The 72089-nt window shown below is 39.7% G+C and overlaps 1 protein-coding gene across 2 annotated transcripts; it reads right to left on the reverse strand.

Moving 5' to 3' along the window:
• Positions 1-10038: 10038 nt before the first annotated feature.
• ism1 (isthmin 1) lies at positions 10039-57253 on the reverse strand. 2 transcript variants are annotated; one of them, XM_061910573.1, is made up of 6 exons: positions 56618-57253; positions 30852-31076; positions 25555-25819; positions 17168-17311; positions 12300-12389; positions 10039-11102 (listed from the first exon to the last, which is right to left on the reverse strand). In XM_061910573.1, exons 1-6 carry the CDS (start codon positions 56741-56743, stop codon positions 10585-10587), a joined length of 1368 nt encoding a protein of 455 aa, XP_061766557.1. In that variant the 5' UTR covers positions 56744-57253; the 3' UTR covers positions 10039-10584. The 2 variants fall into 2 exon arrangements, with proteins under 2 accessions (XP_061766557.1, XP_061766556.1); XM_061910572.1 differs by having other exon boundaries at positions 30852-31079.
• Between the last annotated feature and the right edge of the window lie 14836 nt (positions 57254-72089).

A 72089-nucleotide genomic window follows, 5' to 3' on the forward strand; every position in this document is an offset into this window, starting at 1 on the left:
CCTCATTTCTAGAAGGTTGCTGCGGACCAAAAAATAAAGTTGCGTCAAACATGGTGAAATGTACGCAACTTTCACCACTAATGTTGGTTTTTATAGAAAACAATTATTTACGCACTTTTTTGACTTGTTTTTCGGACATGGAATCATAAGGCCGGTTGGTGTCACCACCAAAATCTCATACTCTTATGGAAATGCACACACATTTATTTGAGGATGTACTGTATATGCAGTATATATATCTGGATGGATTGCAAATATATTTGTGAGTAACTACTTATGAACATATGCAGCTGTATTGATGTAGTTATATTGTAAATACAATTATAATGTGATGGGTCATTGAAGTATCGTTTATTTTGACCATATTTACTTGAATGACAGCCATGTGTAAACATCTATGTTTATAATATTTTGTGTGGCCAAACAGTGAAAATAAAAAAATACCAAAAATATTTTGTTGGATAAACTAATGTTATAAAATTTAGAAATTATTACATTGAACTTTTTTCAATACATTTAGACCAGGGGTGTCAAATGCATACTTGGGGGTGGGTGGGTTTGGTGGTAGCCAGTTTGTATATTGTAGCGTACCGGAAGAATCAGTGTTACAAGAGGTTCTGGGTATTTGTTCCGTTGTTTTTATGTTGTGTTACGGTGCGGATGTTCTACCAAAATGCGTTTGTCATTCTTGTTTTGTGTGGGTTCACAGTGTGGCGCATATTTGTAACAGTGTTAAAGTTGTTTGTACGGCCACCCTCAGTGTGACCTGTATGGCTGTTGATCAGGTATGCCTTGCATTCACTTGCGTGTGTCTGTAAAAGCCGCATGTAGCATGTGACTAGGCCGACACGCTGTTTGTACGGAGGAAAAGACGATATGACGACAGGTTGTAGAGGATGCTAAAGGCAGTCCCTTTAAGGTACGCCCCCAATGCCCTTATCCGGGTGGAAATCCGGCGAAATTTGGGAGAATGGTTGCCCTGGGAGATTTTCGGGAGGGGTACTGAAATTCGGGATTCTCCTGGAAAAATGGGGAGGGTTGACAAGTATGATCAAACGTATGGCCGGGTTTTAACCGGCCCGCGGGATGAGTTTGCTAAGTATAAAAATGAGCCCAAATTTTTGAATGAAAGAAACTGCTGTTCTAAATGTGTCCTCAAGAATAGATGTCGCAATAGCAATTATTTGCATCTTTGTAGATGATGCTAAATATTAAAAAAACAACAACAAAAAAAACACATGTTGTGAGTGCACCAGTCGAGGAAAATAATCAAACTCCATAAATAACATCCTGTAATTTGATTTTGATATTATTTTTTTTATCTTGATAGATTGAAAATTAAAACCAATGAGTTGACTGATGAACATTATCACATAAATTATTCAGAAAATATAAATAACGACACATAAAGATAAAATAATGTTAAGCAGCATGTAAGTGTAAAAAACAACAACATTATGATTTGTATATTTTCAGATTATGCTTGTTTTATTTCTAAACAAAGAAAACAATCTGAAGTTGTCTTTATTTTTAAGTTATCATGCCGTGATTTCCCCAGTCCGGCCCACTTTGGAGTAGATTTTTCTCCATGTGGCCCCCGATCTAAAATGAGTTTGACGCCCCTGATTTAGACTGCAGGCGTTGCTAACATAGTTGGAGTGCAAATGTTTGGATCTCACTCAGGATATATCAAGAATATTGTCATTATTATTACCACTCAAACATATATTTTTAAGAATAATAGTGGATTTTTTTTATTTTTATTGTGCCAATAATATACTGACATAATTTTGCTTTAATTTTCGCTCACGATGACTACGGGTGTGCATTACTTGACAAGTCTTTTTTATTTTAAAAATACTTGGCAAACAGAATGCCAAAATGTAAACATGTTTTGTTCATCTCAGCAACAGTTTCAATCACGGTATTGCTGACACTGTCCTACTTCACACTGCAGGTCAATTCCGATTTTTTTGCCCATGTGCGACCTGTATCAAATTTTTTCACATCCGTGTGAACAGTGCAATTCCTAAGTTTTCCTATCTTACCCAAGCCTATTTCGTATGTGGATATACATCGGATATATATGTGATGTGTCCTCAATGTGAACCTTACAGCGTCCAGGTCGCATTCATCCACAACGTCATCAAAAAGCGACAAGTGTCATAATTGTTTGCCAAAATGGACGGAGAAAAAAACAGGTAAAAGTAAAAGGTTTTAGGAACTCACGTGAAAGTTTTATCACATGTCTGCGACTGCTCGCCCACAGACACACTCTTCAAGCAGACATCTATGCAATACAATGTATTATAATGCAATATATATATATATATATATATATATATATATATATATATATATATATATATATATATATATATATATATGTTTTTTTATTATATATTTATTTATCTTATACATATATTTTTTATTATATATATATGTTTTTTTATTTTATATATATATATATATATACATATAATTTATATATGAAATGCAATATAATGTAAACCTGCCAGAGCCAAAATAATTGTCCTCTTTCTTCTTAATCTTTGACGCGCAATAATTCGGTTCAGAAAATGTTGACTTTGATCACAAAAAATTTTGCGAAATTGCCACAAATGCACCAATACTGGGACCAACGATAGTGGGAGTCATGTTTACTTCCATAAACACTGTAGTGTGTGTGACATGCTTCCCATCCTTACCCTTTCTACCCTTTGTAACTGAGCTCCTGTGTGGAAAAATGTCCTTTGTGGATCAATAAACTTTGTCTTAGTCTAAGTCAGGGGTCACCAACCTTTTTGAAACCCAGAGCTACTTCTTGGGTAGTGATTAATGCGAAGGGCTACCAGTTTGATACACACTTAAATAAATTGCCAGAAATAGCCAATTTGCTCAATTTACCTTTAATAAATAAATCTATATATATACTGTATATAAAAAAATGGGTATTTCTGTCCGTCATTCCGTCTTACATTTTTTTTCCTTTTACGGAAGGTTTTTTGTATAGAATAAATGATGAAAAAAACACTTAATTGAACGGTTTAAAAGAGGAGAAAACACACCAAAAAAATGAAAATACAATTTTGAAACATAATTTATCTTCAATTTCGACTCTTTAAAATTCAAAATTCAACCGAAAAAAATTAAGAGAAAAACTAGCTAATTCGAATCTTTTTGAAAAAATTTAAAAAAGAATTTATGGAACCTCATCAGTAATTTTTCCTGATTAAGATTAATTTTAGAATTATGATGACATCTTTTAAATAGGTTAAAATCCACTCTGCACTTTGTTATGATATTTAACAAACTAGACCAAGCTATTTTATTAACAAAGACAAATCATTATTTCTTCTAGATTTTCCAGAACAAAAATGTTTAAGGAAATTCAAAATACTTTGAAATAAGATTTAAATTTGATCATACAGATTTTCTAGATTTGCCAGAAATGTTTTGGGGAATTTTAATCATAATAAGTTTGAAGAAATATTTCACAAATATTCTTTGTCAAAAAAACAGAAACTAAAATGAAGAATTAAATTAAAATGTATTTATTATTCTTTACAATAAAAAAAATACAAAAATTACTTGAACATTGATTCAAATTGTCAGGAAAGAAGAGGTAGGAATTTTAAATGTAATAAGGTATGTGTTTAAAAATCCTAAAATTATTTTTAAGGTTGTATTTTTTCTCTAAAATTGTCTTTCTGAAAGTTATAAGAAGCAAAGTAAAAAAATAAATGAATTTATTTAAACAAGTGAAGACCAAGTCTTTAAGATATTTTCTTGGATTTTCAAATTCTATTTGAGTTTTGTCTCTCTTAGAATTAAAAATGTCGAGCAAAGTGAGACCAGCTTGCTAGTAAATAAATAAAATGTAAAAAATAGAGGCAGCTCACTGGTAAGTGCTGTTATTTGAGCTATTTTTAGAACACGCCAGCGGGTGACTCATCTGGTCCTTACGGGCGACCTGGTGCCCGCGGGCACCGCGTTGGTGATCCCTGGTCTAAGTCATGAGTGCATGAAAGAAGAAAGAAATCGCCACTAAAAAAAAGGATTTGACAAAAAAAATCCAAATTGGACATCCGACCCTGCAGTGTAAACTTAGCCTAAGACTGGTAAATTTTTTTTTTTTTTTTATTAAATATGACGTTACTTTGCCGCCCAAAGCAGGGTTGTATGGTATACAGGTATTAGCATAGTACCAAGATAAAATGAATCATTATCGGTACTATACCGCCTATGAAATATACTGGTCTGGACTTTGAATATGACCAATGTATGATACTGTAACAACTTGGTATCAGATTGATACCCAAATTTGTGGTATCATCCAAAACTAATGTAAAGACTCAAACAACGGAAGAATAAGTGGTTATTACATTTTAACAGAAGTGCAGATAGAACATGTTAAAAGAGAAAGTAAGCAGATATTAACAGTAAATGAACAAAAATAATAGAATGGAAAATGACAATATGTTACTGCATATGTCAGCAGTTACATTAGGAGCTTTTGTTTGTTTACTTACAACTAAAAGACAAGTTGTCTTGTATATTCACCATTTTATTTAAGGACAAACTTGTAATAAGATTTGTTGTTAAAATAAAACCAATAGTGCCATTTTTCTGGTCCCCTTTATTTAGAAAAATCACAAAAATTATTGTAAAGTAAAGTAAAGTATTGTCCGATCATTACCTTATAAAATTCGAGGTTCAGACGCATGTTCGTCAAACTAATGATAATAATAACTGCTATAACAGCCGCAACATTAATACGGCCACAACGACAACTCTTGCTGACCTACTGCCCTCGGTAATGGCACCATTCCCAAAGTATGTGGGCTCTATTGATAACCTCACTAACAACTTTAACGACGCCCTGCGCGAAACCATTGATAACATAGCACCGCTAAAGTTAAAAAAGGCTCCAAAAGAGCATAGCCCGTGGTTTACAGAAGAAACTAGAGCTCAGAAATTATTATGTAGAAAGCTGGAACGCAAATGGCGCACGACTAAACTTGAGGTGCACCATCAAGCATGGAGTGATGGTTTAATAACTAATAAACGCATGCTTACCTTAGCTAAAGCTAAATATTACTCAAATCTCATCCACCGTAATAAAAACGATCCTAAATTTTTGTTTAGTACGGTAGCATCGCTAACCCAACAAGGGACTCCTTCCAGTAGCTCAACCCACTCAGCTGATGACTTTATGCAATTCTTTAGTTAGAAAATTGAAGTCATTAGAAAGGAGATTAAAGACAATGCGTCCCAGCTACAACGGGGTTCTATTAACACTGACACGATTGTATATACGGCGGATACTGCCCTCCAAAATAGTTTCTCTCGTTTTGAGGAAATAACATTAGAGGAATTGTTACAACGTGTAAATGGAATAAAACAAACAACATGTTTACTTGACCCTCTTCCTGGGAAACTGATCAAGGAGCTCTTTGTATTATTAGGTCCATCAGTGCTAAATATTATAAACTTATCACTCTCCTCGGGCACTGTTCCTCTAGCATTCAAAAAAGCGGTTATTTATCCTCTTCTTAAAAGACCTAACCTCGATCCTGACCTCATGGTAAACTACCGACCGGTGTCTCACCTTCCTTTTATTTAAAAAATTCTCGAAAAAATTGTTGCGGAGCAGTTAAATGAACACTTAACGTCTAACAATCTATGTGAAACCTTTCAATCCGGTTTCAGGGCAAATCACTCCACGGAGACAGCCCTCGCAAAAATGACTAATGATCTATTGCTAACGATGGATTCTGATGCGTCATCTATGTTGCTGCTCCAGTACTCTGGAATGCCCTCCCGGTAAAAGTTCGAGATGCCACCTCAGTAGAAGCATTTAAGTCTCACCTTAAAACTCATTTGTATACTCTAGCCTTTAAATAGACTCCCTTTTTAGACCAGTTGATCTGCCGTTTCTTTTCTTTTTCTCCTATGTCCCACTCTCCCTTGTGGAGGGGGTCCGGTCTGATCCGGTGGCCATGTACTGCTTGCCTGTGTATCGGCTGGGGACATCTCTGCGCTGCTGATCCGCCTCCGCTTGGGATGTTTTCCTGCTGGCTCCGCTGTGAACGGGACTCTCGCTGCTGTGTTGGATCCGCTTTGGACTGGACTCTCGCGACTGTGTTGGATCCACTATGGATTGAACTTTCACAGTATAATGTTAGACCCGCTCGACATCCATTGCTTTCCTCCTCTCCAAGGTTCTCATAGTCATCATTGTCACCAACGTCCCACTGGGTGTGAGTTTCCTTGCCCATATGTGGGCCTACCGAGGATGTCGTAGTGGTTTGTGTTGTGGTTTGTGCAGCCCTTTCAGACACTAGTGATTTAGGGCTATATAAGTAAACATTGACTGATTGATTGACAAAAAGTATCTGTGGAGAGACGGAACCGACGGGCCGACAGCGGGGTCGGGCAAACCGTGGTCCTACTCAAGATGGCGGCCAGGAGGCGGAGTATGCAGCGGAACGTAGAGGCGGGGCACGCCTGGAGCGACGCTGCAGCGATCAGAACCAGGTGCGTAACACACACACCTGCTCTCAATCTGTGTATCTCCTCCTGCTGTATAAAAGGGGAGAAGGAGGAGCAATCGGGGCAGAAGGAGTAGAAGAGAGTCGGAGTAAAAACAGGCAGACGAACGACCAGACGAACGATCAGACCAACGATGAGCCCCCGAGGAAGACGGAGTCCCGGCGACCGAAAGGCCAGCCGAGACGAGCAGCAGAGGAGGAAGCGCTGGAAATCGGCGCGACCGACTGGGACACAAAATGGTTTATTGAAATAATAAACGAGAGTCAAACCTGCTCAGCGATCTCCTCCATCAATGGTCCATGCAACCCGCATGATGGCAGCGAGAAGCCGTTCACAGTATCTAAATAATTTTGGTGCCGGTACCAAAATTGGGACGACACTAGTCCAAACATAATATCCTTATTTGCGCGACGAAATAAACAAAAATCTGAAAATACTGCTTTCTTTTTTTGGAGCCGCAATGTCTGTGTTAACTGACAGAGCCTTAAACTCATCACCATATTCATGAGCTACTGTAATTAGCATGACCATTTATGGGTGACTGGGAGAAAACAACGGGGAGGAACTATCCTACGCACATCTATCTGTACACTGCAAAAAGTCAGTGTTCCATAACAAGAAAAAAAAAAAAAAAATGAGGGGTATTTTATTTGATCCATCCATCCATCCATTTTCTACCGCTTATTCCCTTTTGGGGTCGCGGGGGGCGCTGGCGCCTATCTCAGCTACAATCGGGCGGAAGGCGGGGTACACCCTAAACAAGTCGCCACCTCATCGCAGGGCCAACACAGATAGACAGACAACATTCACACTCACATTCACACACTAGGGCCAATTTAGTGTTGCCAATCAACCTATCCCCAGGTGCATGTCTTTGGAGGTGGGAGGAAGCCGGAGTACCCGGAGGGAACCCACGCATTCACGGGGAGAACATGCAAACTCCACACAGAAAGATCCCGAGCCTGGATTTGAACCCAGAACTCCAGGACCTTCGTATTGTGAGGCAGACGCACTAACCCCTCTTCCACCGTGAACTAAGCAAAATTATCTGCCAATAGAACAAGAAAATTCGGCTTGTCAAGACTTTCCAAAACAAGTCAAATTAGCTAACCTCAATGAACCCAAAAATACCTCAAAATAATTATATTCCCACTAATAACAAGTGCACTTTTCTTGGTAGACAAAAAAGAGACCTTTTTGCTCAATATGTTGAAAAATATTCTCAAATGAAGTAAAAATGCTAGTGCCATTATCTTAACATAATGCTTGTGAGTGTTAATGACACAGGTTTGCAGTCATGTCTGAAATCCTGTTTTGTTTAAGTTATGTCCTGTTTGGTTTTTGAAAACTCTTTTTAGTTCCTGCTTGTCTTGTTTCCATGATTACCCATTAGTTTCACCTGTCATGTCACGCACCTGATTTGTTTTGACTCACGCACCTGTTCAATCACCACAGTATTATTTAAGCCACAGTTGCCAGGCAGTCAGCCTGGCGACATCACCCTTGATCACCCTCTACGCACCCTTGCTCTATGCCGATGATCCAAGCCCATACCTCGTTCAAAGTAAGTTTTTTGTTATTCATGCCATAGTGCTAGTTTTTTGTTTGTGAGTGCTTTTCGTTTGCTCCTTTTTTTTGAATAAAATTAAAATGTCATTGCCTTTACCTCGTGTCCGGTCCAATCGCTTTGCACCACGGGAAAACAAACCACACCCAAGTCCACGTTATGACAGAAAACAAATCAGGTGCGTGGCATGACAGGTGAAACTAATGGGTATCCATGGAAACAAGACAAGGGAGTGAAAAAGCAGGAACCAAAAAGAGTCCAAAAAACAAACAGGACATAACTTAAAGGGGAACATTATCACCAGACCTATGTAAGCGTCAATATATACCTTGATGTTGCAGAAAAAAGACCATGTTTTTTTAACCGATTTCCGAACTCTAAATGGGTGAATTTTGGCGAATTAAACACCTTTCTGTTTAGCCCTCTTGAAGCGATGACATCAGTACGTGACGTTGCCTAGGTAAGAAAGCCGCCATTTTCATTTTCTCAAACACATTACAAACACCGGGTCTCAGCTCTGTTAGTTTCCGTTTTTTCGACTATTTTTTGGAACCTTGGACACATCATGCCTCGTCGGTGTGTTGTCGGAGGGTGTAACAACACTAACAGGGAGGGATTCAAGTTGCACCACTGGCCCAAAGATGCAAAAGTGGCAAGAAATCTTCCGCCAGACCCCCATTGAATGTGCTGGAGTGTCTGCACATTTTACCGGCGTTGACAGACATGGCACAGAGATGTATGGATAACCTGCAGATACATTTGCAACGATAAAGTCAACAAAATCACAAAGGTGAGTTTTGTTGATGTTGTTGACTTATGTGCTAATCAGACATATTTGGTCGCGGCGTGACTGCCAGCTAACATGCTATTTAGGCTATAGCTGTATGTACATTTGCAACTATATTACGTTTCCTTCCATCCATCCATCCATTTTCTACCGCTTATTCCCTTTCGGGGTCGCGGGGGGCGCTGGCGCCTATCTCAGCTACGTTTCCTTCCACCCACATTTAATGCGAAAAAAACACTTACCAATCGACGGATTTAAGTTGCTCCAGTGTCACAAGATGCGAAAGTCCTGATCGTTTGGTCCGCACATTTTACCGGCGATGCTAACGCAGCTTTTTGGCCATGCTATGGCTATGAATAGCGTCAATAGCTTCAGTTTCTTCTTCAATACTTTCATACTCCAACCATCCGTTTCAATACATGCGTAATCTGTTGAATCGCTTAAGCCGCTGAAATCCGAGTCTGAATCCGAGCTAATGTCACTATATCTTGCTATGCTATTCGCCATTGTTTGTTTACATTGATAGCACTGAATGACGTCACAGGAAAATGAACAGTGGCTTTGAGAGAGCGAAAATAAGGCTTTTTAAAGCTTTTTTTAGGGATATTCCGGGACCGGTAAAATGTTGAAAAAAAATTAAAAAAATACAACAACCCACTGGGAACTGATTTTTATTGTTTTTAACCCTTTTGAAATTGTGATAATGTTCCCCTTTAAACAAAACATGATCCCAGACATGACATTTGCATCAGTTGATGTTCTAGTTTCAAGCATGTTTTACTCAATACAGGTCATAAAATCTCAGCAACAATAATATCTTACTGGGATCATTTAGGACCAAAACCCTTAAAACGAGTAAAAGACTAACATAAAATCTGCTTTGTAGGAAGAATTATCTTATCAAACAGAAAATAAGCAAGTATCACCCTTATTGGAGATATTTAATCTTACTTAGATTTCAGTTCTTGCAGTGTAAATTGGAATTATAATGAGAAGAGTTGCAAAGATGTGCGTAAATCTGAATCTTTTTGAGCAGTGGTGTTCTTCCTCAATGCTCTCCATCCATGCACACTCTTCTAAATGAGGCCCCCGGTGCTTTGACGGACGGACGGCGAGGAAGGCACTGCGGTTTTCTTAAAAGTTTTATTCATAGATTTATAACCTGCAAAAATATGTCCACTATATTGCATTCACACAGTCCACAATCAACCTACATTGAGACATTGATCTTCCCGCATCAGTCACAGCTACTACTCAAATAAATACTTTACAGAAAGACAATGCAGACTTTTTACAATGGAGGTCTGTTCACGAATGATATGTGCATGCTAAATGTTAAATGCATGCTAAACATACACATAAGTTTACTGCAAATGAGAAAATGGGGGGAACCATCACACAGACTTGGACATGTCTATCTACTATTTATTTCCCTTTAAGAATAGAAACTCCCTTTATTGATGACAGGATATCATTAATAAAAAAAAAAGCATAATTTTTTTCTCAGAGGTATATTTAAAAAAAAAAAAGGCACAACAATATTCAGTGCCAGGTAGTTCTTGGTGTCCATATAAATGGTTCTCATTGATTTCAGGTCCTCGTACTTTAAAGTTTTGGAACCCTTGAATCCAAAGGGGGCGGCATCACCATGTTGGAATATTGTCCAAGCGAAGGGCTAGAACTCTGTCGCTTCTTCGAACTGCTTGTAGTAGTCGTCTTCCTGGGGGTTGTGGCGACACTTTTGACCGTTGTTGGGCGGCCTGGCCTGGTTGTAGCGACTCCAGTCCCCCTTGCATATGATCCAGGGCAAGATGTCCACCTTGTAGTGCAGGTCGGCCGAGAACTCGGTGCTGATGAGATTGGGCGTTCCCGCTCCTTTTCCGCGCGTGATGAGCTTCATGCCGTCGTCGTAGCAACAGTGCTGCGCGGCCAGCGTGGTGGACTCCAGCGTCAGCATGGAGCGGATGCAGTATCGCGCCGTGGGCTTGTAGATCTCCAGCTTCTCCTTCGGCCCGCTGGCGTCTTTCCAACGGAAGTTTCTGCGCGAGGCGGCGTCGTGCACGTTGGCCGTGCTGTACGCCACCTCCGTCGGGTACGAGCAAGGGCAGCTCGGGAGGTCGTTGGCCACTTTGCTCATGTATTTCTTCAAGAAGTCGCTCTTGCAATTCATCCATCGCTCGCAGCTGTCTGTGTCTAGAAGATACAGAGACACTGTAAAACAAAAAAATACCCCCATCTTGTTTTAAAGGCCTACTGAAACCCACTACTACCCACCACGCAGTCTGATAGTTTATATATCAATGATGAAATATTAACATTGCAACACATGCCAATACGGCCTTTTTAGTTTACTAAATTGCAATTTTAAATTTCCCGGGAGTTTCTTGTTGAAAACGTCGCGGAATGATGACGTGTACGCGTAACGTCACGGATTGTAAGGAAATATTAGCTCTGTGCACACACACAGCTAAAAGTCGTCTGCTTTAACCGCATAATTACACAGTATTTTGGATATCTGTGTTGCTGAATCTTTTGCAATTTGTTCAATTAATAATGGAGAAGTCAAAGTAGAAAGATGGAGTTGGGAAGCTTTAGCCTTTAGCCACACAAACACACGGTGATTCCTTGTTTAAAATACCCGGAGGTGAAGCTTTCCTATGGATCAGAGCGGTCAAACAAACATGGATCCTGACCGAATGTCAACCAGCACTTTTCGGTGAGAAAATTGTGGTAAAAAGTCGCCACTTACCGGAGATCAGCTGAGCTTGTGCCGCCCATACAGCTGCCGTCGACTTCCATCAGACACTGGCCTCAACACACCCGTAGACACACCCTTCCGACTATCAGGTACTATTAAACTCTCTAAAACACTAGCAACACAATAGAAAGATAAGGGGTTTCCCAGAATTATGCTAGTAAATGTGTCTAAAAACATCTGAATCCGTCCCAATGCAATCGCGTTTTTTTTTTTTCCTCTAGTCCGCCGCTATCAATATCCTCAAACATGAATCTTTCATCCTCGCTCAAATTAATGGGGAAATTGTCGTTTCTCGGTCCGAATAGCTCTTTTTGTTGAAGGCTCCCATTAAAAACAATGTGAGGACGTGAGGAGCCATCACACCGGTGACGTCATCGTCTGCGACTTCCGGTAAAGGCAAGGCTTTTCTATAAGCGACCAAAAGTTGCGAACTTTATCATCGACGTTCTCTACTAAATCCTTTCAGCAAAAATATGGCAATGTCGCGAAATGATCAAGTATTACACATAGAATGGACCTGCTATCCCTGTTTAAATAAGAAAATCTCATTTCAGTAGGCCTTTAATCGTAGAAGATGCATGGAATTATGTTTCTCTTTGACAGCACCGGAACATTCCAGGCACTGAACTCACCAACGCCGAAGAGCTCAGTGGCATTGAAGTCATCTGTTCCGGCCAGAAGGCTCACTTCTGTGGCTGCGGTCTTGAAGGCATCTTCAATACCTTTGGACAGAAAGTATTTGGGATGCATTAGGTACACCCGCACTCGGGGTGTGAATCTTTGGGCACCTAATGAGTCGATCAGATTTTGATTCGATTAAGGATCGGTTCTAGATTCAATACGATTCTCACAATGTATAACTTGGTACACTAATTATAATGACGCTTTTTCAAAACAGGTTGCATGTTAGAAAAAAAACGTCTACTTAATTTTTTAATTGATTTTTGAAAATGTTGAATCGTTTTTGAATCGGGAAGTATAAGAATCCTGATTCGTATGTGAATCGATTTATTTTGTGCACCCCTACCCTGCTCAATCTAATAATATAAAGAAGCTGTATACAAAAAGGATGGCTACTTTTTGCAGCTATTGCAACTTCAACTCTTCTGGGAAGGCTGTCCACAAGGTTGCGGAGTGTGTTTATAAGAATTTTCCACCATTCTTCCAAAAGCGCATTGGTGAGGTCACACACTGACGTTGGTCAAGAAGGCCTGGCTCTCAGTCTCCGTACTAATTCATCCCAAAGGTGTTCTATCGGGTTCAGGTCAGGACTCTGTGCAGGCCAGTCAAGTTCATCTACACCAGACTCTGTCATCCATGTCTTTATGGACCTTGCTTTGTGCACTGCTGCACAGTCATGTTGGAAGGAGAAGGGCGCCGCTCCAAACTGTTCCCACAAGGTTCGGAGCATGGAATTGTCCAAAATGTTTTGGTATCCTGGAGCATTCAAAGTGCCTTTCACTGGAACTAAGGGGCAAAGCCCAACTCCTGATAAACAACCCCATATCATTTGGATGTGAGGCCAAATGCTATTGGCAATATAGAGTGTGTGTGTGTGTGTGTGTGTATATATATATATATATATATATATATATATATATATATATATATATATATATATATATACATATATAGCGCACTAATAGATTGAAAAAGCATGCACTTGCTGCTGATGATGTCAAGTTATCGATGGGAAAATGCATCTGTGAAGAGACGGAGCTGACGAACCGACAGCAGGCTCGGACAAACGGTGGTCCTGCCCAAGATGGCGGCAAGGAAGCGGAGCATGCAGCGGAGCATGCAGCGGAGCAGAGAGGCGGGGCACACCGGGAGCGACACTGCAGCCATCAGAGTCATGTGCGTAGTTCACACACCTGCTCTCAATCCCTACACCTTTTTCTGCAGCATAAAAGTGGAGAAGGAGGAACAATCGGTGGAGAAGTAGGAGAGGAAACCACCCGAGAAGGAAGACCACAAACGCGACGAGAGAGACCCAGAGCGAGATAAGCCCCCGCGGACGACGCAGCCACCGGCCACCGAAAAGTGCGCCGCGATGAGCAGGAAGAAACGACGCGCTAGAAATTGGCGCGACCGACTGGCAAGAAACTATGTTTATTGAAACAATAAACGAGATTCAAACATGCTACGATGCGTCCTGTATCGATTGTCACTGCAACCCACACGATGACGGCTGGAGACCTGTCACAGTAGCGCCCACGTGGGAAAGACCATTGGAAGCGGAGGACGATGACGTCATCTGGGCCCTCGTCACAAGTTACACCAGGCTGCTTGAAGAAAAGCGTCGGGAAACCCAGATGCTACAAGCGCTGATGGATCAGATGGGGGGAGGCGGCGAGTGCACCCCCGAAGAAAAAGCCGAGGAAGACACCGGGGAAGCCAGCGCCAAGACACTCCACCTGGAAGGCGGACTTGAACAGGCGGCAGTGACATCTGGCAGTGACCACCAGGGCGAGCTGTCGGCCAAGGAGAAGAAGGACGAGTGCGACCTGCTAGTGGGTGAGAACGGCAGTGCAGCGGAGGCGCCCCCTGCTGACAATAAAAACACAGCAGAGAAGGTGGTTGAGAAAGAACAAAAAAATACTCGAAGAACTTCTGGAAAATGAGGAAGGAAAAGTTAAAGAATCTCAAGAAATTGAGAAAGAAGAGAAAATACTTGAAGAAATTTGGGGAAGTGCTGAAGAAGAAATCAAACAGTGGAAAAACTCAAGATATTGAGAAAGGAGAAGAAGCACTTTAAGATAAAGAAAATGATGAAGCTAAAGAAGAAGGTGAAGATGAAGAAAAAGTTAAAGAATCTCAAGAGATTGAGAAAGAAGAAGAAGCACTTGAAGATCACGAAAATGATGAAGCTAAAGAAGAAGCTGAAGATGAAGAAAAAGTTAAAGAATATCAAAAAATTGAGAAAGAAGAGAAAATACTCGAAGAAATTCAGGAAAATGATGAAGAGGAATCAAACAATGGAAAAGCTCAAGAAATCGAGAAATGAGAAGAAGCCCTTGGAGATAAAGAAAAGGACAGAGATGAAGAAGAAGATAAAGATGAAGAAAAAGGCAAAGGAACTCAAGAAATAAAAAATGCCTGAAGGAATTCAAGGAAACGAGGAGGACAAGGAAAAAGTCGAAGAGACTCAAGAAATTGAGAATGGAGAAATGCGGGAAGATGATGAAGATGAAGAAAATGAGAAAGAAATTAAATATGGAAAAGAAAGTAAAGAAACTCAAGAAATGGAGAAAGATGAAGAAATAATTGAAGAAATTCTGGAAGATGATGAAGATGAAGAAGATGAAGAATAAATTGAAGGTGAAGACGAAGTCGAAGAAACTCAAGAAATTGAGAACGAAGAAGAAATAGTTGAAGAAATTCTGGAAGATGATGAAGAAAATAATGAAAAAGTTGAAGAAACTCAAGAAATTGAGAAAGAAGAAGGAATAATTGATGAAATTCGGGAAGAAGATGAAGATGAAGAAAAAGTTGAAGATGAAGAAAATGATGAAGATGAGTTTTGCGATGGAGGCCTGTGGAGAGACGGAGCCGGCGAGCCGACAGCAGGCTCGGACAAACAGTGGTCCTGCCCAAGATAGCGGCCAGGAGGCAGAGCATGCAGTGGAGCAGAGAGGTGGGGCACGCCGGGAGCGACACTGCAGCCATCAGAGTCAGGTGCGTAGTTCACACACCTGCTCTCAATCCCTACATCTTCTTCCGCAGCATAAAAGGGGAGAAGGAGGACCAACGGGGGAGAAGTAGGAGAGGAAACCACCCGAGAAGGAAGACCACGTACGCGACGAGAGAGACCCAGAGCGAGATGAGCCCCAGCGGACGACGCAGCCACCGGCCACCAAAAGGTGCGCCGCGACGAGCAGGAAGAAACGGCGCGCAAGAAATTGGCGCGACCCACTGGCAAGAACTATGTTTATTGAAACAATAAACCAGAGTCAAACCTGCTACGATGCGTCCTGTATCGATTGTCACTGCAACCCACACGATGACGGCTGGAGACCTGTCACAGCATCTTTATACAATATGATTTGCCTGAGCGGTTAGGAGACACCGAGAGTAACAAGCAGTAGAAAATGGATCTGCAAGGACAGATTTATAAAAATAATAAATAAAAAGATTGTAGCTGAGATAGGCGCTGGTAGGCGCCAGCGCCCCCCGCGACCCCAAAAGGGAATAAGCGGTAGGAAATGGATGGATGGATGGAGATATAATAAACATATTTTTTTTTTTTTTAACTTGGGACTTCCTGCGGGCTGGATTTTGGGGGCCCCTGGTTTAAATAAATCCTTTGTTATGATTTAGCTTGTGTGGAACTGAATGCTGATTAATAGTGTCTAGAAGTGGTGCTGTAGTCTACAAACAGCAGAGGTGTTATTGATTCAGTTCGTATAACTAGTTGCGTGTCTGCTATGTAAATCTTACATGCACTCAAAAATTAGGTTATAAATGTGACACAGAACTTTCTTCCAGAAGGTCTTATCTTTGTCCATGTGATGTCGGATGAAAGAAAAATTTAGCTCTTTGGCCACAATACCCTGCAATATGTTTGGAGGAGAAAAGGTGAGCCGTTTATCCAAGGAACACCAACCTACCTTCAAGTATGGTGGTGGTAGTATTATGCAATGGGCCTGTTTAGCTGTCACTAGAACTGGTGCTTTACAGAGCGTAAATTGGACAATGAAAAAGGAGGATTACCTCCAAATTCTTCAGGACAACCTAAAATCATCAGCCCGAAGTTTGGGTCTAGGGCGCAGTTGGGTGTTTGAACAGGACAGTGACCCCAAACATACGTCAAAAGTGGTAAAGGAATGGCTAAATCAGGCTAGAATTAAGGTTTTGGAATGGCCTTCTCAAAGTCTTGACTTAAATGTGTGGACAATGCTGAAGAAACAAGTCCATGTCAGAAAACCAACACATTTAGCTGAACTGCACACATTTTGTCAAGAGGAGTGGTCAAAAATTCAACCAGAAGCTTGCCAGAAGCTTAAGGATGGCTACCAAAAGTGCCTTATTGCAGTGAAACTTGCCAAGAGACATGTAACCTAATATTAACATTGCTGTATGTATACTTTTGACCCAGCAGATTTGGTCACATTTTCAGTAGACCCATAATAAATTCATAAAAGAACCAAACTTCATGAATGTTTTTTGTGACCAACAATTATGTACTCCAATCACTCTATCAAAAAAAAAACAACAGTTGTAGAAATTATTGGAAACTCAAGACTGCCATGACATTATGTCCTTTACAAGTGCATGTAAACTTTTGACAACGACCGTAGGTGCTAATCTGATTTAGTGTGTCAAGTATCATGGCAGTAGAAGTGTGCTGCACCAATCAGGGAAGTGTAGATAATGGTAAGGCAACTAAAATATTAGTAAGTGTTCTTAACATAATGGTGCAGAACTTCCTTGCAATTTTTGATACATCCCTTATTTTGGATCTCATTAGACTTAATGAAGTAGTGAAGTATATATTTACCTGGACAGTTTGGCATATCGCAGGTTCTGGACTCGGTGGCGGTACAGGCGTAACCACAAGACCTGGTTCTCTTCTGGTTGCCGTTTCCACAGGTGACGCTGCACAGAGACCAGTTACTCCAGTCCCCCTCTCCATCCATGTAGTCTGATGTCGAGAGAAAGAGACGAGAGCGCTGAAGTCGGGCCACAAGCCGAACATCCTCAGTCCTTACAACATGCCTGACGGATAATAAGTAGGGGCGGCAAAGTAGTCCTGTTCTGTACACACATGTCTTGTACGGGCTCACACTGGACTGTTAAACAAATAACTCCGAGGCACCGAGTATGTGTCTTCAGTCAGTGAGTCAAGTAACAAGGATGACTTTGGCAAACCCCACCAATGATTCAAGGCATTTAGCGTGGAGCGCAATTTATCTGTGATTCGTCGGATTGAAAATGGGAAGTGAATTGGCAAGAAATCCTCTTTAAGTCCAATTATCGCTGAGCGCACGGCGGTAATGGCCATACATGGAAACAGTTACACTTGGCGCTACAGCTGCCTGAGTCCATCTGCACAACCGCGTGCAAACACAGATCTCCCTAACACACACGTCTTGAAAGCGGTGCTCCTTCAATGAGGAAAATTAATGTGGGCATGTTGGGATGGAAGTATTTCTGGCCAGAGTCCAAACCCTCTTCTGCAGCCCCCCCTCCTGACCATCTGCCCCACATTACGAACAGATAGACACCCACCGCCCCTTCTCTAGCCCTCCAATAAGATATCATAAGCAAAAAGTGTGAGCTAAAACTTTCTAATGCTGATGTATTAACTTGTTGATCCATCCGCCTCAAGACAGCTGCTGAGGCACCCTTGTGCAAGGCACAGAGCCTTGCTTTTGTGTGCAGACCTCCAAGGTCATGCATTATAGCAGGGGTGTCAAACTCAAATACAGAGTGGGCCAAAATTCTAAACTGAAAAAGCCGCGGGCCAAAGTTGAACTCCTTAACCTTTAATAGGGACCTCAACAAGTTTTGCATTGAATATTGAACAAGCATGGCTTATATAACTTTGTATTGACATGCAAAATCGAGGTTTGTTGGTAGCGGGGGTGTATATTGTAGTGTCCCGGAAGAGTTAGTGCTGCAAGGGGTTCTGGGTATTTGTTCTGTTGTGTTACGAAATGTGTTTGTCATACTTGTTTGGTGTGGGTTCACAGTGTGGTGCATATTTGTAACAGTGTTAAAGCTGTTTATAAGGCCACCCTCAGTGTGACCTGTATGACTGTTGACCAAGTATGCTTGCATTCACTTGTGTGTGTGTGTGTGTGTGTGTAGAATCCGCATATAATACCTGACTGGGCCGGCACGCTGATTGTATGGCGGAAAAGCAGACATGACAACAGGTTGTCGAAGACGCTAAAAGCAGTACTTTTAAGGCACGCCGGCGTTATTGATGTCCGAGTGGAGATTTTTGGGGGGGGGGCGCTGAAATTTGTGAGTGTCCTGGGAAAATCGTGAGGGTTGACAAGTATTAGAATTAGCGGTGAATGCACCGCCGCTGTATAATACCGGCGGGCCAGCTCTAATGTTAATTTAATATTGTCTCAAGGGCCAAAATAAATTACATGGCAGGCCAAATTTGGCCCGCGGGCCAGAGTTTGACACCCATGCAATATAATAAGTAATGGCTTGACACCAAAAGTCAAGTTTGTTTGACTGGTGGGAGCACTACGGGTGGAATGTTCTTTGATGGCCCCAGCATGGTTAGCAAAGAACACAACTGGTGCGTGATTTATGATAATCTCCACCGTGAATTATAGAAATACCTAGGGCTGCAACGATTAATGGATTAAATCAGGGGTGTCAAACTCCTTTAAACTCAGGGGCCGCAGGGAGGAAAATCTATTCCCAAGTGGGCTGTAATGGTAAAATCACGGTGTGGAGAGGCGGAGCCGATGGGCCGACGGAGCGGCAGGGCACGCTGGAGCCCGGCCCAAGATGGCGGCGAGGAGGCGGAGATGACGACCGAGCGGAGAGGCGGGGCATGCCGGGAGCGACGCCACAATCGAATTCAGGTGAGTTAATGTATCTCCTAACCTACTCAGTGGCCTAGTGGTTAGAGTGTCCGCCCTGAGATCGGTAGGTCGTGAGTTCAAATCCCGGACGAGTGATACCAAAGGCTATAAAAATGGGACCCGTTACCTCCTGCATGAAGGGTTGGAATTGGGGTTAAATCACCATAAATGATTCCCGGGTGTGGCACTGCTGCTGCCCACTGCTCCCCTCACCTCCCAGGGGGTGAACAAGGGTGATGGGTCAAATGCAGATAATAATTTCGCCACTTCTAGTATGTGTGTGACAATCATTGGTACTTTAACTTTTTAACTTTAACAGTATATAAAAAGGGGAGAAGGAGGAGATAAGGAGGCAGAAGGAGTTGGAGAACAAGCAGTGCCTGAAGAGCAAGAACGACGGAGACGTGGTCGACTAAAGAGAGACACGGAGGAGCGAGCAGCGGGAGCGGCGATGGCGCAAAAGACTTTCTTTATTGCAAAATAAACAAGAGTCGGACCTGCAAAAGCAACGTCCTTTCTTGGTGGTCAGTGGAACCCGCACGACGACGGCAAGCGACTGTCACACACGGCACGATAAAAAACAACTCGGTACGGCAAAATGGTTCGGCAGCTGCGCCGCTGTAGACAGGGAGAGGCTCCAGAGAGTGTTAAAGGCAGTACATTGGATCATCGGCTGCCCTCTCCCCTCACTGATAGACATTTACACCTCCTGCTGCCTCAGCAGAGCTACCAACATTATCAAGGACAGCTCCCACCCTGACTTTGACCTGTTTGACCTGCTGCCCTCAGGAAGGCGCTACAGAGTCATCAGGTCTAAGACAAACAGACTCAAGAACAGTTTTTTCCCTAAAGCCATAACCACGGTGAACCCTCATAGGCACTGATTTTATAGTTTAGCACCTCTCTGTGTGCAATTTTTACTTTCCACCCACAGTCTGAATACTTCTGTATACATAGTATAATATTTTAACAACAGGACTGGACTGTGCACCTTAACTCCTTTTGCACTATTTTTCTTTTCTTTCCTTCCTATGTTTTGCATATTTGTAGACTGTAACACTGATACTGGAGTTGCTTTTAATCTAATTGTACTTGTGTACAGTGACAATAAAGGCCATTCTATTAAAGTTAAAGTACCAATGCTTGTCACACACACACTAGGTGTCGCAAAATGATTCTCTGCATTTGACCCATCACCCTTGATCACCCCCTGGGAGGTAAGGGGAGCAGTGAGCAGCAGCGGCGGCCGTGCCCGGGAATAATTTTTGGTGATTTAACCCCCAATTCCAACCCTTGATACCAAGTGCCAAGCAGGGAGGTAATGGGTCCCATTTTTATAGTCTTGGGTATGACTCGGCCGGGGTTTGAACTCACAAACTACCTATCTCAGGGCGGACACTCTATTCAATTCTATTATAAAACTCCTGGTTGTTTTCTTTGTTTTACTTCGGCCAAAAATAGTGCAAGCACATTCTGAAAACATAAAAATCTAAATAACTCTCTGGACAAAACACTTCAAAATTGTTGACAATTCTGAGGAAATTGGTGTCGTTTCACAAACACAATGAGCTTAGACTACGGCTCAGTGTATCTACAATGCCAGGATTAAACTTTCAAGTCACAGTCTTTCTGGCATTGAACAAAAAACACAACATGTAAATTCTTCTAACAAACCGGAAGAAACGGATGTAAAAACTATTCAAACGGTTCACTTTTCTTATGTTTGACAGAAACTTTTTATGGGAAACGAGGATGCCAAATGACGATATGTTTGAAGCAGACGAGGAGGAGGAGCCACAGTCACCCTTTACAGTGTACCTCTTGCTTGGCCCCAGCATAAACTGTTTGCTTGCCAAACAGAATTGCTATTGCGACATCCAGTGGACAGATTTAGAACGGTAGTTTATTTGGTTAAAAAAAAAAACCCCAGCTCATTTTAATACTTGACAAACTCCTCACTGTTTGCGGGTTTGACACCCCTGGATTAAATGGTTTATTAATGGTAACTAATAAAACAATCCCTAAAATTCGGACCGCATGACGTGCCTGTATCTTTAAATACGTGGACATAGGCCCTGCAAGGACGCTACAATCTAGCGCACATGAGAGCTGTCACGGCGCATGCGCAAATCCCGCATGTCATCTGCTACAAGCTCTGCCGGCACCTCCGCTAGAAGCGTGCCAGGAAGCGCCCCTGCTCGCTCTGTCCGCATTGCGGCCACACACCTGCAAGGATGCAGGCAATTGACAACCAACTGCGTGGAACACAGAGGATATAAAACACGGGCACAGGGAAGACACAGAGAGAGCAAGTATGCAAGTATGCTTACTACGAGGAGTGAACTACGTTCCGGCACTGGATCGTCGGGTCCGCTAGTCTTTATGCTGTCTGTCTTCATCAGACAGCGGTGGTTTCAAACTCATTTTAAATTGGGGGCCACATGGAGAAAAATCTACTCCCAAGTGGGCCGGACTGGTAAAATCACAGCACGATAACTTAAAAATAAAAACAAACTCAGATTGTTTGTTGAAAAACAGAACAAGCACGAATGTATAAATGAAGTGAAGTGAATTATATTTATATAGCGCTTTTCTCTTGTGACTCAAAGCGCTTTACATAGTGAAACCCAATACCTAAGTAACATTAAAACCAGTGTGGGTGGCACTGAGGGCAGGTGGGTAAAGTGTCTTGCTCAAGCACACAACGACAGTGATTAGGATGGCGGAAACGGGGATCAAACCTGGAACCTCAAGTTGATGGCATGGCCACTCCACCAACCGAGCTTTCCCGTCCAAAGTTTATGACCCGCAGCTCGAGTTTTGTTGGCCCACAAAAATAAAATAGAAAAAACTGTAAATATGTAACAAAATAAAATATGATAATACGCTTTGTAACCTACAAAACAAACTGGAGACATCTTTTTGTTTTTAAACCTGCAGTCTGTGTTTGCTTGTATTATTTATTTTTTACCAAAATAAAAATATAAAATGGTGGTCCTTGGCGGAAAAAGTTTGGACAGAAATGTGTTTATATAAGTTAATATTGCGGTATGTTGTTCCTTAATGAAGAAAGAAGTTAACGTCTCGTTTTCATGTTAGGCTTTAAGCTAGCGAGCTGGCGCCAGTAGGTCTCTGTGTTCCGTATTGCCCAAAAAATGATGGCAATTTGTCGAGGATTCTATTTCATACTGTTTACATTTTTAAAAGATACTGATCAGGGCATCGTTTTAAAAGTACCAATTAAAATTCAATTTAGGTGATAGCCACAGCTAACAGTATTAGCATTAAGGTTTTAGCCATCTAAACACAAACCAAGAGTAAACGCTTCTCAAGCTAGTCGGCTCATTTCCTGTCATACTGTCAAATCATAATGTTGGTGGGTTCTTTTTTTACACTTAGATGCTGCGGTTGATAATTTATTTGTCGTTATTTATATTTTCTTCAATGGTGTTAATTATCAATCTACCAAGTAGGGCTGGGCGATATATCAATATACACGATATGTATCGCGGGTTTGTCTCTGTGCGATATAGAAAATGACTCTATCGTGATATTCGAGTATACGTTCTAACGCAGTTGCTTTTTAGCTGCGGGCATTATACTGCAGGCTCTTCCCAATCTTTCCTGTGTCTCCTTCTCACAAACAAGCGCACCTTCTTACACACGTCACATACTGTCACGTCATTCGTCACATACATATACGCCCTCGCAGAGCAGAGAGGTAGCACCATGGGTAACGTTAGCTGTGATGCTAGCAGAGCCGTGCGAGTGGTAATACGAGAAAAGGAAGGTGAGAATGAAGGAAGAATTAATTCCCAAGAAAAACAGCACAGGGTCCATCGTCTGGCGGTGGTTTGGCTTCAAGTGGGAATATGTCGAACAGACAACCGTACAACATCAAGGGTGGGCCAAAAGGGTTTCTACAAAAAGTAGCATTACTGCTAACATGTACTGTAGCATTATTTGAAAAGTCACCCGCTAGAGAATGAAGCGTGTTTACTCCGCATGGCAACATCTCCGCTCGGTGCCACACGCCCACACCATCAAAATGCCGTGGCAAACATTTCCAGATCAACACCGTATGAAAAAAATAGTCAACAACAGAATTTAATAACGTCCGTAGTAACCTACCACATAGCGAAGGATGAATACTATTTGATTTCCTATTATGCAGCTCATTTTTATTTGACACTTAAAATGTCTCTGACAGTCTTGCACTTTCTGTTTTGGAAATGACATGAATGTTTGTGCCACTGCTTAATAACTGTTTAATAAATACAGTTTTACTCAATTGACTTGGGTGTGATTTCCTTCTCTGCATGAAAGTAGCATATATTAATGCAGTATGAAAAAGAATGTTTTAAAGTAGATACATAGAATCATCATACTGCTGTGATTATAGGTGTCAAGTGTTAATTTAAGGCCAACATAGAATCATCATACTGCTGTGATTATATGTGTCAAGTGTTAATTTAAGGCCAAGGCAAAATATTGAGATATGTATCGTGTATCGCGATATAGCCTAAAAAAATAGAGATATTAAAAAAAGGCCATATCGCCCAGCCCTACTACCAAGATAACATTTTTTTATCAGAATAAAATTACAGGTTGTTATCTATGTAGTTTGATCATTTTCCTTGACTGGTGCACTAACATCATGTGGTTTATTTTGTACATATGTTACATTATCTACAAAGATACAAAGAATTTCTATTGCGACATCCAGTGGACACATTGAGAACAGCGGTTTCTTTAATTCAGAAATTTCAGGTACCGTATTTTTCGGACTATAAGTCGCAGTTTTTTTCATAATTTGGCCAGGGGTGAGACATATACTTGGAGCGTCTTATGTGTGAAATTATTAACACATTACTGTTAAATATCAAATTATATTATTTATCTCATTCGCGGAAGAGACGAAGAAAATGTCAGCAATCGTCACACACACGTCAGCAATCGTCACACACACGTCAACCAATAACAATTCGGCAGGGGAGGGTCTTGGCAGAAGTGCATTGTGGGTCATGGGATGCTATATGCTATATGCTATATGCTACTGCCGTAGCTATTAAAATGGATAATTTCATCGTTAACGGTAATTTATAAAAACTGAGAAGGGCTGAACGAAAAATGGACAGAAAATAAAATCATGTACTGCAGATTACAAGCTGGATGTAGTGAAATATAGTAGAAAACGACAAGAGGAATCAGTGCATACCTTAGTTTGGTAAACATATAGCATGTTCTATATGTTATAGTTATTTGAATGACTCGTACCATAATATGTTACGTTAACATACCAGGCACCTTCTCAGTTGGTTATTTATGCGTCATATAACGTACACTTATTCAGACTGTTGTTCACTATTCTTTATGTATTTTAAATTGCCTTTCAAATGTCTATTCTTGGTGTTGGATTTTATCAAATGAATTTCCCCAAAAGTGCGACTTATACTCCAGTGCAAGGTATATATGTTTTTTTCCCTTCTTTATTATGCTTTTACAGCCAGTGCGACGTATACTCCGGAGCGATTTATAATCCGAAAAATACGGTACATTTTTATACTTAGCAAACTCATTCTGCAGGCTGGATAAATCCTGTTGGCGGGCCTGATCCAGCTACACATGTGACACCCCTGGTCTACAGACTAGATGACATAATGCGACATAATAGATAACCATCACTAGCTGTCCACAGTTCTGACTACTAATTTAAAACCAGGAGCAAGTTAAAGCTGTGTTAGTCAGTCATGAAATAAAGCTAACCACAGTGATAAGCCAGTCACATTAGATATGGGCATTGGGATTGACACAAAAAGACCATAAAGTCGCACTCCTAACCACTTTCGTAAAAAGGGCAAGTGGATAAAATGTCATTTTCCACAGCAGCCGCATTCCTGTTCCACCACATTGGTTTGGGCATGCTACAACTCGGACTGCACGCACACTATATGACAGAGAGTGTAAATTCTTCCCCAGCTGATTTATGTGCAAGGTCTACTCTTGGAGAGGGTTGTGAGCGCGGCGAGGCAGACGAACAGCGCTCTTGGCCTCGTTCCTGCTGCTCAACTTTGATGTCGGGAGGCATTTAAATTGTGTCACCTAGCGAGCTCCACACCGTTGAGGAATCTGTCTCATAAAAGAGTGTTAAAAGGTTTCAAGCAAGGGCTGCCAAAAGGCCTGCATGGGGATAGCAACACTTGTTATGGTGACAGACTGAATCAGCAAATCTGTAAATTATAGATTCCGCATCAAGCTGTGGCCAAACGTTGGACATGCTAGGCCATGAATCCTACTATAAATATTCTGTCACACACGCGCCCTTGCTTCTTACCGTATTCCATTTGGGGTTTGCCTCTTTCTCCGGTGCCTCCTCTCCGGTCCCAATCCACCGGCGGCCTCAAGAAGTTGCTGTCTTCGCCGTTGTCTCCGTAGGACCGATCGTGCTCTGGCGCTTGATGGGTGGTGGAGGACGATGTGGAGGACGTGCGAGGCCACCAGTTTCTCCAGTTGGTAGAAGCCCAGTTGGGTTTACTCTCCTTGCGGTTGCCTTTTTCTGGCTCGTGTGCTTCTAAACCATCCACGACCTCAATTGTCACCTTCCGTAAAAAGACGAAATACGGTTAAAACGATAATAGCACAGACATTGAGTCATGCAGACTGTTTTTTGGGAAGGGTTAGAGAGGTTCAGCCTAGAAATACTTTGGGAGGCAGAGAGGAAAGACACCAAACTAGGGCTGGGCGATATTGCCTTTTTTTAATATCGCAATATATTTAGGCCATATCGCGATATACGAAATATATTACGATATTTTGCCTTGGCCTTGAATGAACACTTGATGCATATAATCACAGCAGTGTGATGATTCTATGTGTATACATTAAAACATTCTTCTTCATACTGCATTAATGTATGCTACTTTTAAACTTTCATGCAGAAAGGGAAATCACAACTAAGTCAATTGACCAAAACTGTATTTATTAAAGTTATTAAGCAATGGCACAAACATTGAAGTCATTTCCAAAACATAAATTGCAAGATTGTCTGAGATATTTTAAGTGTCAAATAAAAATGAGCTGCATAATAGGAAATCCAATAGTATTTGTTCTTCACCATGTGGTATGTTACTAAGGTTATGAAATTATCGTCATTCTCTAGCGAGTGACTTTACAAATAATGCTACATATTAGCAGTAATGCTTCTTTTTATAGCAACGCTTTCCCTTCCCCACACTTGACAAATTACGGTTGTCTGTTCGACATATTTCCACTTGAAGCCAAACCACCGCCAGACGATGGAAACCCTTAATGGGAATTAAGTCTTCCTTCATTTGTTACCAGATCCGCACCATTTTTCTCTCGTACGGCTACGTTAGCAGCTAACGTTAGCCACGCCGCTACCTCTCTGCCCTGCGAGGGCATGTATGTGACGTGTGACGTGACAGTTTGTGACGTATGTAAGAATGTGCACCTGCTTGTCTGCGAGAAGGAGAGACAGGAAAGAGCGAGGAGAGCCTGAAGTGTACGCCCGCAGCTAAAAGTCCTGCGTAAGAACGTAAACTCAAATATTACGATATAGTCATTTTCTATATTGCACAGAGACAAACCCGCGATATATTGTATATATCAATATATCGCCCAGCCCTAAACCAAACCATCCCTTCTGACTATTGATTCCATCTGAACAACTGTTGTTGTGATGGCAGAGGTCTCTCTTCTTCGCATTTTAACAGCTGTCGTTTTGCGCCACAATAGAGCAAATCAATTCTTGTCTGGGCATGCCTCCTCCTGTTGAGGAGAAATACTTTGGACCCAGCATCAAGCGCTCAGGCTCGATCTGCCCTACGTCTGTGGGCATGAACTGATGCTGAGAGGCTTCCAAGACATTCTGAACTGTCCAGTTGTGATTGATTCAATGCCCTGAGAATACAATGACCTGAAGAAATGAGAATATTTTACAAGCTTATTATGAAGACATTCTTGCGCAATCTTTCTTATGATATCTCTCCTAAGGCCCCTTTTACACTGAGTGTAAATCCCACCTAACCTTATCCTTGTTCACGCACACAAACAATGCCGTCGTTTAAGACCTCATAGTGTGCTGTGGGGCCCTATTGTAGTTAATCACACCAGAGCCATCATAAATTAATAAAATTTTTGATGCACATGTGAAAGTAAACAATGTGACAAAGAACATTTTACAACAATCAATGTAGGGATCAAGATATCTGGTCAAGACACTTCTCACTCTTTTGCCTTCACCTTCATTGTCCATTAATTTTTGGTGACTTTATACATTCTGGATCCAGACGTTGAGTCCGCGACATACATGGCGGACGATAAATGATAGTCTGCTTTGCCAGTCCAAAAGCATTTGCTGTTTTCTGCAGTTTTCCCTCGTCGGCCAGGTAGTACAAAGCACACGCTACCTTTTTAAACACATTCACGGGAGTCCGTATTTTCGTTGTCTCTCCTTTGACAAATGGACTAAGTTTTTAGCTAAGTAGCATCACAGCTGACCTGGACAGTCGAAAGTTCTCTTGCCGTCTGAGAAGTCTTGTATCCGAAATAGCTGCAATCGCGCGTTTTCTTCTCTTAAGTTATTCATGTGTGATTTCCACAAGTACATGTAGAAGTAGGAGAAACTCGCCTCTATCTTTCCAGTGGTTAGCTCCGAGTTACTAGGCCAGTTGTTATGAATCTGGCTGTGGCGCGTTCTTTCTGACGTGACTTCCTGTGTGGGGCATGATCTTTCTGGCGTCGGTTGCTCTCTGGACTCAGTTTGTAAAAAATCAATGAGTCCAAACAAAGCTTAGAGCCGGATATTCTAGAAATTCACGGCGCACTTAACCGTGTGAAAAAATATCCAAGGAGGGGAACCTTAAACGATGGTTTAGTGTGGCTGACACGGCGCTTAGGATTAATAATTATTCGTTTAAGGGGTTATCCGGCTTAATGTAGACATGGCCTAAGGGTTTTATTATTGAGGAGGTACTCCCTCTAGGCCACTCTCCTGGCCCCGTCTGGCCTGGGTTCACACAGAGCATTTGTACCTGGGCCTATTGCTTCTATTCTCCTGTATTACTGCAATTTCTCAGATTTTGTGGATTATGTACTGTTCTAAATGTCTCTTTTTACTTTTGTGCAAAATAATTAACTAATTTGGAGAGAAACCATCAAATTAATTGCACACAAATGAAGTCGCGGGTGAGTGAGAGTGGGATTGAACGGGTAATGAAAAAAATAGGAACCGTTCGGTTGACCGGACACGTGTGTTGTTTGTATTGTATGTTTTTTTATTTTTTTTACGACTAAGTTTTCATATCTTACTCAAAAAAAATGATTCCGTCTGCACATAAGAATCTTGTACATAATAAAGGACTAGTCTGTGGCTTTGTTCACAGTGATCTGCTGTATTGGATCACTTTGACAGACCTGCCAACTCCTTCAGATTATCCTAAAGAGTCCCGGATACTACCTTTGTCTTCCGACATCTCGGATTTTGATGTTTTTGTGTGGATATAAAATATTATCCTGAATGTTGAAATGATGACTTGGAGGTAGTTGAACAACAATCACGTGGTTTTCCTTTCTGTCTATCCCACGCTCATCCAATCACCAATCAGGAGACATTCAATGACTCTCAAACAGGTCATTCGTGTTTAAAAAATGGTCGAGTTGAGTACTAAAAAGATTATATCTGTTAAAACGCATTCACCAGCGCATGTTGTCCAGTCAGAAATAAACTACCACAGATGACTGGCACAAACGATCTTCTTGTGTTCATCAATATAGTAATATATTAGATCTGTAATGATGTTTGTACTATCTTTAAATCAGCGCACAAGAATCCTCACACAGATGCTGCAATCCACCCTTGAGAGTCTCAAGAGTCGGATTCTTACCCCAAATATTAATGAAGTCGTTGCCAAGTATTGAGCTTCAACAAAAGTGCATGGAAGAAGATCAACTGGAATTCAAACACCAAATGTTGACAGCTCTGTAACTAACTATACATGACATAATTGATTTAAAAATGGTAATGATAGATTACTGAACTAAAAAACGTGACCACCAATTGGGATAAGTTGTTACTGACAGTGGTTTTCTGAAGTGTTCTGAGTCCATTTGGTGATATCCTTTACAAACTGATGTCGGTTTTTGATGCAGTACCGCCTGTAGGGTCGACGGTCACGGGCATTCAATGTTGGTTTTCAACCTTGCTGCTAACGTGCAGTGATTTCTACAGATTCCTTGAACCTTTTGATGATATTACGTACCATAGATGGTGAAATCCCTAAACTTCTTGCAATATAGCTGGTTGAGAAATGTTGTTCCTAAACAATTTGCTCGTGCATTTGCTGACAAAGGGGTTACCCTCGCCCCATCCTTGTTTGTGAATGACTGAGCATTTCATGGAAGCTGCTTTTACACCCAATCATGGCACTCACCCGTTCCCAATTAGCCTGTTCCCCTGTGGGATTCTCCAAAGAAGTGTTTAATGGTCATTCCTCAACTTTCTCAGTCTTTTTTGCCACTTGTGCCAGCTTTTTTGAAACATGTTGCTGATCCGAACTGTGGGTTTTCTGAACCGTTCCAGCGATAGTACTATGCTTGATTGTTGGATCATTTATTTTGAGTATTTGCATTTAATTAATATATTGAAATGTGTCAGCTACTGTTAAGAATTTGAGGAGTGATCAAATTAAAGACATTATTTGACTGTTAATGTATCTGCCTACCTCTTCCAATTGTGCCATAAGGGGAGTTTATCGTGCTGAACTTGAACACAAATCAGCACTCCCACATGCCAAACATGCCGGATTGTAGGGGTGTGAAATGGACCCAAGCTCAGTATGTCTGGCCTATAGTGTGAGTATGTCCTGAGTGAATGGGTCAACCGGTGTGTAAAGAGGTGACACCTTCTCATACTCATGTCCCCCCTATCCCCGTTTGTCCAAACACATGTGCCTCCCAGATGAGTTGGGACCAGCACCCCTGCCCCTTAGGCACCCTCCCACCTCACGGGCTCCCTCCACCTAAACACAAAGTTCAAAGGGCTCCTCAGCCTCCTCCAGACCATGAAAGCCAGATGAATCCCAGGATCAAAGAACCCCTCCTCATCCTCCCTCTTTTCTCCCACAGCCTCACGCCCTTGCTCAATTGGTGGCTCCTCTTTCCCCGCACATCTTGAGATGTTAATACACTTTGATCGTCCTCGGATTTAGCGGGCGATGATTTTAGAAATGGAGGCGACCCCCTTGCTAGATTAAAACAGGAGAACAATGTAAATATAGATGTGGTTACCCGGCCATCTGCACCCCGGAGGAACTTAGGGATGAGAGCTCGCCGCAAATTTACATAAGCTGCCAGCTGTATTCCTGCATGTGGTTGAGCAGTGGGGCATTGCTGGCAAGTGTCTGCCTTTCAGTTCTCATTATGATGGACACGAGACCTCAGAGGCTACCCCGACATCCCCAGGAAGTAGGATAAAGGGGGTTAGTGATGTGCACCAAAGTATTCGCCATCTTCCTGCTCACTCTTCCTGCCCTGGTTGCTTGAGTAGCCATGTCTTACGAGTCAGTGAAAGCATGAAAGCAGCGGGGCAGGTGCACAGTCACACATGATCACCTGTATGTTGGGATTCTGCCCATTGATATCAGCTTTGGAAAGGTCGGGGAAATTGTGCAGATCCAGCAGGAAAGCTCCGGGCCCATCCTTGTGGACGTTACCGGCCGTGCCTTGCGTCCACGGGAGAGCGGCGGACCGGTGGGCGAACCGACGCTCTGGACTGGACCGCCAGGATCCTTCAGGAGTCAGTTGGCCCGACGAGCTGCTTTTTGCATGGATGATGTTCTGCTGAGGGGGAGGGAGGGAGGAAAACATTATTTTATTGCTGGTTTGTGAAGCCCTGATACAAGACATTTTTACTATCCGTTTAATGTCAGGTGTGAATGAGAAAAACAATCCCCCCAGTATGTGACTTGGCATCTGCACGTCTCAAGTTGACAAAACGCTCATTACTTCTGCCATAAATCTTGAGCTCCAGATAGAAGGCGCCAGAAATAGTAGTCGGCTTTCGCCAAAACATAATCTGTCTAAATCATCATCGTCTGTTGGACTGGGCAGTTATGCTTTGACAAAGTAATATGGCGTGCACATACTCTATGTATATAGCACACGCTGAGGCCGGCTGGAAGACCAACTGTGTGAAACTGATAGTTTTCCATTACTAAGTCTACACAGACAACCCAAAGTAAACATGCAAAATCATTACTTGGGTTTCTTGCGGCCAAAGGAACATTTGGTTTCTCTGACAAAAGCTCCTGAGAGTGTATGGATCTTCTGTCAGGTATACATGCAAGAAACAATCCCTCCTTAATTGGCCATACAGCTCTACGAAGTCAGCAATCACGGGGCGGGAGAAACTACCAACGAAGAAATCACCACTCATCATGTTTTCTTTGTTCAAGCTCCATTTCTTCCACCCCATTGTTTTTGTGGCCTGAGAACATAGCAGCAGTGTGCTGTACGGTTGCGCCGGTCAGTCACAGACAAAGTGTCAGCCCGGCCATATTGTGGGCTCCATAATAGCCCCCCCGGTGGAGCTGTTTGTGTCCGACCAAGGTGCACTCTGGGCTAGTGTAGGCACTCCTAAATGGAGCTGCACAGCATGGATGGAAGGGTTATAAATGTAGCTTTAATTCAAGCGTAAAGGGAACAGTGGCTGCACAGAAACGTTTGAGTCCATCCATCCATCCATTTTTTAACGCTTATCCCCTTCAGGTTCGTGGGGGTGCTGAAGGCTATCTGAGCTACAATCGGGCGAAAGGCAGGGTACACCCTGGACAAGTCGACACCTCATCACAGGGATGACAGACAACATTCAACTTTATTTATTTATTTTTTATTTATAAAGCACATTTCAAATTTACCACAGGGGTAGCCAAAGTGCTCACATTCACACACTAGGGCCAATTTAGTGTTTGCCAATCAACGTAACCCCAGGTGCATGTCTTAGGAAGTACACGGAGGGAACCCACGCAGTCACGGGGGGGGACATGCAAACTCCACACAGAAAGATCCCGAGCGCAAGATCGAAAGTCCATTAAGCATATTTACTCTACAAATAAAAGTAGTGATTTCAGATAATTTTAAATATTATATACATTTTAGGGTCTTTTTCCCCTTGACAGTTGCCCCAAAATCTAGAGAAAAAAGAAAAGACATACCAGTCATTTTGTAAATTATTGGAAATTGTGTGGTCAAATGGAGTCCAAGAGCATGGATGGCCTCTTTCTGACTGTGGTTCAGCCATTTGTGCGTAACTGTGCCAAGTTGCACATACATTCCAAACTTGATAAATATTGTTGCGTGTGGTAAATGTTTACATTTGCATCTTCTACTAATACTATTCTGCTCATTTTATTAATCAGCGAATACAACATTTTGCATACGACAGAAGAAAAACGCTAAATGGACAGCCATCTCTATTACGCTTATTTTAAAGACGCAATACTTAATGCACAACCTTAGTACATTTGCTTTGCGTGCACTATCAAGTTTGGATGCCTTTTAGTAAACACACACTTTTAGTAGATCAGGCTGTTGATGTTTTGTTGTTAAATCGGTCACAAATATGGTAACACTTAAGTATGGGGAACATATTCACCATTAATTAGTTGCTTATTAAAGTAACAAAATACTTATTTCAGAGTTATTTGGACACTAGGGGAACATATAAGGCAGGGGTGTCCAAAGTTTTTCCACTGAGGCCCATAAATTGAAAAATTAAAGCATCCGGGGGCCATTTTGATATTTTTCATTTTCAAACCATAAGAAAATATATGGATTTTTTTTTTTTTTTTTTACCTTTAGGGGTTCCGGGGACCAAAAAGGGTCTTAGTCATTAAAATGTTAAAAATAAGTCAAATTATGTTTTTTTTTTAATTATTTAACACTTACAGTACATGTCTATATCAACTTGAGGTTGATATGAAGTAAAAAAAAAAAAAAAAAAAAAAGGGTTTTATGCCTTTTTGGTCAAATATAACTTTGTTTTTTATAGTAAAACTGAAATATGCACTATTTAGTAATTAGAACCATAAAAGATCAATAATGCAAGACACCATTGATTTTAATTTACTAGTATTTTTCGAGTAATCACAGTGTCAAGATAAATAAAATCCCACTAAATATCCAACTCATAAAGTGATACATTTTTATTATACATATTTTTTTAAATTTCAGCACTCAAGTTACGAGATCAACTTCAGATATATTTGTCGATTCTTTTGTTTTATGCTCTTTTGTAAATAAAACTTTAATGTTTTTATATGGCAACCACACAATAATATATGCACTATTTTTTTTGCACATAAAACATTTTAAAAGTAAAGTTTTTGAAGTAATTGGAGCCTTGAAAATAATTGATTATAACATTGATTTTTTTGTATTTTTTTTTGTTTGTTTGAGCAATGGAAAAACAATTTTAAAAAAAAACAGCCTGCATGACAGCTTTGTGTCAACATTACAACTTTTTCTTGTTAGATTTCACCTCATTCCACTTTTTTAAATGTTTTATTTTTGAAAAAGCATTTCAGACTGTGTGTCGGGCCGGTAAGCAATTAGCTGCGGGCTGCAAATGGCCCCCGGGCCGCACTTTGGACATCCCTGATATTAGGGTTAGGGGTTAGGGTTAATAAGTAATAATTTTGAAGTTATTGAAAGAAGACTCTTAGTTAATGACTTACTGGTTATATAATAAGGCCCTGCAGAATAAGACATTCATAAGTACCTATTAATGACTAATTAAGAGCCAACATGTTACTAATTTGCATGTTAATAAGCAACTAATTAATGGTGAATATGTGTTCCCCATATGAAAGTGTTATCAAAAATATTGTAAAAATAAAAATTCATTTATAGAAAAACACGCGTTCTTGAAATATTTCCCGACTGACAAACTCTACGGTCAACAAAATGTCAATCATTTAGTCGTCCCCCCTGAATTTCTTAAGATTGGGCCTGCACGGGCCTATTGAAAGTTAAAATTAAAAATGAATTGAACTTTTCTAAGCGATTGGTAATCCTGACAATATTTAAATCTGGTGCTTTTTCAAACGTGAGCAGACTCCTGCTGCAACATGTGCCATTTTATCGAAATAACGTTTGTGGGCGTTTTAGTCCTCAATTCTCCAGTGTAATCTGATCCAGATGAATATTGTGTTGAGTCATATACTGTGTAACATGTGGTTTACAGATGACCTAAGCCTAACTCACATTTAGATGACCTCATATTCAACATTCAAATATTCTGATACATTTCATCGCAACAACCATGTTCCTTCGTAGTGCATCTCCAATACCATAATTCAATGTGGTTTATGCATGTTAACTATTTTACAGACAGTAAACTGGATCTTTGGATGGATCGCTAATAGCAACAGTGCAACAAAAAAAATAATGGTCTCATCTCGAGTCAACCAGCTTGACAGTGTCAACACTCCCATTCGAACATTCATAGTACATTCACTGTTGCTTTTAGTTGTCAATCAACTACATTTACTGAAATGATGAGTGTTTATTTTAATTATTATTTTCATTGTATTTTATTTAAGTGTTCATGAATGCAATTATATATGTATTCTGTAAATATATACCGGTACTCAACAGGTACTTACCATGAATGGATTTACGTGGACCCGACTTAAAGAAGTTAAAAAACTTATTCGGGTGTTACCATTTAGTGGGCAACTGTGCGGAATATGTACTGTACTTTGCAATCTACTAATGAAAGTTTCAATCAATCTATCAATACTATATACTAATTTCATTGTGTTAAATAAGGTTAACATGTATTCTGCTGATAAAGAATCAGATTATTATATCTTAATGGGGCGGACATAAGTGTTTGCTTCTTCCTGCTACTTTTCGGATGCATATGTTATTTTTATTTTATTTATCTTTTTTTTAATTGTATAAATGGAGAGTACGTTTGGTTGTTGTGATCGAAATAAAGGATAAAGTAAAAAAAAAAGATATTTTGATTTTTTTTTTTTTAGATTTTTTTGCGCAAAAATCTCAAAAGTCAATGCTAAACAAAAATATCAAAACTGTAATGTTATTTTGCCCCTTTTGAAAGCATTTTGTTTAGATGATGTCACAGGTTTATATGAGTAAAATAACTTGTTATGCAAATATATACTAATCTGATGAAAATGTATTTAAAAGGTAAAAAAATAAATAAACATTACTGTACATGTTTGGTACTTTAGGGCTAAAGTTGATTGAAAAATTTGATCAAACAAACTTAAAACAAAAGTAATCCAATATGTTTTCATGCCCTTTGAAAAATGAAGGATTTTTATGTCCTGTTTGGATTTGGGGTATTGTTGAATAACTGTCAGTGTATCATACACCTGTGAAATAATTGGATGTTGAAATGTTATGATATAGCATGAAAAAAACTTTTTGGAATTATGTACAATAGAGTAACACGTCAGGAGATTTCTCCTAACAATCGAGGGAACTCCTCATGAAACAGTTCTGTAGAGATGAAGTAGTCTTGTGATTTTTCCCACACATACAGCACATATTGCGCTCTACCACGGTATCAAACACTAATCTCTGGATAATCCAATTAAGACATATATATATATATATATACATACACACACACACACACACACACACACACACACACAGTACAGGTCAAAAGTTTGGGCACGCCTTCTCATTCACAACACAACTGATGGTCCCAACCAAATTGATAAAGCAAGAAATTCCACTAATCACACTGATAGTGAAAGTGAAAACTATTTCAGGTGACTACATCTTGAAACTCATCGAGAGAATGCCAAGAGTGTGCAAAGCAGTAATCAGAGCAAAGGGTGGCTATTTTGAAGAAACAATAATATAAAACATGCTTTCTGTTATTTCACCTTTTTATGTTAAGTACATAACTCCACATGTGTTCATTCATATTTTTAATGCTTTCAGTGACAATCTACAATGTAAATAGTCATGAACATAAAGAAAACACATTGAACGAGAAGGTGTGTCCAAACTTTATATATACATACGTATGTATATGTATGTGTGTGTATAATATATAAAACTCCTGAAAAAAGGACAAGTATCTCCAACATAGCCGTCGTCACTTATTGGAAATACTTCCAGGCTTCAGACCAAAGCAACCATTGATGGGCGAGTTTGTCAGAATATATAATCTCATGAAGTGCTGACACAAAGATTTATAAAATAAATATATACCTAATTAAATAAATAATGAATTAATGAATTAAATTGTGAAATAACTAAATAAGTTGTGAAATAATTACATAAATAATTGAATAAATATGATATACACATTCATTAACACAGTCATCTATTTAATTCCACTTCTAATTGATAATGACACATATAAGTAATTATTTAAAGATGTATTTTTTTTATTAGATTTTGTTCCTTGTGACCGTCTTGAGGGGAGAATCCTGCTTTCAGGAAAACATTTGACTAAGATGCAATGTACCCTAAAAGCATATAATAAATACAAGAAGGATCCCACATACTAGTGATTCAGCAACCTTGCTACCATTTTTTCAGTAGATTGAGGGAGATACAGTATGTGTCAAAAAGAGACACTTTTATGGGCTTGCAATGTTTTGCCATTTGCAAGTGGTCTCGGAATGTAACCCTCGCATATTTACTGTATTTATAAATATAATTGGAAAAAGAATCAAAACATCAGTCGAGTCTTTATAGTTTATGAAACAAAATCTGTAACTGATTTTGCACATCCTCTTTGACTTACTACTAAGATATATTTGTGCTTAATGACTTCCTTGTATTTCATCTTAAAATGATACGTAGCCAAGTATTGCATCATTCTTGCCTTATCCTTAAACTGGAGTGACTTCTCTTGTATTTTGTGAACATTTTATATGCAAAAATCACGGTTGTAAAAACAGAAAGAACTTTGTCTTTCAAAGCACCAAATATATATTTAGAAATAATATTGCTTGACAATTAAATAAAATTGGAATAGGCCGGGGGTCAGCAACCTGCGGCTCTCGAGCAGCATGCGGCTCCTCAGTGCTGCCCTAGTGACTCCCTGGAGCATTTTTAAAAAAGGATTGAAAAAAGAAAAAGATGGGGGGGAAAATATATTTTTTGGTTTTAGTATGTTTGAGGACCAACATGACACAAACCTTCCCAATTGTTAGAAAGCCCACTGTTTCATATGTTTGTGTGTATGCTTCACTGATGAGAGTGTATGGTGAAAATCGTTTTGTCCTACTAATTTTGGCGGTTCTTAAACTCATCATCGTGTGGACTTTGACGCAACAGTTTGTTTACATGTAAAATCTTCCATTCCTTCTTTGTTTCATTTTGTCCACCAAACATTTTATGCTGTGCGTGAATGCACAAAGGTGTGCTTTGTTAATGTTATTGACTTGTCAGGCATATTTGGTCAGTTTATGACTGCAAGCTAATCAATGCTAAAATACTATTTGGGCTAGCTGTATGTACATATTGCATCATTATGCCTCATTTGTAGGTATATTTGAGCTCATTTAAAATCCTTTACTTTTATCTTCTTTGTATATAATTTAGTTTTGCACGTCTCATGACACATTATCTGTATGTAATATTGGCTGCATTTCAGATAGTTGTTTGTGTGCCATTAGTTCCAGACCACGGAAAACATTAAAGGGGAACATTATCACAATTTCAGAAGGGTTAAAACCAATAAATATCAGTTCCCAGTGCCTTATTTTATTTTTATAATTTTTTTTCAAAATTTTACCCATCATGGAATATCCCGAAAAGAGGCTTTAAAGTGCCTGATTTTCGCTATCTGTAAATCCACCCTTCCATTTTCCTGTGATGTCACATAGTGACGCCAATACAAACAAACATGGCGGATAGCACAGCAAGATATAGCGACATTAGCTCGGATTCAGACTCGGATTTGAGCGGCTTAAGCGATTCAACAGATTACGCTTGTATTAAAACGGATGGTTGGAGTGTGGAGGCAGATAGCGAAAACGAAACTGAAGAAGAAACTGAAGCTATTGAGCGAAGAGCTATTGAAGCCTTTCGGCGATCGCCTTCTAACCAACGATTGCATCTTTTGACCACTGGTGCAACTTAAATCCGTCTATTGGTAAGTGTTTGTTTGGCATTAAATGTGGGTGGACGGAAAGGCTGGATGCAAATATAGCTACAAATGTACATACAGCTAGCCTAAATAGCATGTTAGCATCGATTAGCTGGCAGTCATGCCACGACCAAATGTGTCTGATTAGCACATAAGTCAATAACATCAACAAAACTGACCTTTGTGATTTTGTTGACTTTATCGTTGGAAATGTATCTGCTTTGGGTGTCGCAGGATATCCACACATCTCTCTGCAATGTCTGTCGTAGCATCGCCGGTAAAATGAGTAGACCAAACGAGGGACGTTCGCATCTTTTAACACTGGTGCAACTTCAATCTGTCGATTGGTATGTTTGTTTAGCATTAAATGTGGGTGGAGCGAAAGGCTGGATGCAAATATAGCTACAAATGAGGCATAACGATGCAATATGTACATAGAGTTAGCCTAAAAAGCATGTTAGCATCGATTAGCATGCCGTGCTAATCGATGCACACTCCACGTAAATCAACATGAATCCGTCCCTGATCGTGTTGTTACACCCTACGACAACACACCGACGCGGCATGATGTCTCCAAGGTACGGAAAACAGTCGAAAAACGGAAAATAACTGAGCTAATTTGACTAATGTGTGTAATGTGTTTGAGAAAATGGTGGATTGCTTCCCATTGTAACGTCACGGGTGAAAGGTCATCGCTCCTACAGCGAACAATTGAAAGGCGTTTATATCGCCAAATTCACCCTTTTAGAGTTCGGAAATCGGTTAAAAAATATATGGTCTTTTTTCTGCAACATCAAGGTATATATTGACGCTTACATAGGTCTGGTGATAATGTTCCCCTTTAAATAGCTTGCCAAAGATTGTAATAAATCTATTAAAAGAAGACAGCTAACCGTTTTCTTTAACTTGGACACACACATATATACCTTTGACCATTAAAAGCCAGTCATTTCCAGGAGTTCTCACCCTCTGAGTTGCCTCTGATTTACTAGTGGTTTCCAATGTTGTAAAAATATATAGAATAAATATTACATTTCAACATTTCAGTCAACGAAGATTTGCTTCAGCCTGCGACACAGTCATTTTAATAGTAGGCTATTATAGCTAATATAGACTCTTACATGTGTTGCCTTCATTATAACACTTATATACGGCTTTTCACTTTTTGCGGCTCCAGACAGATTTTTGTTTTGTATTTTTGGTCCAATATGGCTCTTTTAAGGTTTTGGGTTGCCGGCCCCTGGAATAGGTTATGGACAGATGTAATTTCCATTTTTAATTGTCTGCATAATCAATAAATATAGTAGGACAGGCCGAGCTCATTCTGCCCTCCGCCTATGGGAGTGCACGGCTGAGAAGCATCTGGCACAATGTGCAACTGCCTTCATTTCCTGCCAGCCTCCTGGGAGGCGGAAAGGACCCCTGAGTTGTTCCCAATTGAAAATAGAGTCATGCCCCTTTAAGCAGCCCTCACAAAGTGAAAAAAAGGGGAAGCGGGAAAAGAACAGGAGCGAGGTTGAGGGTGTGTGTGGAAGTGTGAGGAGGCTGGCTTGTGTGCATGTGTTCATTCAAGGCTTTTAGGAGTAGGGGGTGACACCCTGGGGGGCCCAGATGAACTGAGGGATGGCGTGTCACTTTTGATCTCCAAATTAAAGCACACAACTCATTGAAAAGGATTGCACAGCACTGGCTGCAAGTGGAGCGCGGCCTGACATTTTTTTTTTTTTGTACCACTTTTTTAATATGCTTCCGACTCTGGACTATATTAAAGGCAAATGGGAAAACGGCATGTGTTTCCCCACTGAGGTTGAAATAAATGGAAAAACTGATGTGCTCACTTTGACACTATCAGGAAACGGAGGTCTAATTCCTTTCGCGTGACTTATTCGCAATTTTTTCACACAAATAAAGTAAGTATTTTTTTCTCCAAATCATTTTGCAGAAAATAAATCAATGAATATGTAATTTAGGCATCGCAATAATAAAAAAAAATGTGTGCTTGTGGGTTGAAGTTACTCTATTTTTTTTTAGGAATCTATGGGCTATATAAATAAATTAATATCGATATTTTTTTTTAGTAATCGAGTATTCTATCAATTAGTTTGTTCGATTAATCGACTAAATCAGATAAAAACCCACGCTACAAATTATTTGCAAGTTGACAAGATTTAAAATGTTATTTCTAAAAGTTTTAAAAGCTGTTTGCTTCTTTTCAGTCATTGACGTATCTTAATTTTAGCACAAATAATTATGATGTTTCTATTCTAGTCTAAAAAAGGCAACATTTAAAAAATAATTATTCGAATAAGATATTTTGGTTTTCCCCAGATAGAGATTACGCAACATCTCAAGGATGCTTAGTTTAAGATTGTAAGTTGAATAATGCTTGTTTACAGAATAGATACCTTATTTTTCGGACTATAAGTCGCAGTTTTTTTCATAGTTTGGCCGGGGGTGCGACTTATACTCAGGAGCGACTTATGTGTGAAATTATTAACACATTACCGTAAAATATCAATTTATTTAACTCATTCACTTAAGAATTTAGGGATTTAGCGATTAGGAACGACAGATTGTTTGGTAAACGTATAGCATGTTCTATATGTTATAGTTATTTGAATGACTCTTACCATAATATGTTACGTTAACATACCAGGCACCTTCTCCGTTGGTTATTTATGCCTCATATAAAGTACACTTATTCAGCTTGTTGTTCACTATTCTTTATTTATTTTAAATTGCCTTTCAAATGTCCATTTTTAGTGTTGGGTTTTATCAAATAAATTTCCCCCAAAAATGAGATTTATACTCCAGTGTGACTTATATATGTTTTTTTTCCTTCTTTATTATGCATTTTCGGTAGGTGCGACTTATACTCCGAAAAATACGGTACTTATTTCTATCTTGCTAATTTCTAGATATACTATTCTTCATTTAGAATGTCTTATCAAGTACAATTATCTGTCCATGCAGCAAATCCAATTTAATTTCATTAGATTTTAGTATTTTTTCCTAAAATCTGGTCATTTTATCTTATATATGACAGCTCATTTTTGCACTTTACAACCCCAATGTGTACTTTTGGAAAATAAATTAAATTAAACAAATATTTTTCTGCTTGACCTAACCTTCATTCTTCTTTTTCATTATAAATAAAAACACCAACATTGAAATTACACTTTTATTAACATGTGTGCATTAATTTAAAAAAAAAACATACTTTGCTGTTTGCCGCCACTTAGATCACAACACCCACATGCACGCTCTCATGTTTGCACATTTGCAGCGGCGCTGTGGAAACTATGTTCGCATTTTTCAAGTTACATGCGGTCCAGATTTGACCAACTTTTTTTTTGTTACACTCGTTAAACAATTAAATGAAGCAACAGAATATAAATCAAAACTATTTTCCAATTGTTTTAATCGAATAATCGGTATAGGCATAGATCAGGCGTGTCAAAGTCAAGGCCCACTGGGCATATTCGGCCCGTTAATGAATTATCCATGGCCCCCAAGATGATATTTAAAATGTATTAGAACTAGCCCGCAGGCCACAGCCGCCTGCTGCTGTTTTACATGCACCAATATTCCATCAGTGTTGGCGCAAGGAATTTTCAAAAGGAGGTCCTAGGGAGCCCATCAAGTCATAAAAATAGGGTCCCGCAATTAATTTTTGGGGTGCCACTTTTTTTGCAACCATTTTGAAAACTAATGATAAATGTATGCATTTATATCTCACATTTTATACTGTGTTTTGGAAAAAGGTTGTCATAAACGTTACTTAATTCAATAAAAAAAAATAATACAAAAGAAAAAAAATGCATGCATATGTAAATGTATTCAGTTATAAACATTCATTCACCTTCTTCTTTCCTTCATGGATATAAACTTTACCGCGGCCGGTATTATTTTCTATATTTTTATTGTAATATTTTCAGAATGTTTTTGTTCTATTTTTGGCCAAAGTAAGACAAAGAAAACAATCTAAAGTTGTCCTTATCTCTTTGTTTTAATGCCATGATTTTAATAGTCCGGGCTATATGAATAAACTTTGATTGATTAATACTTTGTTGAGAATTGTTCAAGTTTCTCGAGACTTTTCAAATCATTGAAATTACTTTACTTTTTTTAAAAACAACGAGCAACAAATCTAGCATATTTTTCTGGTGTTATTGGAGACTATACTGGTGTTTAGAGACTCTTTACTCCTGTCGCTTGATGTCCGCGACAAACAACAAGAGCTGCAGCCTGACGTTACACCTGCTGTTGCAGTTGGACTTTCTCTCCTTAAAAGCCGCTACTGTCCTCTCCTTCGCTCCAGACAATCCTGTGTGTATTGCGATAATTCAGTTTCGGCAGTGCGGGAAAACAAGTATTTTTTTCAGTGCATCACTCGTCAATAGTGCTAAATAATAGGCTATGCATATATATATATATATATATATATATATATATATATATATAGACACACATATACACACATATATATATATATATATATATATATATATATATATATATATATATATATATATACACATACACATCTCCTGACTGAATAAATAAAGTACTATCTAATCTAATCTAATATGTATATACATATGCCCTGCGATGAGGTAGCGACTTGTTCAGGGTGTACCCCGCCTTCTGCCCGATTGTAGCTGAGATAGGCACCAGCGCCCCCCGCCACCCAAAAGGGACAAGCGGTAGAAAAAGGATGGATTAATACATATATACATATATACATGTACAAACCCCGTTTCCATATGAGTTGGGAAATTTTGTTGGATGTAAATATAAACGGAATACAATGATTTATAAATCCTTTTCAACCCATATTCAGTTGAATATGCAACAAAGACAAGATATTTGATGTTCAAACTCATAAACTTTTTTTTTTTTTTGCAAATAATAATTAACTTAGAATTTCATGGCTGCAACACGTGCCAAAGTAGTTGGGAAAGGGCATGTTCACCACTGTGTTACATCACCTTTTCTTTTAACAACACTCAATAAATGTTTGGGAACGAGGAAACTAATTGTTGAAGCTTTGAAAGTGGAATTCTTTCCCATTCTTGTTTTATGTAGAGCTTCAGTCGTTCAACAGTCCGGGGTCTCCGCTGTCGTATTTTACGCTTCATAATGCGCCACACATTTTCGATGGGGGACAGGTCTGGACTGCAGGCGGGCCAGGAAAGTACCCACACTCTTTTTTTTACGAAGCCACGGTGTTGTAACACTTGTCTTGCTGAAATAAGCAGGGGCGTCCATGATAATGTTGCTTGGATGACAACATATGTTGCTCCAAAACCTGTATGGACCTTTCAGCGTTGATTGTGCCTTCACAGATGTGTAAGTTACCCATGCCTTGGGCACTAATACACCCCCATACCATCACAGATGCTGGCTTTTGAACTTTGCGCCTACAACAATCCGAATGGTTATTTTCCTCTTTGTTCTGGAGGACACCACATCTTCTGTTTCCAAATATAATTTGAAATGTGGACTCGTCAGACCACAGAACACCTTTCCACTTTGCATCAGTCCATCTTAGGTGAGCTCGGTGTTTCAGGATATTGTTGATAAATGGGTTTGGCTTTGCATAGTAGAGTTTTACAGATGTAGCGACCAACTGTAGTTACTGACAGTGGTTTTATCAAGTGTTCCTGAGCCCATGTGCTGATATCCTTTACACACTGATGTAGGTTTTTGATGCAGTACTACCTGAGGGATCAAAAGTCCGTAATATCATCGTTTACGTGCAGTGATTTCTCCAGATTCTCTGAACTTTTTGATGATTTTACGGACCGTAGATGGTAAAATCCCTAAATTCCTTGCAATAGCTCGTTGAGAAATGTTGTTCTAAAACTGTTCGATAATTTGCTTACAAAGTGGTGACCCTCACCCCATCCTTGTATGTGAATTACTTAGCATTTCATGGAAGCTGCTTTTATACCCAATCATGGCACCCAACTGTTCCCAATTAGCCTGCACACCTGTATGATGTTCCATATAAGACAACCTGGTAGATTGAAGAGAAATGTAAAATGAAGGACAAGTGGACTGACGATAAATCACATCAAATATTCACGACTTACAATACTTTGTCACATGCTGTAAAAGTAGTCAGTGACACGCCATTTGTGTCGTTATTCGTCCCAACCCAAGTGAATCAAATGTTATTGCTAACGATGTGTTCCTGTTGTTGCCGTGAGATGAATACTGACATTTATTCTTTTTATGTGGTTTTTTTGGACCAAAATGAATCATTTGACCCTTTTGAATTGGGACAAGCGGTAGGAAATGGATGGATGGATGGATGGATGGACTGTTGGACACTGCAGACAGAAGTCTGACTTTTTATCTAAAATCCGGTACATTTGGTTTTTAAATCATATCGTTTTTGTATACTATTGTTTTCTATTTCATTTATTCACACTTTAGTATGTTTGTAAAAACATATCAACTAATCATTTCTGTTTTTGTTTTTTTACATGGTAACTGTATATTTATATGATTTGCCACTCATTCATAAGTTATCAGCCTGATTTGTATTAACTACCCTGAACTGTCAAATGTGGTGGAAACCCAAACCACAGACTTGTACAGGATCTTTTGGTGGAAAAAGGCCTAATGGCTGCCGACTGGAGCATGTCCACACGTACAGTACATTACAGTGAGGCAGATCTTTTACCACCGCACAAAATGTGAATGTCAGTGTGGACCAACAAAAGCCAAAAGGCATGCTGGGAGTTGAGTGGTTTGTGTTATATATTTATTCTTTTCTGAAAGGTGAGAGTTGACTCCCTCCTGGTCCTCGCCCTGCCTGCCTGCCCAATCAAACGGTTGGCGGTGTGTCAAATATTCCTCACATTCTTGGAATATTTCATCGGCTTTGCATGTCTTCACATCCAGCTGAACACAGACATGCAGTGATGGCACTAACAGTAGAAGGAGCACTTCTTATAGCTTTCTTTAGTTCAGGGGTCACCAACCTTTTTGAAACCAAGAGCTACTTCTTGGGTACTGATTAATGCGAAGGGCTACAAGTTTGATACACAATTAAATAAATTGCCAGAAATAGCCAATTTGCTCAATTTACCATTAATAAATAAATTTATATATACATAGAAAATGGGTATTTCTGTCTGTTATTCCGTCGTACATTTTTTTCCTTTTACGGAAGGTTTTTTGTAGAGATTAAATGATGAAAAAAACACTTAATTGAACTGTTTAAAAGAGGAGGAAACACGAAAAAAAAAAGAAAATTAAATTTTGAAACATAGTTTATCTTGAAATTCGACTCTTTAAAATTCAAAATTCAACCGAAAAAAATTAACAGAAAAATTAGCTAATTCGAATCTTTTTGAAAAAATTTTAAAAATAATTTATGGAACATCATTTGTAATTTTTTCTGATTAAGACTAATTTTAGAATTTTGATGACATGTTTTAAATAGGTTAAAATCCAATCTGCACTTTGTTAAAATATATAACAAATTGGACCAAGCTATATTTCTAACAAAGACAAATCATTATTTCTTCTAAATTTTCCAGAACAAAATTTTTAAAAGAAATTCAAAAGACTTTGAAAAAAGATTTAAATTTGATTTACAGTTTTTGTAGGTTTGCCGGAATATTTTTTTTTTATTTTAATCATAATAAGTTAATATATTTCACAAATATTCTTCGTCGAAAAAACAGAAGCTAAAATGAAGAATTAAATTAAAATGTATTTATTATTCTATACAATAAAAAAATTAAAAATTACTTGAACTCTGATTTAAATTGTCAGGAAAGTAGAGGAAGGAATTTAAAAGGTAAAAAGGTATATGTGTTTAAAAATCCTAAAATAATTTTTAAGGTTGTATTTTTTTGCTCTAAAATAGTCTTTCTAAAAGTTATAAGAATCAAAGTAAAAAAATTAAATAGTTTATCTAAACAAGTGAAGACCTAGTCTTTGAAATATTTTATATTTGAGTTGTCCCTCTTAGAGTTAAAAATGTTGAGCAAAGCGATACCAGCTTGCTAGTAAATACATAAAATTAAAAAAAATAGAGGCAGCTCACTGGTAAGTGCTGCAATTTGAGCTATTTTTAGAACAGGCCAGCGGGCGACTCATCTGGTCCTTACGGGCGACCTGGTGCCCGCGGACACCGCGTTGGTGACCCCTGCTTTAGTTAGAGGAAACATTCCCCTCAGTGCTAATAAAGCATTTATGGAGGGGTGGTCACCGTTCCATTGGCCATAAATACCCATTCATCATTGGGGACATGAAGAAAATATGTCACTTGCAAGCTAAATATACATCAACAAGCAGCTGGAGGATGCTTAACACTCTCTAAAAAGCCCGTTGATCCTAGACCTGTCTTAACCTCCGGGTCAGAATTGGAGGGGTCCCTGCTGATGTTAAAATAGGCATTTAAAGTATTAAAGGGTGGGACATCATTGCCATATAATATTTGGTGGGATCTCGATGTTCTACACTACAGTGCAAACAAAGTTGTCAAAAATAGGATGACAACAGGGGTCATTGTTCATCTCTTAGACTTCACTCTGTCGGGCTAATCTAAAAAAACATGATAATTTGAATGGTGCTATACATCCCTCTGTGTTTCCTTTGGCAAAGGTATAAAAATAACCGTAGTAGTGTAAACACAAGTGCACTGCACTACTGGGTGGCAGCATACTTCAAAGTACGGCAAAACAAAGTCTTTTTCACACTATGGGTCATTTACGATTTTATTTGCCCATATCAATCAATCAATCAATGTTTACTTATATAGCCCTAAATCACTAGTGTCTCAAAGGGCTGCACAAACCACTACGACATCCTCGGTAGGCCCACATAAGGGCAAGGAAAACTCACACCCAGTGGGACATCGGTGACAATAATGACCCAGTGGGACTATGTGACCCGTATTGGATTTTTTCATGTCAATGTGAACGGTGCAATTCCGATTTTTTTTTTTTTTAATCTGACCCAGGCCTCTATCGTATTTGGATATCAATGAGTTATGTATCCGACGTGACTGCAGACCGAACGCTCCGGTTCATACGACCAGTGTAATCAAAAGCGAAAAACGTCATAATTGTCCGCCAAAATAGACAGCTGCGAAATAAATAGTTAAATAAGCAGAAAATAATTGATTTTAGGCACTCTATGAACTCAACGATTGCGTTTCCATGCACTAAATTAGTCTGATTTCTCAAATATCTTGTTTTTTTCACACCTTCATGTGAAGTCCCAGTGTTCCTGTCATAATGCGACTATAGGTCATGTGCGGTGGGCCTCCCATACAATGGCCGCGTATTTCCTTTTAACACAGATAAATGTATTGCTATTTCGTAGGGGTGTAACGGTACACAAAAATTTCGGTTCGGTACGTGCCTCGGTTTAGAGGTCACGGTTCGGTTCATTTTCGGTACAGTAAGAAAACAACAAAATATAAATTTTTGGGTTATTTATTTACCAAATTTGTAAACAAAGGCTTTATCCTTTTAACATTGGGAACACTATAATAATTCTGCCCACGTTAATCCACATTAAACTGCCTCAAGTTGTTGCTTTGATTAAATAAAACGGCAAAACCTTTCTTCTACATATAAAAAGTGCAACATTAAACAGCTTCAAGTCAACTCATCATGCTTAATTTATTACAACATTTGGGAAGCCTGTAGTTGACTTTTACTATGTAAATGTTATATTTTTGTCAACATGTGATAGCAGGGACCCTGCCATTCAAACTAGGCTGCTACATTATTAATGATTAATGTAACTATAGCACAAAAAATAGTACAACAGCAATTGGAGAGACTATTCATTCCTGTACACCATGGAGTTCAATGCAATAACAGACAGACAGGGCTTTGCTGCCCCTAACACACACACACACGCTTTCATGCACACACACGCACGCACGCACACACACACACACCGCAAAATGAGCTAACATTATGCTAAAAGCTAACTAGCCTTCACCTAAAGCCAGGACTGCAAGCGAGCTGAGCTGCAGTTTAAGTTTCTAGAAGGTCAACGGGCTCATAGTCATGTTTAGAAAATAGTTGACTTGGAAGTGTTTATTATTATTTGGGGAGAGTCCGCTGCTCCCCTGCTAAACACATATCTGCTCGACGCTAAAGCATTGACAACATGCGTTCTGAATACGCACTGCTGATTGGCTGTTACATCGCTCTGAATACGCACTGCTGATTGGCTTTGTATGTAACCAATCAGATGGTTGTGTGGGCGGAACAATGCTTGCTGCTGAGACGGAGGCAGAAAGCAGAGCAGCTTGTGAAGACTTACAAACTCGTTCGGTACGCCCGCGTGCCGAACCGAAACCCCCGTACCGAAACGGTTCAATACAAATACACGTACCGTTACACCCCTACTATTTCGGTATATCTATGATGTCACACCAGGCATCTGTGGCTCCTCACAAGTTAACATTCAGCTCTGTAGTAAAAAATGCGCGCTGTGTTATTGACCAGATGGAAGTCCCAAGCAAAGAAAGATTGGGGGAAGAAAGTTGTTTTGAAGGGATTTTCCGACTGAGAATCATTGTATACAAAACTTTCGAATCTCACTGAGTTCATTCAAAAGGCTCTGTGGTTAGTTGGAAGGAGTTTTAAATCTGAAGAAAAAGACCATCCGTGCCTCAGGCAAAAACAGTTTCAGATGAAGTTGCTATTGTGTACAAGCTTGCTGGTTGTGCGGAATACATAGGCTGTGTTAATCAGTTTGTAGTGCAGAGTGAAGAGGTTTGTGTATGCTTTATAATTCGCCTTGTTATACTTACTTCATTCTCTTCCATCCCTTTTGTATTTCGTTCGGGGTGCGGGATCCTTTCTCAGCTGCATTAAGGGGGAAGGCGGTGTACACCCTGGACAAGTCGCCACCTCATCGCAGGGCCAACACAGATAGACAGACAACATTCACACTCACATTCACACACTAGGGCCAATTTAGTGTTGCCAATCATCCTATCCCCAGGTACATGTTTTTGGAAGTGGGAGGAAGCCGCAGTACCTGGAGGGAACCCAGGCACTCACGGGGAGAACATGCAAACTCCACACAGAAAGATCCCGAGCGCAGGATCGAACCAAAGATTCAAAATGAGTTAATTCAAACTATGCAAGCAAGTCATTTTGTTACGTCGCATGGTTTTGTGGTGGTCGTTTCCCTAAATTGCAGAAGGACGTCCGGAAGTAGCGTGCAGGTAAAAAGGTGATTTATTCTAAAAAGCAGGACAACAAGTACAAACACGTAGACACTAATTAAGTGTGGAGCCAAAAAAATCAAGATAATCACCAGGGGCGAACCGCAAGAAAGTTTTACACTCGGAAAATACAAAAGTGTGATGAAAACAGTATCCAATGTAAACAGCAAGACTGCCAGGCAGAGTGTGGCGCGAGGCAGGGATAAATAGCTCTCTGATTAGTGACCAGGAGCAGGTGAGCTCCACTAATCACAACCACTAATCAGAGGCAGGTAAAAAAAATCAGCACACACGGCAACTAAGAAATCAAACAAGGTTGCTGAAACAGAACTAACCAACAACTGAGGATATACTAAAAAAAACAAAACAGGACCCGGAAAACGGATTATGACAAATTTACTGCATTATTCATGAATAATCACAATTCCAAAGTGCCTCATTAAATAAAAGAATCATTTAAAAGCACTAAATACTATACAATATTACTGTGCAACAAAACCAAAAATGCGTTGTGCATACAATAGGCACTCCTTCACAAACAATTTAATAACATTCTGTCTTAAATGAGAGGCTGCAAAATATTCATTTAACTACATGTTTATTATTGAGGTTGTACAGGTGTACTATACTATACTAATTACATATATGTGTAAGTATATATATATATACACACACTCTACATTTACTGTGATTTTTTTTTAAATTGTTGTATCATTTTATTTTTTAAGACCATTAATACAAAATATTTATCGTTTAGGGAAAATAAAGGACAATATATTAACACTGCTGTCAAATTATTAAAAAAAAAAATACATTAATCACACTTTTGAATATGGTATATTCAAGATTATCCATCCATCCATTTCCTACCACTTATTCCTTTTGGGGTCGCGAGGGGCGCTGGTGCCTATCTCAGCTACAATCGGGCAGAAGGCGGTATACACCCTGGACAAGTCGCCACCTCATCACAGGGCCTACACAGATAGACAGACAACATTCACACTCACATTCACAAACTAGGGCCAATTTAGTGTTGTCCATCAACTTATCCCCAGGTGAATGACTTTGGAAGTAGGAGGAAGCCGGAGTACCCGGAGGGAACCCACTCAGTCACGGGAGGACATGCAAACTCCACACAGAAAGATCCCGAACCCGGGATTGAACCCAGGACTACTCAGGAACTTTGTACTTTACACTTCATAATGCGCCACACATTTTCGATGGGAGACAGGTCTGGACTGCAGGCGGGCCAGGAAAGTAACCGCACTCTTTTACTACGAAGCCACGCTGTTGTAACACGTAGCTTGGCATTGTCTTGCTGAAATAAGCAGGGGCGTCCATGATAACGTTACTTGGATGACAACATATGTTGTTCCAAAACCTGTATGGACCATTCAGCATTAATGGTCCCTTCACAGATGTGTAAGTTACCCATTCCTTGGGCACTAATACACCCCCATACCATCACAGATGTTAGCTTTTGAACTTTGCGCCTATAACAATCCAAATGGTTATTTTCCTTTTTGTTCTGGAGGACACCACGTCTTGTTTCCAAATATAATTTGAAAGGTGGACTCATCAGACCACAGATTACCTTTCCACTTTGTATCAGTCCATCCTAGGTGAGCTCGGGTCCAGCCAAGCCGGTGGCGTTTCAGGGTGTTGTTGATAAATGGGTTTGGCTTTGCATAGTCGAGTTTTAACTTGCACTTACAGATGTAGCGACCAACTGTAGTTACTGACAGTGGTTTTATGAAGAGTTCCTGAGCCCATGTGGGGATATCCTTTACACAATGATGTCGGTTTTTGATGCAGTACCGCCTGAGGGATCAAAAGTCTGTAATATCATAGCTTACGTGCAGTGATTTCTTCAGATTCTCTGAACCTTTTGATTATTTTATGGGCCGTAGATGGTAAAATCCCTAAACTACTTGGAATAGCTCTTTGAGAAATGTTGTTCTAAAACTGCTTACAAAGTGGTGACCCTCACCCCATCCTTGTTTGTGAAATACTTAGCATTTCATGGAAGATGCTTTCATACCCAATCATGGCACCCACCTCTTCCCAATTAGCCTGCACACCTGTGGTATGTTCCAAATAAGTGTTTGATGAGCATTCCTCAACAGTATCATTATTTATTGCCACCTTTCCCAACTTCTTTGTCACGTGTCTAAAGTTAATGACTAGTTGCAAAAAAAAATGTTAATTAGTTTGAACATCAAATATGTTGTCTTTGTAGCATATTCAACTGAATATGGGTTGAAAATGATTTGCAAATCATTGTATTCCGTTTATATTTACATCTAACACAATTTCTCAACTCATATGGAAACGGGGTTTGTCTATACACATATGTACATTTACGTAAACAGACATAAAAAAAAATAAAAAATAAAGGCACTCTCCAAATACATTAATTTTCAATTATGTATTTGGTGAGTGCTTTTATTTGAAAAAAAAATTAAAATTAAAAACATTTAAATAAAAAAGCTTATCTCCAAATACATTAATTTTCAATTATGTATTTGGTGAGTGTTTTTATTTGAAAAAAAAATTAAAATTAAAAAAATTAAAATAAAAAATCTTATGTATATATATATATATATATATATATATATATATATATATATATATATATATATATATATATATATATATATATATATATATATATATATATATATATATATATATATATAAGCACTTTCCAAATAGATCATTTAAAATTTATCTATTTGGAGAGTGCCTTTATTTTTTCTGCTGTTGCTTTTTCTTTGCCAGTATCTATACGTTACTTTTAATTGGGAGTCTCACTGAAAATGTCGTTATAGTTGCATAATGATAGAGAAAGACTCTGGAATCTATGGTAAACTTCACCTGCAGTGTTCAGTATTCAGTATTTGTTTAGTATTAGTATTCGAGTTTTTGGGATAAAAAAGTTGCTGAATCAATTTCAACTCACTGAATCGTTTCGGGTCGTATCGTTGTAAAACAATGAGATCGGCCTTGAATCCTATCCTCAACCACAAATATCAAATCAATCGTTGGTGGCATGGACAAAGGCTCTTGCTCGTTGATAACTGAGCAGCGCAGAAAGTGAACCTTGGTCAGTGGGAGTGACATGCTAACAGCCAATCAGCTAACAGTATCAACTACCACGTTTGTTTGCGCCATCTTGTTGCCTCGCTGTTGATTATTTGCACGGAGTGAGAAGATAAATTGTCAATTGTTGGATTTTTTTAAATGACGTTGTGGTTGGTAAATTATGAAAGGCGCTCGTCCCCACCAAGCCCGGCAATACCACACCACCTGAGAGCACAACCGTAACTTCCTGCCACAAAACTTGCATAAAAATGTTCTTCTCAGGTTTTCCCACATGTATACATTTTCACACTTTGCACTATTTTGTTCACTTTATTAAGCTTTTTTTTTTTTTTACACTAACCGGACATGGCTCGGTTGGTGGAGCAGACATGCTAGCAACTTGGGGGTTCCAGGTTCAATCTCCGCTTTCACCATCCTCCTCACTGCGGTTGTGTCCTTGGGCTAGATACTTTACCCAACTGTTCCCAGTGCCACCCACACTGGTTTAAAGGCCTACTGAAATGAGATGTTCTTATTTAAACGGGGATAGCAGGTCCATTCTATGTGTCATACTTGATCATTTCGCGATATTGCCAAATTTTTGCTGAAAGGATTTAGTAGAGAACATCTACGATAAAGTTCACAACTTTTGGTCGCTAATAATAAAGCCTTGCCTGTACCGGAAGTAGCAGGCGATGTGCGCGTGACGTCATAGGTTGTGGAGCTCCTCACACCCTCACATTGTTTACAATCATTGCCACCAGCAGCGAGAGCGATTCGGACCGAGAAAGCGACAATTTCCCCATTAATTCGCGCGAGGATAAAAGATTCGTGGATGAGGATAGTGAGAGTGAAGGACTAGAAAAAAAGAAAAAAGACAAGGGCAGTGGGAGCGATTCAGATGTTATTAGACACATTTACAAGGATAATTCTGGAAAATCCCTTATCTGCTTATTGTGTTACTAGTGTTTTAGTGAGATTATATGGTCGTACCTGAAAGTCGGAGGGGTGTGGCTACGGGTGTGGTGACCGCCAGTGTCTCTGAGGGAAGCCACGTTTCTCGACGAGGCGTAGCGAAGGCAGCCGTTGGGGCCGGGCTGAGGTTTTTTTCCCCCCACCTCCTCGGTGGAAGCATCCAATGTTGGGGGCGGCCGGTCGGAGGCAAGAGAGTCCGCAGCTGCCTCTTTGACAGGTACATGAGGAACGACGCAAGCTCCGTTCATGTATACGGTAAGAGCCGACTTATTACCATAATTTTCTCACCACAACCTGCCGGTTGACATGTGGTAGGGAACCATGTTCGCTTGACCGCTCTGTTCCATAGTAAAGCCTAGAATGTAAACAAGGAAACAAGGAAACACCGGCTGTGTTTGTGTTGCTAAAGGCAGCCGCAATACACTGCTTCCCACCTACATCTTTCTTCCTTGACGTCTCCATTATTAATTAAACAAATTGCAAAAGATTCAGCAACACTGTGTAATTATGCGATTAAAGCAGACGACTTATAGCTGGGATCCGGCTGGAACAAAATGTCCGCTACAATCTGTGACGTCATGCGCACGTGTCATCATACCGCGACGTTTTCAACAGGATACTTCGCGCAAAATTTTAAATTGCAATTTAGTAAACTAAAAAGGCCGTATTGGCATGTGTTGCAATGTTAATATTTCATCATTGATATATAAACTATCAGACTGCGTGGTAGGTAGTAGTGGGTTTCAGTAGGCCTTTAAATGTAACTTAGGTAATATGTAACGTGATTTGAGTCACAAGAGATTATGTGAATATAATTCACGTCACATATTCCTTACTTTTACACCTTCATTTTCAGAGATTATTGTTAAGTTTTTATTGTGATTTTAGAATTTTGTGTACATTAAAGGTTTTCCATGGTTGTGTTGACATTTCCTTTCCTTTCTGCCTTGATAGCTGAATGGATTATATTCAGACAAATGTTCCATCCATCCATCCATTTTCTACCGCTTCTCCCTTTTGGGGTAGCGGGGGGGCTGGAGCCTAACTCAGCTGCACATGGGCGGAAGGCGGGATACACCCTGGACAAGTCGCCACCTCATCACAGTGCCAACACAGATAGACAGACAACATTCACACTCACATTCACACACTAGGGCCAATTTAGTGTTGCCAATCAACCTATCCCCAGGTGCATGTCTTTGGAGGTGGGAGGAAACCGGAGTACCCGGAGGGAACCCACGCAGTCACGGGGAGAACATGCAAATTCACAAAAATGCTTCATTTTACATAACATTTTTTTTACATTTAATATATATTTTCTCCTGATAAATATTTTTGGATAGGTCGATAGGGCGCTATGGTGTGACCAGCCGGCCAAGAACTGGAGCACCTGGTTCGAATCCAGCTTCCGTCATCCTCGTCACTGCTGTAGTGTCCTTGGGAAAGACACTTCACCCATCTTGCTCCGAGTGCCACCCAAATGTAGCTTAAATGTAGTTAATGCGTTTCCTCATGTAAAGTGCGTTGAGTCACTGGAGAAACAGCGCTATATAAATATAATTTACATAAGAAATATCAAAAATGTACTAATATAAAACACTTATATTGTGATTCGGTTTTCAGCCATATGTATATACACATATATATACATAGAAACATACATACATATATATATACATATATATATACATATACATATATATATATATATATATATATAAACACATACGTACATATATATATATATAAATAAATATACATATATACACACATACATACACATACATATATATATATATATATATATATACATATATATATATACATATATATATGTATATATATACATATACATATACATATATATATAAACACATACATATATATACTATGCATATATATAGATACACATAAATACATATATACACACATACATATATATACATACATGTATACACACATACATATATATACTATGCATATATATATATGTATATATATAGATACACATAAATACATATATACACACATACATATATATACATACATATATACACACATACATATATGTACAAATACATGTACATATATACACACACACATATATATATATAGATATATATATACATACACATACATACATACATATACATACACATACATATATATAGACATATATACTGTACATATATAAATAGATACACATACATACATATATACAAACATATAAATATATACATACATATATACACATACATATATACATACACATACATACATATATATACACGTACATATATATATATATATATATAGAAACATATATATACACATTCATACACATGTATATATACACACACATACACATACATACATACATATATATACACACATATAGATACACATACATATATATACTGTATATATATACACACATACATACAAATGTATACATACACACATATATACATACATACATACATATATATACACATAAATATATATATACACATACATACATATATATACACACATATTTATATATGTATACATAAATACACATACAAGTAAAAAAACAAAAACATAGACCTAAGGTTATTGAAGAATTTCAAGCATTAAAGTACATAAAATATAAATGTATTGCTGACTTATGACACTTTAACGAGCCGATGACTTTTGGATCCTATAAGTACATTTTCGGGCCCCTTCCATCTCCTCACTTGGAATGACATTGATGTGTGCACGATGACAGAGAAGAGCCCGTAGCGAGCATTTAACCCCCTCAGTACAACAACAGCGGGGTGTGTCAGCTTTCGGGGCGGAGAGGGTCTGACCTCTCACCTCCGACTGACTGCTACTCCCGCGGGGGACACCCTCGGGAGAGAGCCTCGCTCCCGCGCATGTGCCAGCATACCCTCCTCCCGCAGAGGACGCAAAGGAAGCGGGACTCACCTCGCTGTGATCCAGGCTCAGGCTGACGTTGGCGGGCGGCAGCGCGCTGCTCCTCAGCACGGTGATGTGCAGCGTGAGAAGGAGAAGTCCCAGCAGCAGCAGCAGCTCGGCCGCCAGCCGTGCCATCCTCCGGACGCGGCCGCCCTTCGGGGCCGCCGGAGCTCCGCCTCCGCCCGGTGCAGAGGCTCCGATCTCCGGATCCGCCGGGGACGAGGAGCCGCAACACCACTTCGGAGCCACTTCGGGGATCAGAATTGCGAAAAAATAAATAAATAAATAAATAAATAAAATAGTCCGAGGGAGCAGCAGAGTGTAAGTGTTCACACGTGCGGCGTGGATGTTCCGAGTCCGACTCCCGCGCTCTGCTTCCCACTTGTTGCGTCCTCAAGTCCACTTTTGTCCACGTCGGTCCACATTGTGCTCCATGTGCCGCCTTCGCTGGTCCTCCACGGAGGCGTTGTTGACCCTCTTCAGTCCTGACGGGCGTGTTTCAGAGTGCGTCCATGAGGGAAGATGAAGGCGCTGTTGGTGCTAGAATGTGCGCCTGGAGGTGAGCCACGGCAGGAAGGAAGAGGAGGTGAGAGCGTGTGAGAGCAACATGGCACGTCGGCCTCTCATGTTGTCTTAAGTCACCTTTATAGTCTACACCCCTTCCTCAACCCTCCTTGTGCGCGCCCCTCCCCCTGTTAACTCTTTCAGCCCACTTGGACACACTCGACTCTCTCAAGGGGCAAACACCTCCAGTCTGCAAACTACTAAAAAAAGTACATTTTGAAAAATTGTAATAAGACTCTCCTTGGACCAGGGGTGTCAAACGTACAGCCCTTGGCCCAAATCAGGCCCGCAAACAGGTAGGGCTCGGCGATACTGGCTTTTATCATCGCGATATTTTTATGCCATATTGCGATATACGATATATATTACGATATTTTGCCTTGGCCTTGAATGAACACTTGATGCATATAATCACCGCAGTATGATGATTCTATGTGTCTACATTAAAACATTTTTCTTCATACTGCATTAATATATGTTACTTTTAAAGGGGAACATTATCACAATTTCAAAAGGGTTAAAAACAATAAAAATCAGTTCCCAGTGGCTTGTTGTATTTTTTGAAGTTTTTTTCAAAATTTTACCGGTCCCAGAATATCCCTAAATAAAGCTTTAAAGTGCTTATCGTTATCTTCGAAACCACTATCCATTTCCCTGTGACGTCATACAGTGCTGCCAATGTAAACAAACAATGGGAATACCACAGCAAGATATAGTGACATTAGCTCGGATTCAGACTCGGATTTCAGCGGCTTGAGCGATTCAACAGATTACACATGTATTGAAACAGATGTTTGGAGTATGAAAGTATTGAAGAAGAAACTGAAGCTATTGAGCGAATAGCTATTGACACTATTCATAGCCATAGCATGGCCGAATAGCTGCGTTAGCATCGCCGGTAAAATGTGCGGACCAAACGATCAGGACTTTCGCATTTTGTGATAATAGAGCAACTTAAATCCGTCGATTGGTAAGTGTTTTTTTCGCATAAATTGTGGGTGGAAGGAAACGTAGTATAGTTGCAAATGCATCTGCAGGTTATCCATACATCTCTGTGCCATGTCTGCTTTAGCACCGCCGGTAAATAGCATGTTAGCATCGATTAGCTGACAGTCACGCCGCGACCAAATATGTCTGATTAGCACATAAGTCAACATCAACAAAACTCAACTTTGTGATTTCGTTGACTTTATCATTGCAAATGCATCTGCAGGTTATCCATACATCTCTGTGCTATGTCTGCTTTAGCACCGCCGGTAAATAGCTTGTTAGCATCGATTAGCTGGCAGTCACGCCGCAACCAAATATGTCTGATTAGCACATACAGTAAGTCAACATCAACAAAACTCACCTTTGTGATCTTGTTGACTTTATCATTGCAAATGCATCTGCAGGTTATCCATACATCTCTGTGCCATGTCTGTCATCGCCGGTTAGCATCGATTAGCGTAGCATGTTAGCATAGATTAGCGTAGCATGTTAGCATCAATTAGCTGGCAGTCACGCCGCAACCAAATATGTCTGATTAGCACATAAGTCAACAACAAAACTCACCTTTGTGATTTCGTTGACTTTATCGTTGCAAATGCATCTGCAGGTTATCCATCTCTGTGCCATGTCTGTCATCGCCGGTCAAATGTGAAGACACTACAGCACATTCAATGGGGGTCTGGCGGAAGACACTTTCGCATCTTCGGTGCAACTTGAATCCCTCCTTGTTAGTGTTGTTACAACCTCCGACAACACACCGACGAGGCATGATGTCTCCAAGGTTCCAAAAAATAGTCGAAAAAACGGAAAATAACATAGCTGAGACCCGTGTGTGTAATATGTAGAAAATGAAAATGGCGGCTGTATTACCTCGGTGACGTCACGTTCTGACGTCATCGCCACCAGAGCAATAAACAGAAAGGCGTTTAATTCGCCAAAATTCACCCATTTAGAGTTTGGAAATCGGTTAAAAAAATATATGGTCTTTTTTCTGCACCATCAAGGTATGTATTGACGCTTACATAGGTCTCAGCATCAAGGGTTGGAATTGGGGGTTAAATCGCCAAAATGATTCCCGGGCGTGGCCAACCGCTGCTGCTCACTGCTCCCCTCACCTCCCAGAGGGTGAACAAAGTGTGCATTTCACCACACTTAGTGTGTGTGTTACAATCATTGGTACTTTAACTTTTTTAACCTACTATGTAAAATAACCAAAACCATTCATGCGATAGGTTAGTGACTCTGATCAGGTACAGAACAATTCATGACTGATGGTAGTGATGTGTGGATCGATACTGAAATACCAATACCGCTGATACTACATCTTTATGCTCTAATATATACTTGATTTAGATTGGACATGTCATTGTAAAAATTCTTAAATGAAAATGGAAAAGTATGTTGGAGTTTGGGTGTTGGTGGAGGGAACAGTTATAAAGTCATCTAAAATACTGTAATTTGTGTTAAAAAAGGGGCAGATAAATATAAGAATATTATTCTTCCATCTGCTCCTTTCTGATCATGGAAATGTATAAGAAAAAAAAGGAAAAAAAAAACAATGAAAGTGTCAATTGTACGTGGCTTGTAAATATGCATTTTCATGAAAGGAATAAAAATAAATGATGATGATGATGAATATCGATCCTCAAGTCAAAATATTGATATTTTGGATACTGTGGTTCAGGGGTGTCCAAACTTTTTTCCAGCAAGGGTCGCTTACTGAAAAGTCAATGTATGCGGGGGGCCATCTTGATATTGTTTTATTTAAAACAAATACTCAAACAAATATTGTTTCAGCTATGTACTATAGGTGACTAAGTGTATCATTAATTTTTAGTTTGAAAGTTTCAGCTTTTTCTCATAACATACCAACGATTTTGCTCTGTTTTCTTCGATTTATGCCTATGAAAATACACTTTATTGCCATTGACCATCTGTGTGATCCAGAGGAGGAATGGGAGATGGTTACGTGGTCGGATGAGATGAAAATAGAGAAAATAGAACTCACCCGCCGTGTTTGGAGGAAGAAGAAGGATGAGTAGAATCTCAAGAACACCATCCCAACTGTAAAGCACCAAGGTGATAACATCATTCTTTGTTGAAGTATTTCTGCGAAGGGGACAGGACGACTGCATCGTATTAAGGGGACGATGATATATCGCAAAATCTTGCCCTTGAATCTCCTTCCCTCAGTAAGAACATTGAAGATGGGCCGTGGCTTGGTCTTCCAGCTTGAGAACGCCTAAAAAACAGACAGCCATGGCAACTAAGGAGTGGCCTCCTTAGAAGCTGACGAAAACCCAATTGAAAATGTATGGAGAGGGCTGAAGGCCCGTATTGCCCCGCGACAATCCCAAAACCTGAAGGATCTGGAGAGGATCTGTATGGACGAGTGGGCCAAAATCCCTGCTGCAATGTGTAGAAAGCTGGTCAAGTACTACAGGAAATGTCTAATCTCTAATTGCAAATTAAAGTTTCTGTACCGAATATTGAGTTCTGTATCAAATACCTGTCATGCAATAAAATGCTGCCTTATGACCTAAAAATCTTGTGATTGCGATGTTTTATGTTCTGTGGTTTACGGTTGAAGAGTACCTATGATTAAAAAAAAAAAACTTCTACATGCTTTGTAAGTGGGAACATTTGCAAAACTAGCAGTGTATTAAATATTTATTCTCATATTATATATATATAAATATATATATATATACATACACACACACATATATATATATATATATATATATATATATATATATATATATATATATATATATATATTAGGGGTGTGGTAAAAAAAATCGATTCGAATATGAATCAAATCTTTTTTTTTTCATTTATTAATTTTTTTTTTTTAATCAATCTAACAAACCACTACACAGCAATACCATAACAATGCAATCCAATTCCAAAACCAAACCTGACCCAGCAACACTCAGAACTGCAATAAACAGAGCAAATGAGAGGAGACACAAACACGACACAGAACAAACCAAAAGTAATGAAACAAAAATGAATATTATCAACAACAGTATCAATATAAATTGTAATTTCAGCATAGCAGTGATTAAAAATCCCTCATTGACATTATCATTAGACATTTATAAAAATAATAAAAAAGAACAATAGTGTCACAGTGGCTTACACTTGCATCGCATCTCATAAGCTTGACAACACACTGTGTCCTATGTTTACACAAAGATAAAATAAGTAATTTTTTTGGTTCGTTTAATAGTTAAAACAAATTTACGTTATTGCAATCAGTTCATAAAACATTGTCCCTTACAATAATAAAAGCTTTTTTTTTTTTTTTTTTAATCTTCTACTCTGCTAGCATGTCAGCAGACTGGGATAGATCCTGCTGAAACCCTATGTATTGAATGAATACAGAATCGTTTTGAATCGGAAAGATATCGTTTTTGAATCGAGAATCGAATCGAAAAAATCGATATATTATCGAATCGTGACCCCAAGAATCGATATTGAATCGAATCGTGGGACACCCAAAGATTCATATATATATATATATATATATATATATATATATATATATATATATATATATATATATATATACACATATACCTGTACCTATGTTACATCTTATGTATTGTTTTTATAGGTAGAAAATGTGCGTGAATATGTGTATTTTCTTTTTTTACCCTTTTAAAGTGGTGTAAAACACTATGTTTTGCAACTTGCCCTCGTATTAAAGTGCTAAAATACATTCTTTGATTATTTGAATACTTTTTGGCAGTTTTTGGAAAGATAACTTTTTTCTCGTCGTGGACAAATGAATGACAATATTTCAAAGGACTTTTAAAGGGTTAGTTTAAGATTTCTGTGGATGTTCATTGTCAGCTCAGGGCATTCAATCGATCACAACTCGACTGTTTGGTTTGTCCTAGAACAATTGTTCTCAACCTTTTTTCAGTGATGTACCCCCTGTGAACATTTTTTTAATTCAAGTACCCCCTAATCAGAGCAAAGCATTTTTGGTTGAAAAAACAGATAAAGAAGTAAAATACAGCACTATGTCATCAGTTTCTGTTTTATTAAATTGGGGGAAAAAAGATGTAAAAATAACTAAAAACTTGTTGAAAAATAAACAAATGATTCAATTATAATTAAAGATTTCTACACATAGAAATAATTATCAACTTAAAGTGCCTTCTTTGGAGATTGTAATATAGATCCATCTGGATTCATGAACTTAATTCTAAACATTTCTTCACAAAAAAAGAAATCGTATTTATGGAACATGTCCACAAAAAATGTAGCTGTCAAAACAGAATATCGCATTGTTGCATTTCTTTTCACAGTTTATGAACTTACATTCATATTTTGTTGAAGTATTATTCAATAAATATATTTATAAAGGATTTTTGCTATTTTTACAATATTTTAAAAAAATCTCACGTACCCCTTGGCATACCTTCAAGTACCCCCAGGGGTACGCGAACCCCCATTTGAGAACCACTGTCCTAGAAGACTTTTCTCCTTTCATCCAAGTAGGCTTCATCAGAATCAAAAATGCTTTATTAATCCCCAAGGGGGAAATGAAAATGTTCAATTCATCAAATCAAATCAATTCATGTAACTATTATCACATCTGTTAAGACACCATTTTCGATCTCTTGCAACGCAACATAAAGTTAATAATTCCATTAATAATAATTCTGGTGTGATAATATTGTTAAATGTCCTTTACTTTACCTTTAAAATGTGTTTTTCTTACTGAAAAAGCACAACATATCCATATAATAAACACATCCTCACATCTTTTTTTTTTTTTTTTTAAACCACAAGCTTCTCCGAGTGCAAATGAATTCTTGAAATTGTCTGAAATACTCTGGCGTGATGACATCTCCCTCAAAGCGACCTGCAGTGACCTTGGTGGTCTGCGGAGGCGCGTCATTGTGCAGAGGAAGACACCCGGAGCTGCCTCACAGGAGGTCTGAGTGCTCTCGCAGCACAAAGCTTGCGTCTCGCTGAGGATGCGGTGACACTTCACTTCAGCAAGACAAATGGTGAGTAATGTGATTAAGCCTTTCACACGCTTTTTTTTTTAATTTATTGTCCTCTTCAAAGGACGGAGCCCTGTGTCAAATTGTGCACCATGCAGGGATTCTTCTGCTCAGGCACACGTGACACTTCCAAGGAGGGTTGATGGCTCTAATAGAATGTGTCACCTTTGAAGTGAGATCATTTGCATTCAGGGTGGGCACAAGGGGAGATGACTCAATACCTTACAAGGTGGTATTGATGCAGGAATTACGTAGAAAGCATACGCGTGAGCATAAGCGCCGATCCCGTGGGTGCTTGTGGCCCGAGCGCCCACGTAGAATGCCGAGCACCCACGTGGAATTGATGGCGACATTCAATCTTTAAAGGGGAACATTATCACCAGACCTACGTAAGCAGGAAAAAGACCATATCTTTTTTTAACCGATTTCCGAACTCTAAATGGGTGAATTTTGGCGAATTAAACGCCTTTCTGTTTATTGCTCTGGAGGCGGTGACGTCAGAATGTGACGTCGCCGAGGTAATACAGCCGCCATTTTCATTTTCAACATATTGTAAACATTGGGTCTCAGCTCTGTTATTTTCCGTTTTTTCGACTATTTTTCGGAACCTTGGAGACATCATGCCTCGTCGGTGTGTTGTCGGAGGGTGTAACAACACTAACAGGGAGGGATTCAAGTTGCACCACTGGCCCGAAGATGCGAAAGTGTCTGCCGCCAGACCCCCATTGAATGTGCCAGAGTGTCTGCACATTTTACCGGCGATGACAGACATGGCACAGAGATGTATGGATAACCTGCAGATGCATTTACAACGATAAAGTCAACAAAATCAAAAAGGTGAGTTTTGTTGATGTTGACCTATGTGCTAATCAGACATATTTGGTCGCGGCATGACTGCCAGGTAATCGATGCTAACATGCTATGCTAATCGACGCTAACATGCTATTTACCGGTGGTGCTAAAGCAGACATGGCACAGAGATGTATGGATAACCTGCAGATGCATTTGCAACGATAAAGTCAACAAAATCACAAAGGTGAGTTTTGTTGATGTTGACTGCCAGCTAATCGATGCTAACATGCTATGCTAATCGATACTAACATGCTATTTACCGGCGGTGCTAAAGCAGACATGGCACAGAGATGTATCGATAACATGCAGATGCATTTGCAACTATATAACGTTTCCTTCCACCCACATTTGGTGCTACCTGGGTTGTATAATATAGCCAGGGTGAGTCATGGATGCATGGGATTGTGGGCATTTGTTCTGTTTATGTTTTGTTGCTGTGAGGATGTTCTCCTGAAATGTGTTTGTCATTCTTGTTTGGTGTGGGTTCACATTGTGGCGCATATTAGAAAGAGTGTTAAAGTTGTTTATATCACAACCTTCAGTGTAACCTGTATGGCTGTTGAACAACTATGCTTTGCAGTCGAGTATGTGTATCTGCGGAAGCCACATATAACATGTTACTGGGCTGGCAAGCCGTCTGTACATGTGTAATCGCGAGAATAGTTGCTTTGAGAATTCGGGATCCTCCCGAAAAACTTGGGAGGGTTGACAAGCGTAATGCAGTCAAGCGGCATTCATATAAAAAGTTGCGGGCTGCACCAACATTAAATTTTCTTATCAAGGTGCGGGCCGCGTTTCTAAGACCCCTGGTACACACATAGCACAAAGCAGAAAAAAGATTGTGGCTCCCATTGTCTTCTTTATTTTGTGAAATGGGTCCAAATGGCTCTTTGAGTGGTAAAGGTTGCCGACCCCTGCACTAGGGCAACTTTTTACAGCAGGTCGCACCTCAGAAAAAAATTCAAGTACCAACATGAAGATCAATTTTAAAATACAGTAGCATAGTAGGCCTAAGTATTCATCGAAGCAAGGAAGGGGTTTTATTAAGCATGTACATTTAATAATTTTTGACCATTGAAACATTAGACACAGTTTAAACAGTAACGCTGTCTTTGAATATAATAAAACAAAACACTGTACTTTAATCAAGTGATTCTTTGGCATACCACTAGATGGCAGACCACAGTTTGAGAATCGCTGCACTTGAGTATGATCTGCTTAGCCCCCAGCTTCTAAAACTTGTAGCTCGTCCTCCGTATATTCAGGCTGAAAAAATACGATTCTATATCAACACTGTCACTCACCGAGGGTGGACGCTCCTCTTTCCTCTCTCTTATCTCTCCTGCTTGCTCCTTTGTCTTGTCTTGTCTTAACTCTGTTTGTTTCCTCTTTTTGCACTGCTCTCCAAATGTAAACATTGGAACTATTTAACTGGCCTCAATGAAATTGACAATATCTTAGGTTTGGGAGAACCCGCTTGTCGTGATGGAGCGGTTGTTGCTGGACACACGACGGACTCTTGGGAGAAAATGGAGTGCCGCGTGCCTGGCGACCGTTTTAGTGGAGGACGTGAAGATATCCAACTAATCGGAATTATGACAACAGGACATCTGCTGATTGGAGTAAGCATTGCTCTGGTTTGTTGACAAATTGGAAGTTTCTGGCAGTGTTCAAAGTACCCCAAAGCTACCACAAATGATTGAAGGGTGCGGGAAGAATTGAATTTTGAGGATCAGTCCTAGACAATTTAGAGTGATAAGCAAATTTTATTTTCACTCGCATGTTAAACATTCTAACTTGGATTTTTTCCCAGGCTTCGAGACTCTCCCGAAGGACAGTGCGGCAAAGACACAACAAACTCCAACGCCTTTGATGCTCTCCCTCCCCTCTGGTGCTAGATATCTCGAGATGTACGTTGTAATATGTACAGGACTCTCTCAGAAAATTAGAATATTGTGATAAAGTCCTTTATTTTCTGTAATGAAACTAAAAACATGGAAATGTCATACATTCTGGATTCATTACACATAAACTGAAATATTGCAAGCCTTTTATTATTTTAATATTGCTGATTATGGCATACAGCTTAAGAAAACTCAAAAATCCTATCTCAAAAAATTTGAATATTTCCTCAGACCAAGTTAAAAAAAAAAGATTTATAACAGCAAAACAAAATCAAACATTTGAAAATGTCAATAAATGCACTAAGTACTTGGTTAGGAATCCTTTCGCATGGATTACTGCATCAATACGGCGTGGCATGGAGGCAATATGTGCTTTGCTATGGAGGTTTTTTCTCCCCACTCCAGACTGGGCCCCCTTAGGGGCCCAGTCTATATTGTATTTTTTTTTTACTCATCCTTCCCCAGCATTGACCTTTTTCCCATCTTTCACGGGGCGTTCCTGTTCTGTAACCCTGTACACTGTTTGTCTAATCTTGTACGGGTTTATGCTGAAAACAAAGTTTTGTTGTACTTGTGCAATGACAATAAAGATCTACTTACCTACCAAGTAGTCGTTGTTGGCTCTTATTAAGTCTGTCAGGATTAGTAGTATTTGGCGTTGTTGTTGAGGGAAACGGCGAACGTTGTGATGTGCTCTTTGCTAAAGTTACAGCAATGCTTAAAATAACCCAAATACCGTAAATATCACACGTTATCATGAATGTCCCTGTTCCTACATTATGTATACTAACAGCATGTATATAACACATTTCATCCACGTCTTACTAGGGTTCGTTCACGATATAGAATGCGCAAAAAAGAGAAAGATATGTGTACTTGTCTCCCATAATGATTGTGAATGATCGACAAAATTGGGGGAAAAAACTGCAGTTCCCCTTTTAAGGCCTACTGAAATGAGATTTTCTTATTTAAACGGGGATAGCAGGTCCATTCTATGTGTCATACTTGATCATTTGGCGATATTGCCATATTTTTGCTGAAAGGATTTAGTAGAGAACATCGACGATAAAGTTTGAAACTTTTGGTCGCTAATAAAAAAGCCTTGCCTTTACCGGAAGTAGCAGACGATGACGTCACTTGTTGAGGGCTCCTCGCGTCCTCACATTGTTTATAGTGGGAGACTCCAACTAAAAGAGCTATTCGGACCGAGAAAACGACAATTTCCCCATTAATTTGAGCGAGGATGAAAGATTTGTGGCTGAGGATATTAATAACTAAGGACTAGAAAAAAAATAAAAAATAAAAAATAAAGTTAAAAAAAAAGGCGATTGCATTGTGAGCGATTCAGATGTTTTTAGACACATTTAGTAGGATAATTCTGGGAAATCCCTTATCTTTCTATTGTGTTGCTAGTGTTTTCGTAAGATTTTATAGTACCTGATAGTCGGAGGGGTGTGTCCACAGGTGTTTTGACGCCAGTCTCTTAGGGAATTAGTCACGGCAGCAGCAGCTTGACGGATGCTCCGCTGATCTCCCGGTAAGAGGCGACTTTTTAGCACAATTTTCTCACCAAAACATGCCGGTTGACAAGTGGTCGGGATCCATCCGGGAATTTTACACAAAGAAACACCGTGTGTTTGTGTGGCTAAAGGCTAAAGCTTCCCACCTCCATCTTTCTACTTTGACTTCTCCATTATTAATTGAACAAATTGCAAAAGATTCAGCAACACAGATGTCCAGAATACTATGTAATTGCGCGATGAAAAGAGACGACTTTTAGCCGCTAGTGGTGCTGCGCTAATATGTCCCCTCCAACTCAAGATATTACGCGCCTCATCATACAGGGACTTTTTCAACAAGAAACTCAGCGGAAAATCTAAAATTGTAGTTTAGTAAACTAAAAAGGCCGTATTGGCATGTGTTGCAATGTTAACATTTCATCATTGATATATAAACTATCAGACTGTGTGGTCGGTAGTAGTGGGTTTCAGTAGGCCTTTAACATAAAGGATTAATCACAGTCAAACTTCATCCATACGCTCCATTTTTCTTTGGCCCCATGGTAGCTTATTTTGCAGGCATGCTCAATAAAAACTGACCAGTTTGTTTTGTGCAATGTTGGGCTGTACAATAATTGAGGAGGGAAGATTGTCAACAGTATCGATACTTCGATGGACACCAAAATGCTAAAAATCCTTCAATACTGTACCTGATTTTTCCAGTATATTTGGTACTGCATACTGCTCAAACTTTTTCCCTGGCGAGCCGCATCAATTCTCGCGCTACAGAAGAATTTTCTTTCCTAAAAAAAAATGATCCAGTGTTTCCCATGTATTTTTACTTATTCGTGGAAGCCTGTCACGGATCCGGATTTGGAGTTTCCATTTCTGCCGAGCTGAATTACAATGTAAGTGTTGCAGTGTAGCATAACTGTACTATAGGTGCAGCATTACCTCGTTTCTCAACACACCTCATATGCGCCTGGTTTGCCGGGGACTAAGACGTGGCAGAAATTATCTGTGAAGCACTTAAGACATGTCAAGACGGGGTTTTTGGTGAGGTTTGTTTTCCCCTGGTGCAAAGCGATTGGACGGGGCACGACGTGAAGGTAATGACATATTTTAATTTTACTCCAAAAAAAGGAAAAAACGAAAAGCGCTCACAGAGGAGGTATAAAAACTTGACTATGAAAACAAACACTTGCACTTAAGCAAAACTATGGACATAAAACAAAAACTTGCACTATGGCATGAATAACGAAAAACTTACTTTGAACGAGATATGGGAACATGGGTCTTTGGCATGGATACATGGGTGTGGAGGGTGAGTAGAAGGTGATGTCTGACTACCTGGCAACTGTGGCTTAAATAATACTGTGGTGATTGAAAACAGGTGCGTGAGTAATGGGTAACCATGGAAACAAGAAAAGGGAGTGAAAAAGCAGGAACTAAAAAGAGTCCAAAAACCAAACAGAACATAACTTAAACAAAACATGATCCCAGACATGACAAGAAACTTTGTTGCAAGTGAAAGAGAAGATTATCTTGCATCGTTCATTTATTCGAAACACAAATACAAGCAGTCATAAATGTATTTTCCGCACGAGTGCGGGTGGAGATCCGCCACCACAAGCCCAGGAGTGTGCATTACCACAAAACCTCCAGAAGCGGGAGAAGTAACCTATGCCTAACGTAAACACACACTGGTTAACTTATTTCACCAGTAGACAAAGTGTTGCCTGTGGGCAAATTGCTGAACGCAGCTCTTTTTTATGGGCCTGTGACACATTGTAGGAAGGAAAAAAACAAAACACAAAAAAACAGAAAATGCAAAAATGCAAAACGTCATAAAAAGAAAGCAGAAATGTGGATACTATAAACAAATATAAACAAATATGTGTCTTTAAGTATATGTTTCAGCCATTTTATCAGTCTATTTTGTTACAAATGACATGACGTCACGCTACTATCACATTTAGATCAACATTGTTTCATGTACAACCTTTTATATACGAAGAAATACAAAAAGCCGCTGCCTGACCAGAGCTTAGAAAATCAGTAGATACTCCTCCCACCCCCTCCAAGGACTGTTTTCACTGCTGGACTCTGGCAAGAGGTTCTGTAGCTTTTGTAGCAGAACCTTCAGGTTCTATAACAGCTTCTTCTCTCAGGCCATAAGACTTTTGAATGCATCATAATCATTCCCTCAATTCCCCCCCAAAACCGATTAACTCGCTGGACTATAAAGACATAATAACATACAGCGTATCAAAACACGAATTGGTATGTCAGACTTAGCCCTGTCGTGGTTTAACTCCTATCTTACTGACAGGATGAGGTGCGTCTCCCATAACAATGTGACCTCGGACTATGTTAAGGTAACGTGTGGAGTTCCCCAGGGTTTGGTCCTTGGCCATGCACTCTTCAGCATCTACATGCTGCCGCTGGGTGACATCATACGTAAATACGGTGTTAGCTTTCACTGTTATGCTGATGACACCCAACTCTGCATGCCCCTAAAGCTGACCAACACGCCGGACTGTAGTCAGCTGGAGGCGTGTCTTAATGAAATTAAACAATGGACAAGGTTTCTCATAGTCAGCATGGTCGACGTCCCACTGGGGTGAGTTTTTCCTTGCCCTTATGTGGGCCCTACCGAGGATGTCGTTGTGGTTTGTGCAGCCCTTTGAGGCACTTGTGATTTAGGGCTATATAAATAAACATTGATTGATTGATTGATTCATAACGTGGATGCATATGCAAAAGTCCAATATAATTATCTGAACAGTAAATCCATTTATATCTGCACCTTATTGCTCTTTTATCCTGCACTACAACGAGCTAATGCAAAGTTCTAATCTGAATGACAATAAAGGAAGTCTAAGTGTAAGTCCAAGTCTAACCCCTGAAAAAACAATATGGAACCACCAGACTGTAGTACTCAGCTTTGAAAACTTGATCAGGTGCTCCAATTGTTATGATCCGCTGCCCGGATCATAGTCTGTTTATGTTTTTTGAGTCACTTGTGTTTTCTGTTAGTTTTGGACTCCTTTAGTTCCTGTTTGTGTACCTCTGAGTTGGTTACCATAGCCACTTAAGTATTTCCACCTGCCGCTCGTGTTCGGGACGCGCACCTGTTTGTAATCACAGACATTATTTAAGCCTGCTTTTGCCAGTCAGTTGGTTTGGCTTCTTTGTTTGTGTCTCACCACTGTTACGTAAGTTTTTGCATGTCTCCTAGCTCTGCTAGTGATATTTAGTCTGTGCTAAGTTATAGCCTTAGCTTCTAGTGCGATCGGCACCTTGTTTCATCGGTTTGTTTAGTCTTATTTTTCTATTAAATCATGTTCCTACCTGCAAGTCCTGTCACCAGTCGTCCGTTTGCATCCTGGGAGAACAAACCCCACATCACCATGCGGTCCGGCCACAACACCAATATCCACCTGGTACATACAGTAAGATCCTTAATGATGCTGCCTCACTCCTCCTAAAATAAATGTACAGCTATGCTTTCGATTAGCAAGCATAGTGTTAATGTCTGTATCTGGGCTGACTATAAAGTTCCAAAAAGAAAGTCTGCCTTCTCTCAATCAACCTATTTCTACATAGCGATCAAAAAATGGAATGGGCTCCCAGACAATCTAAAAAATAACACAAAAACCTTTTTTACAGCTTCTCACGAGCAGTCAAAGACTGGCTTTTAGACCACCAGTCCTGCACACACTAATAGTACCAGACGGGTGTTTGGCCATTAGATGATATCATCGTGGGTATCGTCAGACTACGAGTGTAATGAAGCCATCTTGTCTGCATGTGCAGTACCATCGGGGTATGTCTATTGAAAGAAAGATACCCTTGAAAGTACCATCAGATGACTACCATACTGTATGATGTGTTGCGTGTGTACAGGTGTAGACGAGGGCACAGACAGCAGGGATGTCTTTAATCTATATTTATTATACAACACAAGGGAAATGAGGCGTGTAATTAATCCGGACGATGTATGAGAATTAACTGTTGCTAGTAGTGTTGAGCGAGAGGCGGAAGTCCAAGAACAGGCAGGAAGTTGGGGGCAATAGAGAGGTGTCAAAGGTCCGTGTCCAGGTGGGAGGACGAAATCCAAGAAGCAGCCAAAGAAAACCAGAGGGAATACGGGGAGATGAGACACATAGCTTGTGACGCGGGAACGGAGGAATGCTGCTGGATGACGACAACAAAAACACGAGACAAATGAACACGGAGGGGAAGAAAAAAGACAGAGAGAGAGAGAGTGCATTGAGATAGGGCTTGTCGGCTTACTGTACGGGAACAGATTGCTACCTTCCGGCACAGTATATCAGGTTCAACTGTCTTAAGAAGGCAGGAGAGCTCATCAGTAACAGGTGTGTGAATAGTTGATTGGCGATTGTGTGCAGCTACTTGCTGTTGCCGGAGTGGCACCCGCCGGCGCGGTCTTGGAGGTGTGCCCAGCGCAACGCACAGATTTAATGCGCACTGTGATGCCCTTGGGCCATGACATGATGTGTTGTATGGATTTTGATTAAAAACTGTTGCACTTTGTATGCTTCTACACTTTACATGATGCTGCTAAAATACAGTACTTGAGAGCATCGTACACAGATTTGGAACAAGCACGTTGTGTATG

Source organism: Nerophis ophidion, linkage group LG09 (assembly GCF_033978795.1).
Source record: "Nerophis ophidion isolate RoL-2023_Sa linkage group LG09, RoL_Noph_v1.0, whole genome shotgun sequence".
Classification (NCBI taxonomy): Eukaryota; Metazoa; Chordata; class Actinopteri; order Syngnathiformes; family Syngnathidae; genus Nerophis; species Nerophis ophidion.

What these genes read in the sequence shown, in the direction of transcription:
- ism1 (XM_061910572.1), bottom strand. Translation starts at nt 56,743, where the DNA reads ATGGCACGGCTGGCGGCCGAGCTGCTGCTGCTGCTGGGACTTCTCCTT. An exon ending in CGATATGCCAAACTGTCCAG is followed by an intron (nt 12,390 to 17,167) that starts GTAAATATATAC and finishes TTCTGTCCAAAG; the next exon opens with GTATTGAAGATGCCTTCAAG. An exon ending in CACTGAGCTCTTCGGCGTTG is followed by an intron (nt 11,103 to 12,299) that starts GTGAGTTCAGTG and finishes TGTATCTTCTAG; the next exon opens with ACACAGACAGCTGCGAGCGA.